Below are 72,089 nucleotides of genomic sequence, written 5' to 3' on the forward strand. Positions count from 1 at the left end.
CTCGGACGCAAGCCTTCAGTTTTCTCTCAAAATTCAAAATTCAAATTACTCTCTCCTCTAATCAAGTTCCAAGAAATTGATTCAATCGACACCATTACACTCATATTGCCCGTTATCTGGACATAATAACCTATTCCAACTTCCAACTGCCTCATAATTCCTAATTCGCATTTGAAGCCCTAAGCTCTCAAAACCTACTCCTTATGGTTGGTTCGTGCATCAACATTAGTTCATGTTGTATTTTTCATCTATCTCATACACTCTGCACCACTCCCTACATCAATATCCAACTACATTACATCATTGTTAGAATTAGAAATGGTTCTGCGGGGGTCGGACGCTCCTTTAGACTTAGGGATGAGGATATTGATATTGTGGAACCCTCCACCAAAACATCCAAAAAGAAAACTGCAAATCGAGGTGGAAAGGTGAAGCAAACTGCTCAAAGAAAGCAAGATGCTCCAACTGTTGAGCCATCTGATGAGTAGATGGAAGAGCATCACTCTGAAAAAAATTCAGTTAATAGGAATGTAGAAGAAATGGAAAAGTCCACCCATGCTGAAATAACTATTACAAAATCACCTGGGAGAAGAAAAAGATCTGTCCAAAAGAGAAGCACTGCTCAATCAAATACAGAGAAAAATGCTGAGGTTCAGCACACCCTCAGCCATCTACCAAAAAATCTCCACGGACAAGGCCTAAGGTTCAGAATACTAAGTCGTCTACCAAGCAAACTACAAAAAGGAAATGTTCTACAAAGGAACCAATGACTCAGCCTGCCAAGAAACCTTCTCCTCTGCCAAAATTCATTGATGATGAGGCCAGAGACAGATTTGAGTTGGTCTCACAAAAGGGATTCATCACTCAAAGGACCATGTCTCCTTTTGAATTTCGTAAGCTTGACCTCGAACCTATCATTAAACTTTTTGAGTTCCAAAAATGGGTTCATCTTCTGTCCATCCCCAATATTTTTTACCCTGATATGCTTTATCAGTTCTTTGCAAATCTCAGAAAGGGTAATTCACACACAAAATCCATCTCTAGAGTCAACTCTCTAGACATCACGTTAACTCCTGACATTGTGAATTATATTCTGAAAACAAGTATTGAAGCTGATTTTAAAGGAAAAGTTACAAATTTCTTTTCATATGAGGAATATCCTTCCGCTTATCATTATTTTCACATTGCTAAACTCATGACCTATTTTTGATCGCACTTCAACACTCCTGTTGAGGCAAGATTAGAAGATCTTAACCCTTAGAACTTGATCACTTTTACCATCATTTCAAATCTGTTGGTGCCCACTGATGGCCATAGAACTAATGCGAACAAAATGGAGCTTCATCTATTTTACTGTTTTGTTGAGAAAATCAGAATTGACTTTGAGTTTGTGACGTGTAAATTTCTGCTCAAGATTAGCACTGATAGTCGTAGGAAACTCTCTTATGAAAAATTTCTGACTCCTATCTTTACCCATTTTAAAATCCCTTATACTAAAAAATCACCCAAAGACAGTGCCTCAACAGTTTTCTCACAAGCATATTTTGAAAGAAAGAATCTAAAATTTTTTGAGGGCCATTGGTGTTATAAGGAGACGGTTGTAGAGACTAGGAGAAAGAATCTTCACAAAACCCCTATCTCTCCTAGGACTCCTCGTGATCAGTCCATGTATGTCTCTCTATTCACCATCCACCCTAGAAAATCAGCCAACAAGTCACTCTCTTCCAATTCTAAAGTCATTTCCTTACTTGAGGACCTCAAACAGCATGTTCTGCTCATTGAAGATGGTCTCATGATGACTATGTCCCCTACCCAGCAGTCTATTTTTATTGAAAAAATGAATCTCCTTGTGTCCCTAATCCCAGAATTCAATGAAAACGCTCATCAAAAAGAGCCAAGATCTCAGCCGATAGAGTATACTTCTGGTACTGAAGCCACTCCAGAGGCACATGCTTCCAGCTCTCAGCTCAAAGATAAATGCAAGACTCCTGTAACTGAGGAGGCAACTGGATGAAGAGACTGAGGAAGAAGACCTAGTAGATCCTGAGCAGTTTCGTCTAACTAGGAGAAGTCTGGATCATCTAAAATCACCATCTAGGCACTGCTAGGACACTGCACTTCATCATTAGGACAATAGTTCATCTTTTGCACTGAAAAACCTTTAGTAAACTATGTATTAAGGTCATATTCCTCTATTGGTCTGTAAAACTGGTGCTATTCTGTTAACTGATGTTTCTTTTATGATGTTTCTTCTATGAATGGATGTCTTTATCCTTTGCTGTGAATGATTCTGGTTATTTTTTGCTGATTACTACCTATTTGGATACTGTTGTTGATATTGCCGATTACTGCCTAATTCTGGATGGATGCTGATAATGTTGTTGATATTGTTGGACATATTTCGTCTGATTGATAATTCCTATTGAATGTTGACAAATCTGTTTGGTACAACTATTGATCGTATAGCTGTTTTATGATGATAAAAAGGGGAAGAAAATGGATATGAAACTTATAAGTGAGGGGGAGTTGCGAGTTGCGAATACTCTTGACATGGAATCTATAAGTAAGGGAGAGTCGGTTTGAGAGGGAGTTACGAATACTCCCGCATTATGCAAAGGGGAGCTGCAATCAAAATTCTAAATTTCTTTTTGCTCCATCCAATATTTTGTCATCATCAAAAAGGGGGAGATTGTATATCTCAGTCCACAACTTTTGATAATTACAAAACAATTGGATGTTACTAATATTCTTTGAAGAACTTGTTTCATGAATTGGAACAAAAACAAGGTCAAAGATTTGAAGTCAAAACAGGATCAAAGATTGACAAATTGCTGAAATAGCTGTCGGACGCACAAAAGGACCATATCGAACGGCCGACAAATATTGAGTAACTTCGGACGCATAAAGAACTCATACTCGGACGTCCGAAAATAATAAGCCAAGTCTTCTATGATCACTGACTTCGATCAGACACACAATACCTCAGTACCGGACGTCCGACAAATGTTGCGGTACTTCGGACGCAATACATTGAGAGCACCGGATGTCCGAAAGAAATGAAAAAGGATTTGCAAGTTTACATTCGGACATATATTGCGGAAGGACCGGACGTCCTAAGAATCTCAAGAAAATGTCTTGAATTCACTGTTTTCGTTCGGACGCAGAAAATCAGAGTATCGGACGTCCGACACCACCAACGGCTAATTGACTCTTCAACTGCCTTCTATCCATTGACAACATTAATTGAAGAATTTTTGGTCTCCTATAAATAGAGAATAGTCAACTACTTCAAAAACATCTTTACACATTAAACCTACATCAGATCTTGAGTGATTCAAGTGTAAGAATACTCCAAAAAGAAGATTTGTACTCTTAGTTGTGTAATCTTCATTTAGCTTTTCAAGTGTGATTCAATTTCTTCAATAGTGTAGATTTGTGAGGGTTATCCGAGTGATTGTAAAACTTTCTTGCTTGATCGAGTAAGACTTGTGGCAAGGAGGAAGTGATCCTTCCTTTGTACACAAGAGATTGGTTGTAAGTTGATCAACTTGAAAAATCTTGGTATATAAAGTGATATTCAAACTTAAGTCAAGTTTGAAACTTGGTTTGCCATTCTATCCCTTTACTTACTGTCTTGCAATATATATTGCTTATTTCTTCTACTCACAAATTACTTGTGCTAGTCCATTAATTGTTTCTTTGTGAGGTCCTTTAGAAAAAGAAAGCAAGTTCTAGAAAAAGTGACTCATATCTTGGCTACTTTTTATATAACCTAATTCACCTTCCCTCTTAGGTTGTTTTCGATCCTTACAAAATGCACAACCTTCGCTTGTTAATACCAAACAAAGATCACGTAAATAGAACTCATGACGCTTAGTAAACCATATGCAAGATATATGCATACCCTTTTTTTGAACGAAAACGATTAAAACTTGCAAGTTTAAAACTAGACATACCCAACTTGAAATCATGTTTAAAGTGACCATACATTTTAGCAAAATTTCAACTTATATATCACAACCAAGGTGGATTCAAACATCCATAAACAAACTAAGTCCAAACCGACCAAAATCACACCTTCACCCTCACTCTCGCTCACTTACACTATAAGAGAGAAAATCCAGCAACATCTCCCCTAATATCTTCAAGATTACCCTCCAATTTCAATCCTAGTTTCATAGTAAATTAATCCCAATCAATGCGACATGTTATAGAGGACAAATGGTTCACGTTCTAGGTCACCAAAGCTAACCAAATTTAACATACACATGGTGTATAATCAACTATAGAAAGGCTGAAAATTTTGAACCCTAAGCTGAAAATTGCAAAGTAAAACTGGAAAATTCTATATCAAAGCTAAAAGTTCATACTAAAGTTGAAAATTCCCATGTCAAGACTAAAAAGGGCATACAAAGCTGAAAATGGCATCCCAAGACTGAAAATTAACATAGCAAAGCTGGAAATTGACTACTAGAGCTAGAAAAATCGTATAACGAAACTAAAAGTGCATATCCAACTTGAAATCTTCATATCAAAACTTACAGGTCCATATCAAGGCTAGAAATTCTCATTTCAAGGCTGGAAAATTATAAATTGAAGCAGCAAATTCAATCAACTTCACAAAATCATGAAATCTTCCACAAAACTTCCATATTCAAGTCATATATCCATTAAAATGCAAAATAAGAGAGAAGAAAAGTTTCTTAACTTGATACCTTCAAACCCCAAGGAGAAAAAGCAAAACTAAAGCTTTCTTTCCCAAATCACTCTGCCACGAGCTTACTTGCTCCCTCGTTGCAACTTTCTTCGGATTAGATTTAGGCTTATTGTTGATTTTCTCACCAAATCAAGCAAAGATCAAGGTGAAAATTTGAAGTTTCTCCTCTCTTTTTTTCTCTCTAAAGCTCGGCCAAAAGGAAAGAAAAATGGAAGAGTTTTTGGTTGAATTTGTAAGATAACTACTATAAGAAAAGTCTTGGTCAAGAAGTCATCAATGACAAATGTCGCGATCAAGTTCAAATCTTGTCTCTTTGTCCCTCTTAGCCTCTAATTACTAATTTATATTCCTCTCATACACTCTTAACACTTTTAACCATATAATCCTTCTAACACTACACCCGTTTTTGTCCACCAAATTTATTATGCACTTTATCAATTAATCACACTACCACAATGCACTATAAAACTTAACATGCACCAAATTATATGAGAAAAGATAAAACTCTCGACTCAATCATTAAAGTATTTACAAAATTAAGGCAAATAAATTAGTCTAAAAGAAAATATAAATTAATTTTTAATTTAGTTTTTTTTAGGAAATAAGAAAAATTATAAGAAGAATATAAAATAATTTTCAAATCCTCACAACGTATATGTGCCATTTTCAAATTTGACAATCTGCACATTGCCACCTTTTCCATTAATCGCGTCAACCAATGGTAATGCAGTAATTTCGTCTCTATGATCATACACTTATACTAAATGCGTCCTTGTCTTTAACTCATTTTTCAAGAATTTCTTTCATATTTCTTTCGGGAAAGCATATGTTGTGTTAAAGGCCAATTTCCGCTTCAAAGTGAAAAGTTCAACTATTTGATTAAAAGTGAACTGTATGCATGCTGTTATTGGTAATGACCGAAAATTGCGCAATATGTTGTTAAAACACTCGGCTATGTTTGTGAGCGTGTGGTCCCATCGATATCCCCCATCCTTACATAACGCCCACTGCTCTGGCTTGATAGAGCCACCATTCAGCTATTTATACACCTCTTCATTTAACAGCCAAATTTGCTCCATAAATGTCTCGTACTTCTTGGCCTGATTTACTGCTCCGACAGCTCACGTAAGATCCTTCAATCTAGATAAAGATAAATGGACACCACTTAAACTCACATTTAGTGCAACTTTTAATGTATTAGTGTACATTCCAAAATATAAAATGTACATCTGACTCCGAAATTTTTGCGTGAAATTGTTCCACGCGTGTACTAAAGAATGTCAGTGCACAACCATCGGTTCCTTCCACTTAGGCGAAGTATTCAAAGCGTGTGTTATGCCCTTGTGCCTATCTAAAATAAAGCATATATTCTCCACCTCTCGACACATATGACGTCGCATTTATGACATGAACCATGTTCAACTCTGGTTTGTCTTCTCATCTACAAGTGCGAATGCAATCATTAACTGCCGATTTGAGGTATCAAAGCCAACAACAACTAATAATTTTGCTTTGTACATACCCTTCATAAATGTGCCATCAACATAAGTAACTGGTTTACAGTATCAAAATAACTCGATCACCGGACCAAATGCCTAAACACATAATGAAAGATTGTGCATCCAGCAGTACTGTGCAAATGGCGTTTCCACTCGACAACTGTTTTCAGATTGGCTTTCACTAACTCTTGTGAGGCGAATCAAGACATGCCATCACACAATATTCAAGTGCCAAGTTGTGTCATTTAATCAGTATTGATAGCAAGGCTATAAATGTCAATTTTCTCGCTATTTTAGGTCGTTTAAGTTAGCTAATAAATTCAGCGAGCTTAGCCTTTTAATTGAGCCGAATTCTAGTTGATTAATTTAGTTGTTTTAAGTTGTTTATTTAGTATTTTAGTTTCAGCCAGATTAAGTCCTTTTAATGAGCCAAATTATGGTTAATTTAATTAGAGTTTTAGTCATTTAAGTAAGTCCAAATCACATTAGGGTTTGAGTCATTGTAAGGCTATAAATAGCCTAACTTTTTCATCGTTATTATCAAGAATTTTCTAGAAAAATATTGTGTGTTTTATTACATTCTCTTGCTTAGAGAGCCTTTTTTGAATACTTGAGAGTTTCTTGAGAGTATTCATCGAACTTATCAATAAAGTACCCACCTTAGTTGTGGTGTTCTTCTACCAATACTTTTGGTTCGCTAAGTCGTTCGATTATGGGTTAAGATTCGATTCAAGGTTCATAATTTTAAGGGTTAGAAGGGTCAAGGGTTCTGCTTCAACTTGATTTCTTCATCTAGATCCAGGTTTTGGTGGGATACGAGTGCATACGTTCAGGCGGGTTCATATCATCCTACATGTACGTAGGCAGTACGGCTATAAAAGTTGGCCAATCACCATACACAGTATCAAGTGCACGTCACCTAACACACCATGCTTTTTTGTACGAAACATCCATATCAAAAGCACGCTTGATGGTCATCTGTATTTCTTTGATGGCATAAAGTGGGCCTTTGTCGATGTGGTATATTATGTGCTTCACTATGAGTTCCGAAATCAATAGCCGGTAGTCATTGATATTTGAAACTCGCACACATGTGTGCTCATTCGCAAATTTTACAATCTTCCAAATGTTATGTATACATCTCAAAGTGACTCTTAGTTGCCAATTACATGGTGGGGAAGCACTGTAGGACTTGCAGTGAACATACCAAGTAGTTAGCTTACTTTCTCGCACTTTGTACTCCCTGTTGTGTTTGATTGTCCAGAGTTTAACGGCTGATTGCACATCTTTCTTTGTGTCAAACACCATTCCCAATCTAGACTCCTTTAGCCGTTCACCCCACACATTATCTTTCTCTGCAGCTACTTTGTTAAAAGGGTCGAAATCCAGTAAAGCTTTGACTCCTTCAAGTTCGTGCAGATGGGATGATATATGACACGAGATCGACAGACCTGGACTTGATTGCACAAACAAATTGCAGGATTCTTCATCTGTCTGATCCTGCGCGTGACAACTATAGTCTGAATCATCACCGTCAAGTTCCAATTTCGTGTCTTGATCAACATCAATGCCTCATTTTTGGGTATGTTCGCTATGGAAGACGTCGAGAAAATTTCTATTTAAGGAAATTCATCAAGGAAACTATTATTACAAAACATGGATTTACTTCTACCATCCTTGAACCTTTGATTTATATGGCCTTCCCTTGGATTTAGTTGCATGTAGGTGTACGCTATATCCACCAATTCATCATAGCTTGTTCGATATTATGCGAATGATCCTCCTATCTCAACTATTTTGCTCCTCAATGAAATTGAATCACCAATGTGATGCCCATTGATATTTTTACCTAATCTTACGAATATTTTTATGTCAACTTATATTTTTCAACAATTTCTTGTAATTACTAATATTAATTCAACAAACGTCTTCATTAGTAATAACACCACTAATAAAACAATCACCAATTACAAATGAATAAGTAAAAATAAAATTATCAAACAAATAGTATTATTCAAACTATATGATTAATGGTTCTTCTTTAGTATTAATCAAATAATTATTACTATCTACTTTTAAATATTATTTACAATTAACTTGTAACCACCAACTCCTTCTTATAATTTACTATTATTTATTACTCACTAATCATAGTTACTATTAAAGTGTTGACCACTAATATAAATTAGTGCAACTTATTTCTTTTAAATATTAATATTATTTTCTATTTACTATTAATATTACTTACCAATTAATAGTACAAGTACTATCAATTACTAGTTACTATTTCAATTTACATTGTATTATTGCTATTTGCTATTTAATTTTAAACATTTATTTTTACTTTTATTATTTACTATTTACCATTTAATATATACTATTTACCTTTACTAATTACTATTTACTACTTACCATTCAATATTCATTACTAATTACTATTTTACCATTTACCATACATTTACTGTTTACCATTCGCCATTTATGATTTACTATTCACCATTTATGATTTATCATTTACCATTTACTATTTACTACTTATATTTTCTTATTCACTAGTTTTAAAAAATTAAACATCTACTAGCTACTGACTTAGGACGACGGCTATCAAATTGATCTCAAAATTACAATCTACAAAGGACCATTGATTATCAAGAAACAAACAATAATTAATTATCTAAAAGATAAATAGATTAAATAATCTTTCAAAATATAAATTTCACATTTAATCTAAAAACAAACAATAAATAATCATCTACTAAGGATTACTGACTATTAGATTGAATAAACAAATAGCAACATAATATGCATAGTTTAAAATAATTGCAAATGTTATAAGACAATTACTAATAAAACCTTTAAATAAACTAACCTTTATAATAATAGACAACACCATTTTGCACTTCTTAAAAAAAATTTTTTTTATTCACCACCTTTTTCGTCACTCGAACGACAATAACACTCAATTCACCACTTTTTCCAATCCAGGCTGTCACTAAAACGGCAATACCACCCGATCCACCACCTTTTCTGATCCAAAGGATAATGACAGGCAGTCTTCTTGAGGAAGAATGGTTACTTGGAAAAGATAAAGAAGAAGATGAGGGGGGATTTGGATTTGGGGTTGTGTGAGAAATAGAAATGGTAGTCTGAAGTTGGGGTTCTCACTTGAGTGAATTATAGAAAACTATCGGCTTGATACAATAATTATAGAAAGTTGTTTTTGATACAATAATTGTATTGAATCTGCAATGCTACTTTGACTAAAAAATTTTTTTTTTTATTGAAGCTGGCACCGTTGATCTCTTGTATCAATAGTCCAAAGCTACTGCATTAAAAAAAAAACTATTTTTCTATCAATTTGCAGTGAAATGAAAAAAACCTATGAACTACGACCTTGTATCGATTTGCGGCGAATGAAAAAACCTACAAACTATGACCATTGATCAACTGAAAACTAATGCAACAAATGATCTTTGTGGTTTAAAAAAAAAAATTCAGTTCTCCGCATATGTAATTTGCAGTTATTTTTGGACCATTGATCAAGTGGATCAACTATCCACAAATTTCGCATGTGTGGAATAAAAAAAAAAACCTTTTACAACGCCACAAATCAAGTTTGCGGCAATGTGTCAATTATCCACAAATTTCGCTTGTGCAGAATAAAAAAAATTTATTCATATCGCCACAAATTTAATTTGTGCCGATATGAGGGCTGCTGATCAAGTGGATCAACGGTCCACAAATTTCGCCATGTGCGGCATTAAAAAATTAAAAATTCCTTTGCCGTAAATTTTGTGTGCGGCAATAGGATTTAAAAATTTTTTTCCCTTCACCTTCAAATCACGACCGTTGACATATATTAATCAATGGTCTATCTATGCCTAAAATAAAAAATTCTATCGAAAATCTTAACTTAAAAAATTCTTAAGCAGTTGAAAATAAATGTAAAAATATGTCTGTTTTTTTTTTTTTGCGCCGATATTCCCACCTGCGGCAACCCTTATAATATCCACATATCTTAAACAACACTTCTATGATATTTTTTGATTTTAACATTATTCCGAGAAATTCACCCAAAGAATAAACAAGGCACTACTTTAACTACACAATGAGAAAGATCACAAGACCACTAAAAAGAATGGGCAATTCCCACATATTGAATTAATTAAGCACAACAAATGTGAAAGCATGCTGAAAGATGATCAAAATCATGAGTAAGGCTCCAATACAGGCATTTTGGTGCATCCAAGCTAAGCATACCAATGATAGAAATGAAAGTAGGAAAATATTAATTATTTTGTATTTATTTTTCACTTTTCTCACATTTAGATGTTTTTCATCATCCTCTTTCTTTCACATGTTATATTGTCATTTTCTATTAAAAAAGACGTTGAGATTGCCTTCTTTATTTACTATTTTATGCAAAGCAAAACCTTGTCAATTTTTTATGCATACTTTTCATATTTACTTTTATTTGCATTATTTATCTTCCATTACACAAGGAATTGATGAGTGGCAAAGGGAATTAGAGGACTAGCTGAGCCAGCAACCCCCGATAGGTTTTCAAAAATTTCTTTCAACCCTAGTATAATTTTGAAAATTTTCACTTATAATCGTTCCTAACTTAGTCTTCATTATTTATGAATTCTTTTCGCAAACTTGCTATGTAGCTAGTTGATTTACAACTTTTAGCTTTTTATTACATGCTTTAATCTTACATCTTGTGCTCTTAGAATATTATTTCTAGAGTGAAGCAAAATATCTAAATAACTAGAATGTGCACCCCTTAATTCGTTTCTCGCTTTCATTGTAAATCTATCAAAGTTTTTTAAGTACTTTTTGTTATATGTAACAGCCCCACCTTCCCCTAAGGCGAACCAAAGGGGTTAGCGGGCTGCCTGCCCAGCTCTCGCCAGGACTACAGATCAGTTGACGTCGATCTAATACGTTCCGGAACACACCAATGCGCGCAAACAAGTCAAAATCACAAAATAAAAAAACGAAAATCAAAGCCGATGATGAACAGTACCGGCCACGTCAGAATCCGGATACTAGGCCGAGAGTAGCCAAATTTTTCTTTTGCCGTTTGAAATACGAGTTAATCCGAAATCCAACCAAATGTCAACCAAACATATATACATTGAAATGTAACATTTACAAGCCAAAAGCCAAAGCGGTATATCAAAACGATTCATCATGGATATACATGTTCGGTTTGCCAATCAAAAGAAATTGAACCCAATACACATTAGGGTTTCATTCAAAGAGCTATTCAAAAGACATTTACATGAGCTCAACTTGACAACCAACTAACACAACCTTATCCAAAAGTGGTCATTTCCTGTAAGGAAAACAAATGGAACGGAATGAGCTTAAGCCGAGTGAGTTACTACCACATAAGCAACAAAGAGCATATAGCATAACCTTTCATTTCAAGTACACAATTAAGGAATAAAACAAATCAGTAAAAGGATACGGACGGCTCTCAAGAGCCCATTTCCATGCTTATTTTATTGATCCAATCTCATTGACTCTCCGTCAACGTTTATGAGTACCAACCGTAGAACCCACTTCACTCCCATCCCTTCCACCAAACATACCCCAACCGGGCCCGCACTCCAATCAATAGCTTTTGGTAATACTCGAGTTTACCGGAATCAAGAGTCTCATTACTACAAGATTCCCCTGTACAGTCCCCGTGGCATGTCAATTTTCACGACCAAGCCCTCGCTGGCTCGATTCGATTGACTACCAACGGGGTTGAGCTCAGTAGTACAGTAAGGCCGTTGGATACTCGTCCAAACGACACCAAATCAGTTTTTCATGAAGTGAATTCAATATCTCATATAGCAAGTGCAGTATATCAGTGAAGCGGTAAACAGTCATTAACGGTATTACAAGGGGTGAGGGCGGTCAAGTACACCCTCACCTCAATCAATTCCAATAGCCAAATAAGCCTTTAAGGCATCAAAATCACATATAGCAAAGCCACATTGTAACATTCAAGTGAGTAGTATACTCACTTATCAATTAAGTGTTGTTTCATGCACTTTCGTCAAGAGAATGTCGTGAACCACCGTCACGCCCTAGAACACGTAAACAAGTACAATGAGACTCGATAAAGAGTCATAAAACAATGCCAATCACAACCCCAATAGGGTTTCATATGCATATACAAGTATCATAAGTAACCAGAAAATCCGGAAATGCAATTAACTTTGGTCCTAAAAAAATACAGTATTTGTCCTCATTTTGCGGTAATGGTACCAATTTCACTACGATTATCGGATGAGGGTGCAAGACCCACCATCTCGAAGCTAAAAGACAGGGCTACAACATTACAGAAGGTCACTCAACCCAGTTTTGAGTGCAAACAGGTCAAAATGCAAGATATTATATCAAAAACGTAAAACAGATTCACCAAAACGCATTCTAGCGGAAACATCATAACTCAGGCTCTACAAGTCCAAATCCAGAAATTCCAAAGGCATATGGTAGCTAAGACATCAAGCTACATTTCATCAGAAGACCTCAAAGGCCAAACCGTGCATTTTCATGGTCAAAAATGGAAGACTACACGAAAACAGAAATTTGGGCGCGAAACAGGTTTCAAAAACAGTCAAGGGTATTTCGGTCATTTCACATGCTACAGTGGTCGGATCAAGCTGAAAATTTACAGGCAACTAGTTTATAGCCTTGGCTACAACTTTCATGTTTTGGCTAAAATCTAATTCGGTAAGGATCAGGGTGAAAAGTCACGGTCAAATTGAGTGAAAAGGCAACCCTGTTCGCAGCACCCCTTCCTAGACCAGTCTCGGTATTTCCGACTTTTCTCACTCTACACTACTCCAATTGACCTGAAATTTTACAGGCACCTTTAAAACATCAATACCTACAACTTTCATGTTTTAAGCCAAGGCCAATTCGACCTCTAACCATGAGATACAAAACCGGACAGAATTGGGGATATAAAACCCTAACTTTCTCACATTCCTTCCAAACCAGAAATTGGTTACAATTATCTATCATATACACCTACTAGAGTCATTAAACATCAATTCCCATCATCAAGGATAGCCACAACATTACATTCATATTAAACCAGAAAATTCATCAATAAATTAAAAACTTCACCAATTCATCTCAAACCAAGAAATAAACCACAAATTTCAGCACTTTAGCTACCACTAAGCACAACTTAAGCTTCATTAAGTGTAGGAGGAAGTTCAATAACCACTCACCTAGAAAACAAGAGAGGGAGAGTTGTAGGACACCTTAACTTCTCCAAACACTTCACCAAATCACTTACTAGCACCAACTAGAGAGATTTTATGGAGTAGAAACAAGATCAAGCAAGTGTTTTGGAGGATTTGAGCTAGATAGTTGCCAAACTTTGAAGAGTTCTTCTTCCTTCCTTGCTCAAGGTGGCCGGCCACTATAGAGGTAAGAAATGGTGATTTTTGTGGTAATTTTAAAATATTTAACCAATTGGTCAAAAGGTCAAAAAAATGAATAGTAAGTCATAAGTTACCACCAACCTCATAGTGACACATGTCACCTCTTTAAATGCAATCATATCCTTCTTTTTCCCTCTCACATCAATCACTTCACATCCTCTACTTATCTCTTAACACCCGATAAATTTCCACCAGTATCCGGAATTTACCATAATTGGCAGCATTTTTCCGAACTTTTCGCACTAGTGGGTCCCACGTCCATTATATATTCTTAATTTTTTAAAAACTATCCAATACTAGAAAAATCATCTAAAAACTATAATTACTCATAAAATTCACCAGGAAAATTTTCCTAAGCCAGAAAATGCAGAAAACATGTCTTTAAAGGGGAAAAACCCTAGAAAAATTATTAAGAGGAATTTACGGGTTCTCACATTATATATGTATCCTCTTTGGAAATTAAAAATTATAATGATTAAACAAATATATACCTAAACATTCTCTTCATAAACCTGTCGAATTGCTAGCCAGGTATGCTATTTGTGTACTTTTGGCTCAAAGCTTTTAGATATGATTATTGTCAAACTTTAAAACCAAATAGTCAACTTATATTTGTAACTGCCACGGACACTTTGATCTAGTAGTTAAAATATAACTGCAGAAGTTAGAGGTTCTAGGTCCTCCTTCCCTCGGGATGCATCTTGTGATCCATTGTCCCCCAACCAAAAAACTTGGCTCTGCCCCACAGTGATGAAACAAAATATGACCTTTCCCCGTTCACACACATGGTCTATTATTGGTAATAGCATACACAAATCTAAGCCATTGTGGAATTAAACTGCTCGCTATTATTTGCATAAAATTTCAATCATAGTATTCTTTACTTAAAATGCAGCCTAACTATAGAAATACCTAAAAGCTTTCCCTGCATCTGCCCTCAAATTTGCTTGTCGAGCCGTAAATATACAGCCACTCTATTACAAGCTACCAAAATGAACTTGGCCTATGTACAACAATGCCCCTCTCATGGATGCGGAACCATTTAATCACTATAGGACAGCAGAATTTTCCTACCTTGTACCTGTTGAAGCCATTATATTCACTATCCAATAGTATCCCAAGTACCAATGAATAGTGCAAGCAACATAAAGCGCTTCAATCAACCCTTCACTTGATAGCGCGGAAGCAGCAGCCAAAGGGATTTGAATGTTCATTCTTCCAATGGCCACTCGCACTTTTGACAAAATTTCAACAGGTTTTGTTGTGCTATCCTCAGCATGCTGAGGCTATGCAGTTATCACTCTACAGCAGCATAGCAGTTAAAAGACATCAAAACCACACCAAATTCAACGTCTTTTGGACCTCCTCCTTTTGCCAAGAAGTTTTAGCATGTTGTCAGTGACGTCAGGCTGAGACTTGTCATCTTCATCATGCTTTTTGTCGGTGTGTGTCAACCAAGCCAATGCCTCAACAGCGGCATCCCTCTCTGCAAGTGCTTTGCTTCTCTTTGGTTTACCCACAAACTGCATTCCCTTGAACTCTACCAATGCCCTAAATTCATTTGTCTTGAGGTGCTTGATTTTATATTTAGGAGGAGAGTGACCAGCCCTCATCAACAGAGTTTGTAGCAGGCTCTTGGGGTTCATCCCATCTCTTGTAAATCTGTCATTGTCAGTGGACTCTTTCACCCGCTTGCTTTCACGACCAAAAACAAATCTCCCCTCAGACTGATCTCCCGACACCAATTCTTGTACAGCAAGCATGAGGTATTTCCCCTCTTTATGGATATCAAGACTAGGATCTTGAAACTGCATTTGTAAACAGCAAAGCAGTCATTCCATTGGAAAGCTATCATAATACAAACTTAATGTACAGAAAGAACAGGAGTCAGAACAACCAGTGCTGATAAGTGATATCAGTGATCCCGTCAGTTAAACTGTCACGCGAGACAAATACAACTTTCAATGAAATGACATTTAATTCTGTACAGAGGGGTTGATCACAATTTGCTTAGCTCTTGAAACTGCAAGCACTTGCACTCTTCATGATTATGATATTTTAGACAACAAATGTGTTACACAAGGTTCTTGCTGCTAAAAGGTCAGGAAATGGTAAACGTTTTCGGCTAAAAGTTAATCTTGCTATTATAAATCCTGGCAAGAGCCATACTGTAGTATATCTATCTCTCCCACTAGAAAGTCAGTTTGCAGCAGCCAACCTCACCATTCAAGTACAGGTTTCATACTCAAGTAATGTTGAAGAAAGGGAAAATGTAAGGACTAATAAAAAGTTCACCTTCTTCCGCAGAAGGTTTTCCATCTCCTCCTTCAGCTTCAGGTAGCACTCAGCCAAGCTAGGATCCATAAAAAACTCAATATATCCTTCTAACATCTTCAATTGTCCAGCCTAAAACCGCAAGTACGAGAAAGATTACTAAAAATAGAAATCATTGGAATCCAAATATACCAAATCATCAGCTGAAGAAGAGAGCTACCAGAGTTCCACAGTTGAGGGCACCACCAAAAAGGATCAAGATTGAATCAGATACTCCAGTGGAATCACGTAAGAAAACAGTATTCACCTTCACTTTTTCACCAAAAACCAACCATGGATACGGTATTGTTTGATAGCGGGCATTCACAGAATTCTGCACAAAACCATAGATGTCACTAGCCAAAGGGAGAAGCTAGAAAGCAAGCAATACTCCATTGCAGGGCACAAACATGACTTGAATACTGAAATCAAATAATTAATTGTACCCATATATGACACTAACAAAAAACTATGGCCTGACACAGCTACAAACTGACACTAGCCGCACTATGCCCTTAATGTTGTGATAATCCAAGTATTAAACTAAGTCATATCAGCTTTCAAAGCGCAGACCAAGCTAAACTGCAGCATAAGGCAACCGCTCTCCCTTTATGTGTTGTCATAACAGACCTATGATCTGCAGCCAAGTCTATACTGCCAGACATTCTTCTTCACTTCATTTGAATCCAGCCTCCAAGTTCATGCAATTCTTTCATAAATATGTTAAAAACACAGAATCCTCTTATGTTAATAATGGATACTTTAGGACACTGCAAGTTGTATCACTGTAGATCAAATTCAGAGGAAAACATTTGATGAATACACTTGAGTCAAATGAAGAGGAAGTTGTTCCATCATATAATCTGATACCGTTTCAAATGATAAACTAGAGAACTGCACAAGTTAAAAGGCTAGTTGCAAATGGCAAATGGCTAGTTGCACTGGTACAGCAAAGTTTTACGTGTCCCTTCCATGAGTGTCAGAAAGGAAAATTGGAAGAAAGGTAGGTTCACATTGGAAGAGAGACATTCAGAGGTTTTTTTTTTTTCTTTTTTTTTTTGGCAAAGTTATATCAAATGACCACAATATACAAAAGAAAAGGAGACATGAAATATATTGTCCAGGATAGTAGTGCAGTACATGGGAGAAAAGCAAGTCAGCCACTTTAGGATTTAGTTTGTTTCTTGCTTTGAAATGCTGCAATCCAATATTTTGTTTCTTTCAATATCCTCTCCTCTTTTTTTTTCCTCTTCTTTTTGTTAATTCCATTTTCCATGGCCTTCTTATTTTTCCCTTATTTCTTGGCTCCATTATAATGTAATAACTTCATTTACCAAGCAACAAGACGAGAATCAGACAGGAAGACCTCAACTGGGTACATCAACTGATGTTTAAGAATCAGAAACCTGTAAGAATAATGGATGGCAAACTTGCTTTGCTGTTACTCTTACTAGTAGGCATTCTTCAAAACTCAAAACTCTTCAGGATTGAAGCAAACAGAGCACAATTTGATCAGTAATTGCACAAAAGAATTTCATGGACAGGCATGAATAGATGTTTTATAATCAAAGATGCTGCCTGGTAGAGTATTACTTGTTCATGCTAATTTTTCCCTTGGTTGTCAGCCAACTATCTTTTGGTATCATGAACAAGCTTGTCTAATTGGTAATTCAACAAAATTGCAGTACAGGAAGAAAAAGGGGGGGGGGGGGGGGGGAGGTAAAATTTATCTATGCTTGGGTAAATTATGCTAACACAATCATCTTCTGTGATAATTGGTGCACCCCAACACCAGCTATTAGCATTCAGTTAAACATTGAAAGTGTTGATCCAAACCTAGTAGAGAGTTAGTCTTCTCCTCACAGTAGCATACTGTCTCAGTTTGCCAGAATAAGAAGCACAATATGAGAATAGATATTTTCTGAGTTTCACCAACAGTTTTGTGCGATTTAGAATCATGCATGAACAATTCCTCCCAGACATTTAAGTACCAAAGAAATCATTACATGCATTCCCTAGATATCAGTTATGTGTGTGTCTTTAAAACATACCGCATATAGTAAGACCTGACCATCATCCATTGTCTTGAAAGACATTGACGTCTCCCTGTGCTGAAATGAAGAATAAGGAGCGAATGACTTAATCAATTGTATTTGTTAAAACATCAAATTAGCAAACAGAGTCACCTTACCACTACAGATGCAACTCCAGGAAACAAGCCAGAGCATATAACTGCCCGGACCAATGATTGATTATGACTTAATTTATTGTTTGTTGCTGCATCCGCATCCAACAATCCAGCGTCTTTCAAAATAAAGCTGAACTGCTTCCGAAGAGAATGGATGGCTTGAAGAGTCTGGACAGAGAGGAAGTTCCTCCAACAGTACTCATATGCAGATCCTTCTCTCTCCGCATCCTTCCATCCTTCATATGCACGGACAAGAGCCATATGGTCGCTATAGTCTTTAACGGAGAATCTTGACTTAGCTGTCCCTGCCAACTGCATTAGAAAGAGGAACATGTTTAGCCTACAAATATTCCTACCAAGTATGATTCAAGGCTCCATACAGTCAGACAAATTATAGAGAAACTATTAGAAATGTGGGTCTGCAAAATACCGAGCAGTTTTTTCAAGAAAATAGAGCAAGAATTAAATTGCTCAACCTAACAATGTATACCATTGGCAATCAGTACAACTCTACAAGGCATGCTTAACAGGATTCTTGGTATGATTCCACAAAACAACACAGCAACACGTGCAAAGAAATGCATTGTGACCCTCAAACTTTGAGGGCAACAGGATTCATTCTGTCAAAAAACCTAAGGGTTGAACTTGCACAACCATCAAAGCATTATCTAACTATACAAATCCCTTATACCAATAGTTTAGGTCAGGCACTTGATAGAATTTATGAATTCATCATGTTCAAAGCAAATACTTTTACCTACATGACAACTAGTGCTTTTGATTTTCTTATTCGAGTGACTTCAGGATTTTTAATTTCTCTAATCCTGTGAATAATAATCATAACTTCACATGTTTAACCTCTACTTTGTATGGTCTTGCTGAAAATTCACAAAGAATCTTAATTCATTCTCTCAAATAGTGCTCGATTTTTTAACCAATACTTACAAATCTCCACAAACATGTTTACATCCATTTATATAGGTTCAGAAGTAAAGGACATGACCATTAATGGCCAGTCAGGCTGAGCTTTGGTATTCCATATTCTTGACTGTTGGAGTCAGGAGAATAACATCATACAAAAGCTAGGATAAGCTGATCTTCGTAAAGATGAACTGCACAGGTTTTGATGCTTAATTGCCATTGTCAGGATGAATTTGCTAATTGAATGATGTGAAATTGCATTCGAAGTTCAAACAATCTACTAAAAGGCCTAACACGTTGAAGCAATTAGTGAAATGATAAATGTGGATAAAAAAGAGATGTTGCGAAAGTACAAGTGGTGGTTGAATAAATGCTACTTTACAAGCATATAATCCACATCAGGTGGTGAAAATGAGGGACCCAAACTTATGTAGTGAAAAGAAATGGCATCTAATATAGCTTTGATCCTCACTTTAGCAAATGCAATCAGCACAAGAAGAAATTCTAGGGATTCCAAATAAATCAACAAAGTTCCCATAACATCAGCTAAATACTCTCATATGTCCTTAAATAATTCCCATAACATCAGCTAAATACTCTCATGTGTCCTTAAATAAACTCATGATATTCGTATGCCATAAACAGGTGAAAAATAAAAGATTTTTTTTTTTTTTGAAGATGAAGATATTTAAGTTTCGAGGCATAATTTTAAGAAGTATCTTGAAAAGGGACCATATGGGTATGCCTTGCTAAGCAAACTTGACTTAAGATTTCCTGTGTACTTTGAAACATCTTATTCTTTTCTTTTGCACAAAGTCACTCATACAAGAAAACTGGCATCATATGTGCCACATATCCATTTCTGATTCCATTCTTTAATCCATTCTGATTCCCCTCTTATTCTTTTCTTTTGCACTAAGTCGCTCATACAAGAAAATGGCATCATATGTACCACATCTCCATTTCTACCAAAGCTAGTAGAAAATAAGAATATCAAAAAAGAAAGCAAAAGGCATTTTAAAGCATTGAATGAAACTATTTTCAGTCTTGTACCCACATCCTTTTTGTCTTGAGGCAAAAGGAAAGGATCCCTGACACTAAGGCCAGCCACAATTGTCAAAACTGGATCAAAACAACGAAAAACAGCACCCATAATCAGCATCTTCCCAAGCTTTGGATCCACAGGAAGCACCGATAAAAACTCCCCTGAATGAGCAAGGAATATGTAGTTTCATAAGAAGCCTGGTATGATACAAGAGGTTAGGCGTATTGAACATCAATTTAGTCAAAATACCATACCAAGATTTGTAAGATTTTCACTTTCATCTAATGCACCAATCATCTTTAAAAACCCAACAGCATTTTGCACCTGCAAGACATTGAGATGTGCATTTGATTAAAGAAACAACAACCTATTTGACCAGAACAAACTAAACGGTATTCATTGTACCTACAGATATGTAAAGTATGAACATATAAAACCATCAGCAGAACTCTCAGACACTTCTTTTAAGCCAGATAATCTGTAAGCCCTGATACTCATTTATCAAAATCATACAGGTTAACCTGAAGATACCATCAAATTAAATTCATCACTGAAACAGTGGCCAAGTGGAATTCATTACTCAGCTAACTCACAAACTTGAAACCTAAACTTATTCATTTCTTTAATTCCTCTGGACACTAAAAGAATTCTATCGCTGAAGAGATTCTGCTTCTACGAAATGCCCTACATTAAAGTGTCTATTCAAATTTTTGAGACATTTTTTTACATATATGTTTACAAGTATGTGTATCCTGTTTAGACTACATTGTTGATTCAATTCAGATGAGAAAAAGATAAAGTAGTGTGTTTGGATTGTAAGTTATTTGAGATATTTTTACTGTAGCACTTTTTGTGATGTGATGTATGTGAGATAAAAAGGTAATTGGGAAGATAAAAAGGTTTATTGGAAATTGTAATGGTCAAATAACTTACAATCCAAACATGAAAGAGTTTGAGTTTGAGTTTTTATCCAAACACACTCTAGGATTTGAAACTCAAACTTAACATGAAAGAGTCATTTTAATTGCTTAAATCTGGAAAAGATAGAAATGTATATCCACATAACATTGCTCAACCATCTTCGAAGCAGCTCGGAAGAAAGTGGGGAGCGAGGATGTGAACAAAATGGGAAAAGCTTACCGCCAAAGGTTTAGGAGGCTGAAGGGCAGATGAAAGAAATTCTCCTATACTTCGAACTTGCAAACTTTTGATTTGTAAGCAGAGAGAATTTAAAGGAGTTCTCAACAATTCAGGAAGTTGGTATTCAGCAAAAGCTTCAAAAACACACCGTGGGTACAGATGGTAGCACTCACCCGGCTGCACACGACCAGCTCTACCCCTTCTCTGCAACCAAGAAATAATAATGACCTCCTTTGTATAAGCAGATAAAACCAAAGATATTATTAAGTTTCACATGAAGCTTGCTTTTTGATTAAGTATAATCATCCAACTAAAGGAGATAAGCAAAAGGAAATCGAACAGAAGAGGAGATCTTCTTTAAGGACCAATTAGACTTCGGATTCCCTAGTCAGCATTTGATCATGGGGTAAAAAAAGTAAATAAATATATTAAATAGTTCATTCTACTGTTCAATGATAAACATTTAAAAAAATGAAAATACAAGAGCAAAAAACATGTTAACTAAATACATAAAACAGAGGAAAAAAAAAGGTTGTTCTTGATCCCAAGCATTGCTATTTTATGCTTTTATGAGAACAACCAAAAAACTTCTCTGAACGCCTGAGCACTTGCAAATAATATAGGCTTACAATGTTCTACAAGCAATCTTCACTTGGATTGCCAAAACAAAAACATAAGAAACAATATAGACACTCCCCAATATATCAAAATCAACAAAAACATAAATACTGATCCTGATACAAAAGATACAAAGGAATGAGAACTTTATAGCATCAGCAAAAATAGGAATATTCGAGGAATGGTAACTAGATTTGGAGTGAAGCAAAAAATTGGAGTAATGAACTCACTTGCCGAGCAGAAGCCTGGGATATCCACGAAGGCAGTAAACAAGGAGTGTTATTCAGTGCGTCATAGGTAGTCTCCTTTGCTTTTCCGCAATCAACCACAAAAACTATGTCATTGATTGTAATACTAGCCTCAGCCATATTAGTAGCAAGTACAATTTTACGAACATTTGGAGGTGGCTTCTCAAATATGAGTTTCTGTAGATAAATATCACCTTGTCAACAAAATGATAATGGACTATAAAAATACAGAGTAAAAGCAAACAAAACTAAAAAATATAAAATAGGAAAAACTCAGAAGACAGTGTCATTTCCAAAAGTGAATGTATGGCATTACACATTAGCTGAACAGGGTGTTACACTTGAATTAAACAGATCCATCCAACAACTTGAGAATAACCATCAACAATGATAGAAAAGTCTTCTAAAAGCCAAGAAATAGAAGAGTCCAAGAAAATGGAAGGAAAAAAAAGAGTACAGTGTATGACGAACAACACACTGCAAGGAGATCAAACTCCATATGAAAAGCTCACGCTTTCTGTCAAGTGGTGGTGGTGGACCATGTGCAGTTAAGTTTTCAGTCATAAGAAGGACAGAAAGAAGAAAAAGAATCAAAGATTAAGAAATTGAGGTGGCACATTATAACTGATAAGAGGATGAGAGAATGGATCATGGTTTAATCGTTATAAAATTGGGCCCAATCCAATGACATCCGTTTGTATAGTGGATGTAACTGGATTCAGTTAATTCAATCCAGTATCCAATTATATTAAGCCATTTGTATCCTACATTCATTAGGACCACTCTAGCTAATGGGCAACACCTGTGGCAGCCAACTGGCTAAGGCTGGCTAGAACTGCCAAGAGGACCAGTAAAAAACAAGACAGGAAGAATTTTGCTGTCTGCAGCTTGTGAAGTCAAAATTCAATTTTGATGTGATATTTGAGAGATACGACCCTTGGTGTCTAGATAAGGCGCCTCATCAAGTTAAAAAATGATAATTGAGTGACAACAAGACGAAAGATGCTGGGACATGCCATATACTTGTCTACTTTAGTGTGCCCTTGAGCTTACAAGTCAGTCTAGGAGAATCATATGAACATAAGATTTGGTGGATTCAGAAAGGAGATAGAGAAGTCTGAAGGTAACTTATTTGCAGGATTCACAAATTACCGCCTACTGATTGGACTTGGGATACTTCTTAATAAGACAGAAATTGGGGAGGCACTCTTGGTATATGGGCCATCAGCTTCCCTCTTGCTTATTGGTCAATTGTCAGCAACATATTGCTGTAAATCCAAAGGTCAGCTTAGGCTACGAGAGGAGTACCATTATTCTCCATGTTCGTTGATGAACCAGAATAAACAGCACTACACAAGACTGCTCTGGGCAATCTCCAAGAACTGTAGTTTAAGGCACGGAAACCAGTAGCCTAACCATCTAGCAATCAACAACCTTATATCACTAATGTTTTGAGCAATAAAGGCACACCAGGTGGTGTATCCTAACTCATTGCAGAAGAATTGAGATCTAGCCTTGCCATGGAGCTTGCACTGCTATAAAGGGTGCATGGTATTTGAGATGTTAAGCTTTGGACATTGGTAGTTGGGAGCTTTAGCAATGTTGACCATATCATGCAGAAGGTACAAATGAACCATGGAAAGAATGCTTCCCTTCTAAGGCTGCTTCACTTCTAAGGCAAGGCAAATGCAACTGATGCCTAGGTAGGACAGGCACCATCGCAAGTTTCAAGCAAAAGAATTGTTCCTCAACCGTTCAAGCAGGCCTCAGTGCTCGAAGCAAGCAAGCATTCTGGCCTTCCTAGAGGGGCACAGAGAACCAGTGTGAAGAACAGTACATACAGAATATTGGAGACAAAGGCCTGGCGTTCTGATGATGCTTGTGAGAGTTCAAGTATGTTCCCTAACACTAGGTTCATCATCTTGAGGCAAAACTTCCAGATGGTGGTCTTAGGCACAAGGGTGACTGAAAATTACATGAAATGTCGAGTATAGCGCTATCAATTTTCACAAGACGTGAAACAGTTGGGTGAATCTCGACCTATAGCTAGTTGAATTGAGCAGTGCCACATGAAGTAGATGCTAGCATAGGGAAATTATTGCTTCCACAAAAGGGTCATGATCATACTTGAATGCACAAATCCTATGCAGTTGAGTGAGACTCAAAATGTTCTCACTCACTTAAATGGAAAAGAGGTCCAAAAATGGAATCTTAAGAAAGCAGGTGTATGTAGAAGGATTTGGATACCACCAGAAGCTGGCAAAAAATTGCTGATTATATCATATCACTGTATGTGCAAGCTAGCCTTAGCACAAATCATGCTACATGACAAAAGAGTATTAGAGCTCTATGATATTATTCCTGAAACAAGAATACCAATAGACTGCTGATGCATATGAACCACTGGAAGTCTAAGCAAAAGTCAACCTTAATCTACATTTTCGGAGCAAGTAAAGCAAGAAGAAAACTGAAGTGAAGACAACATAGACTAATCCTAAATCTACTAAAGGGGGAAAAAACTATTCTGAATCTATCCAAAAGCAAATACTGGATTGGACACAAATGATGAAGTAGGTGCTGAAGTGAACTTCTCTTTTTCTTTCCACCTGTATCTAAGAAAAGGAATACGAAGCTTGCAAAAGAAAATTGATGGGATACGTAAGAAACTTGGAAGAGCAAATTAGTCTTCGATAGTACCAAAAATGAATGTTTGAGATAAACTTATTAATCCATTGATATCCAAATGGAGCATATTCATATCAACATAAGTCAACCATACCACTTTGGCATGCAAAAGAAAAAGGCAGCAAGGAAAAGCAATATCTTAGAAAAGAATATGAGATTCAACAACTTCAATACGTTGGGAAATTAAAGCCCTCTTCCAGCACATTGAGGCAGGTAAAACAAAGAACTATCTATATAACACATTGATATTAAAGCTAGTGAGTAGTGACAACAGCAAATAAATGATAACAAGAATAAAATACTTTAGGAAAACAAAATATCTATGGTAACAATGATCATCAGCATGGTAAGATCAGTACAAGAAAAAGGAACTCAAAGAAAATGCAGCACCTGTTCAGCGGTTGCCATTGAACCATGACATGTAAGTAGAAGCACCCTGTTAGGGTCACCTAACAGTGGATGAGCTTTAATTTGATCCCTCAAGCAACTAATATCCTCCCAACCAGTCATAAATACCAGCACAGCACCAGGTCGTTCCTTCCGACATATATGGCATAAAACAGCCTCTATAAGATTGAACCCAGTACAATCAGGTGTCCAACATGAGAGTGAATCACGTGCTCTGGCACTATAATTCTCAAAGTTTGAGTTATTCAGAGCATCCTGTGAAAAGATTCAAAAGCTCACATATGAACATTACTCTTTGTAGGTCCAATGCATGTGACCTGCACTCTTTGAATAGTTGTTGTCTACCAGTGAAGATTAAAGAAAGTTACATTTAAGCAGGATTGAAAGAGGTAGTTCTTATAACAAGATAATAACATACAGCAAATATGGTGGTCCCAGAAAAGATTTGGTCCACCAATTTTGTCCAGTTACTACCTTAGATGAGGTATGCACTTCAAGAAAGACAAATTTCTTCGCTCAAACCAGTAGTAGCATTTATAATTATTGGAATAGTTACCCTATTAGGGAAATGGCCTTCAATTAAGATATGAGCTTTAACTTTCCACCGCCTCCCCCTTGCTACAGGAAGTATGCCAACATACACGTGATATGAGCAACAAAAGAATACCAGCCCAATGCAGAAGAAACAATTGGTAAAATGAACTAATCAGATTCACAATCTTTTGTATTCCTTGCAACAATTTCAAATTTTTCCAAAAGAGAAAAGTTCGTCAAATGGTCTCTGTGTAACTACAATCTCCCAGGATCAAGAACTAAGTTGTTCTAATGCACATCTTATCGTATGGCTCAGCAACACTATTCACAGAAATTATTTTTGACTTGTAAAGTTATAACATTCCTTCTCATTCATCTGATAAAAAATTTAAGCTTGTATTAAATCAGATGGGGTTACAAGAAAAAGAATCCAACTATTACTATGGAAAAAGTTGTGAGAGTGCAAAAGCCTTCCAAATCATCATAAAAGGCTAACATTTTCAGCCCAAAAAAAAAGGAAAAATGACCTGGGTGTATAATACAGAGATTGAAAAATTTTACCAACATGTGAAGATCTGTTAACTCAAGTTTCTGTGTAACTTAGCCTTATTAAAGAAGAATGTGCCAGCCAAAAAAAAACCCTTAAAAACTTCAACATTCAAATTTATACAAACAATACTTGTACAAAACAAGAAAATACAATGACCAAAGGGAAACAAATACTCAACCAAAAATCAAATATGTGTGGAAGCAAAAGCAGCAAAGATTTTCTATAGAGTATATCTCGAGCAGAGTTTGTTACCTCAACAAGAGATGTTATCTGATTCTTCTTCTTTCGTGGAGCTAGCTGCTTTTGTGTTTTCCATACCTTCTCTTGGCCATAATCATCAATTTGGTTGAATGAAGTCAGCTTATATCCAGTCATTTCCAGTACATCTTCCAGAAAGTGAGTTCTCACGGGATACGTGAATCCCTACACTCATTTTCAACAAAGGTGTTTAGGGGACGGGGGTGATAGGGTTGGAGGAGTGCTTACACTCTTCCAAATTGAAACACACAGTGTAGACAACATTAACTAAATTTCGCAGGAGATATAAAGATTGAAAGGGGATAATTTCAAGGTCTAAATTGTGCTCCAGCTCAGACAAATTTTTTTCCTTAACTACAATACCAAGTTATCAAATTTATTCAAAGGATGTGAGAAGAAAGCAAAAAAGAAATTATTTGGTTGATAAGGTCAACTTTGCAAAGAATTTCACAACAGCCCCAAATAAAACCAAGCATAAGTAAACTCTGTTGGCCACACCATAAGTCAGATTAGTGGTTTAGAGAAGGAAATCTAAAGCATACTCGATACTTATTCCAAGATTAAGAAACCTACAAACTGTATCCTGCAAGATACAACAGGAACTTCTGATACCATATGGAAACCCCAATAAGGATATACCACTTAGCTTGACAATTTACCGGAATGTGAATTATAGGTGCTCCTCCAAAATAACTGGAGAACAGATCAGCATTTAGAGTAGCACTCATCAAAATCAACCTTAAATCTCGACGTTGCACAAGAAGATCCTTCAATACAATCAACAGGAAGTCTGATAACAAAATAGCAGAAAAGACTATGACAATCAGCATATGATGCTTTGCTGAAAAAACTCGAGAAGATAGGGAAAAACTTTAAAAAACTATACTAACCTTCATTCATGCCACGCTCATGAATTTCATCCACGAAGACATGAGTAATACCATTCAGGTTGTGGTCACTCAATAGCCGACGGAGTAAAATGCCACTTGTGCAAAAGAGAAGTTGTGTGTTTTTTCCCTTCATTCCCTCTAGCCTCACTTTAAAACCAACCTACCAAAAAATTTCTGTGAAGGACAGTAGCTCAAATAAAGAAGTTTCCAAGTTGAACTATCTATCTAGTGAATGGACACTTCAAATCCCAGTCAATCATAAGAAAAGTTAAAGCAAAAGAGCAATAGAAGGCCTACTGATTCACCAAGAGGCTCTCCTCTTTCTGTAGATACTCTTTCTGCAACAGCCATAGCAGATATTCTACGTGGCTGTGTGCAAATTATGCTACAAAATGCTCCACGACCAGATTCTATTTCTGACTCTAATATGTACTGAGGAAGTTGGGTGGTCTTACCACACCCAGTCTCCCCAGATATCACAACCACCTGTAGAGCAGAAAGGAAGCGGATCAACTTCCATATAGAACTCATAATTGTGATGATTCATCCAAGGAAGAAACCATCCTCTTTACAAACGACCAAACAGCCGCACACAAAAATCTTTTGAAACTTTAAGTACTGTTTAGGCATTAGATACAGAAGGTTGAAAAGCATAGATGAAAACAAGATACATCATATTTCATCTGTAGACAGCACATAAGTTCTTTTAAATATTACAACATATCAGGCAATACATCAAAGTTACAGAACTTATTAAAACACTAGAAGTTTCACATATGCTAAACTAGATGAGGTACATTGTTGAAGCCTATCTTTTGTGCAAGCTTGTTTTTTTAAACATTCAAAGTGAAATACACAGACTCTGTAGTGTAAGTAACAAATTAAAAAGTACGAGTTCTGCTGGTGAACCTGATTATTTGCAATAGATTGAAGCAGCCTTTCCTTCTCCCTGAATGCAGGGAGAGATTTCCGAAAATCCAGCATCTTTCTTCCTTCATGTGATTCCTACATCAAAAGAAAAAATTACTTCAGTGCACAATCCAGTAAAAAAAAATCAAGAAGTAAAATCTCAAGTATTGATATACATTGAAAGTATCTGCAATCACTTTCAGAACTTTTTGCATCCAGTACAATAGAACAAAACGCTTCCACAAAAAAAATTACATTTAGCAAAACAAAGATACTCTGTCCATAATGCAGCGAACTGTAGCATGATTAAGTCTCCAGTAGCTTTTAATCAGACAGAAGTCAAAACTAAACCAGGAATAAGGAGTTTTGGATTAGAAAAACAATCAGAAAATGTGACTATATTCTCAATAATGATGTCCAAGTGTCAATGAAAAGCAATATGCTAAGATAGTATACATGCATATGCACTTGAAAGGTATATATGTATGCATGCACATGCATTCTTCTATACATCACCATATGTATGCATGCGCACATTATAAGAGGTTAAAACATATATGAATCAATACAAAGAATATCTGGCAGTGAACAAGGAAAAAGCTGAATGCTTCAAATAGTCATTCAAGACATGGGTGGATAGTTTACATGGATGAGAACAAAACAGACATCTACATATTTAGTAATAACAACCTAAGTAAACAATAAATGCAATACTAGTTTTTATCAAGTACTTAATTAATGGAACGTCACTCAGGAGCTGGTGCAAATTGCTTGCATGCAATTCTGAGAATCATGCCTAATGCCATCCAAAGAGGTAAGAGAAACATAGAAAGTAACCACCAAATACCTGCCAAGCCCTCTGCATGTTACGCATCCGCAAGCTCCGTCTCTGGAGAACCTTCTCCATGACAGATCCATCAAGGAGGGAGTCAGGATTTTCTTCATTATTCACATCTTCAACCTGATCCATGGATTTGCTTTCGCCTGAAGCTTCATCGCTTTTAACACAACTTAGCTGCAATCGGTCCAAATGTTCCTGAAGCAGACCCTCAACTCTCCTCTGTAAACTCAATGGGATAACGACCTGCAAGTCTTGAATAAATTAAGAATAATCAACTGCTTATAAATGCAAATCCTAAAAAAAATCAACAAGTAATTACATACCTCCCTCTGAGGTCGCTTATCATCAAGATCTGGCCTGTAGTTAGGGAGAGGCACCTTGCTTGCAACTACAACTTTGCCATATATTTCGCTGAACATGGTTGTCAACATTGCACCAGACAAAATAAAAAAAAATCTCAAACAAAATCAGGAAAAAATAAAGCCAAACAGAATAAAAGCACGATAATGCAAAAAGTTCTCTACCAGTAAAGTCCCATGCGTTTAGCCAAATTCGATATTTGCTCAAAGTCTCTCCTGTCCCTTTTATCTCTGGACACAATTTCTTGATCCTTTTCATTCCTCAACAGCATACTAAGTTTCCACTTCCATTCATCAATGTTGGCCACTGACGAAGATGCCTACAATAACAATAGCCCTAAAACTAATTATTCTCCAGCTCAATTTTCAATCATACAGATAGCAAAAAGAACATTCACACATAACCATCACAAGCCATTTAACCTTTCCAAGCAGTAACTAATAGCACCACTAAAAATTCAACTAGTAAAATTCAAACTTCTCCTCCATTTCTACTACAAGTTCGATGAATGAAAACGAAAAACATCATTTATTACGAAACCATTCAAACGAAACTAAAGTAGAAAAAAATGACAAAACAGCACGCACAAATTAATGCAAACAAAATTAAACCAAAGGGAAATAAAAAAAACTTTTCCATTCGATTATCGAGAAGTATAGATTACCGGCTGGTTGTCGTAATCGCATTCGTACTCGTCATCAGAGAACTGTTCAACGGCGTAACTAGAATAGCTCCGGCCTAGGGACCCACTGGCAAGAGTGGCCGAATTGCACAATAAATTGGACAGAGAAATACTTAAAACTCTTCTAATTAACCGCTCCCCAGCAGCCGCCGGCGGTAATACTAACGGCAAGGATAATGAGAGAGTAGAGAAGAGTGGAAATGATGGTGTTGATGAAGAAGTATTAAGCCTAATTCTTCTTTTGGAGCATGATGCTAAGATAAACCCAAGCCTTGAATGCATTATAATTTGGAGGGAGAAAAATGAAAATCTTCTTGTTTTAAATGGGATTCAAGTTCTCGGTGCCATGGCGGTTTTTATTTTATTTTATTTTGTTCCCTCCGTTTTAGAGCGGACAAGTGAGGATTCCGGAGTCTGCTAATCTAAATGGAGGACGGGAAGTATCTAGGGCTGTCAACGGGCCGAATTACTATGCCGGATCCGGATCCGACCCGTTTATCCGACGGGTCTTTTATTCTATGTTCCGGATCCGAATCCGGCGGGTCTCGGATCCGGATCCGGGTCTACCCGAACAAATTTACCAAATTTTATAATTTCTAATAAAAATGAGAAAAAAATATATTTGTAAACTAATTTCTAACTAATGCAAAGAAAAAACCAAATAAGAAAAGAAATCAAATTAATTTTATTAAAATACATCACCCTAATCAAATTATATTGATAAATATATATTTTTTAAATTATTAATTCATTTATATCCGGATCCGGGTCTAATACGGGTCGGAATACTATATTCCGTATCCGACCCGTTTTTTTGTGTTGACAAAACGGATCCGGATCCGGAAAACGGAATTAAATCCCTACCCATACCCGCAATAATTTCACGGATCCGGTCCGGATCCGGGTCTAGACCCGACCCGTTGACAGGCCTAGAAGTACTGGATGCCTCGCAGCGGCCAAGGGGAGCGTAAATTGATTAAACCGGACCCCAAAACTGGATCGTCTCGGTTCCCTTCAAATTTGGAGATTTGAATGGGGATTATTTGACATCGAAATTGACTTTAGGTGAAAGGAATCGATAATTTAATAATTTTGTGTAGTTTTTTGGAATTCAATTTTAATCAAAAACCAACTTCGTTTTATTTTCTCTTTTAATCTTTTACCTTGTCTTATTTCTACATTTTTATGTGCACATGTTATTCCTTAAGTTCTTAGTTAATTCTCAGAAAAAAAATTTTCAATTAGTTTCAAACTATTAGTCAATTGAACTTTTGACCCAAACAATTAAAAGTGAACTTTTGACTCCCAATTCATCCAAAGTGCAAAATGTTGAGCCTTCTATCAAATTTAACAGTTAATATCAACAGAAACCACGACCATGTGAGACACAGTTCGAAATACTAAGGGCATTTTTGTCCGCGATGAGCTATGTTCCACTCAATAAAATAGAGTAAAAATGATTTTGACCTAATTGTTTACTTTTACTTTTACCACTATCTCTCCCTCTCTCTACCATTATTTTGAGACCAAGAAATTCATTCACCCTTTTAGCAATATGTTGTTTCACAAAGCTCACATTTCTCTTTCTTCCAACATAGAACTCAAACTCTTTCCCACATGCAGTTCTAATAGTAATCGCCTGGAGATCTAATAGCCTAAATGTGAGGTTTCGAAATTTTTCTTGTCTTTATAACTCTTATTCGAACTTACTTGCTTTAAATTCTTGGTTGATTTAATGGTTGAATCATGATTTTCTTCCTATTGTATTATTTACCTTGGTGCATGTTTAATTTGATGCATGTTAAGTTTCATAGTACAATATCCTAATGACCAACTAGTAAGTTGTGTGCAATAAATTTGGAGGATTAGAATAAGTTTTGTGTAAAAAGAACTATGTGACATGAGGTGTTAAGAGTTAATTGGAAAAACCTTAGATATCTTGGTGAGTTAAAGACGAATAGAGAGACAAAAAGATAAACATCTCTTTTTTTTCTTGACATTTGTCAAGTAGCCAACCAAAGTTAACCAAAACCTTGACCAAAATAAGCTTTTCTTTCTTCTTTCTTCCCTTTTTTTTCTTCACTATTTCTTTCTTCTTTATCTTGTCTTGGCCAAAATTCTTGAGGGGAAAACAAGGGAAAACCAACTCCAAGTTCAAGCCTTGATTTCTTGCTTGATTAGTGAGGGAAAATAAGAGAAAACCCTAGTCTACTCCGACAAATCTTGAATCAAGTTTGGAGGGAATTTATTGGAGAAGTTTTGGAGGAAGAAACCCTTGAGTACTTCTTGCTTGGCTGTCCATATAAGGTTTTGGAGGTAAAGAGGTAAACTTTACTAGAAATCTTCCCTTATCTTTGAGTTTATTTGATATATGATGTTACAGAAGTTAAAGGAAGGACTTGTATGGTGAATTTCACGATTTTTAGGTTATGTTGTGAATTTTCAACTTTGTTTTGTGGGATTTAAGAGGTAAACTTGATAGTAACCTTATTTTTCTTCAATTGTCTTTGCATCTACTTAATGGATAATATTCTATAAGGTAAAAGTCATGACTTTTATGGAAGATTTTATGGTTTGTCAAGATTATGTTGTAATTTCCACTTTTGGTGCATAATCTAGTTAGTTTAGTTTAGAGTTTTGAATATGTGAAATTTTGATGGGTTTATTTGCTAAGAAAATGGTCATATATGTCATGACATGATATCTTGATTGATAGTAGTTTTGCCAAGAAAATAAGATTGAAAGTTGGAAGTTTTGTTGAAAATTTTGGGGAAAACTTGCTATAATTTCTATTAGAGTTGGCCGGCTAAAAAACAGCCATTTTCCAGCTTTGATTTCCAGAAATTTGTGGTGATTTTGGCAAGGTTTTGCTCAAGATACTTTATTAAACCTAAATCTTCGCTTGCATGTTGGAGTTGAGTCAAAACAAAAAGGGCAAGAAAAGGAAAATGAGTTTTCTCCAACGTGTTTTTCTTGCTCGAAATTTCCAGTTTTGTGCATCGAAAATTTTGTCCTGCTGTCTTCAAAATTCTTGGCTATAACCGACATATTCTTGCTCCATATTATACTTGAAACATGGACCTATCATACATGTGGTTTTTGTGAGGACCCGTACATTTTCTTTATTTCATAATAATTATTTTATTTTCTCGCATGCATTTTCTTCATTATACTCTATTATATTGATTTTTTCGGAGATTTTTATAAGTGAGTAGAGTTTTTAAATCATTTTCCTAGTATAAGTTAGTTTATGAGATATTAGAAATACATATCGGACGTGAGACCCGCTAGGGCAATAAGATGAATAAATTCGGCCAATTAGATTAAGTTTTGTATACAGGGATTTAATTACTAGGTGTGAAGAGATAATTAGAGGTTACTTAGATGGTTTAATCTTGGAGTGGCAAAAGGATAAGTTTAAACTTAAAATGTGCCATGTGTCACTTTCTTATTCGAGTTTGGACTTTGACTACTATTTTTTAACTTTACTAAAACCTCAATTTGACCCAAAAATCATCTTCATTTCACCTCTCTTGGCCGAACTCCTTAGGGAGAGAAAAGAAAGAAACCTTCAGCTTTTATTCTTCATTTCTTGCTTAGATCTTGCAAACCAACCGATTAAATCTTGAATTTGTCCACAAAAGTGACTTGCTAAGGGAGTTTGAAGGTCTTGGTGGAGTTGTTTTGGAAAAAAAAACCCATAAGCTACTATCTTTCTTGAGGAGTTAAGGTATTTTGCTTGGAACTCACTCTTTGTTCCTAATAATGGTCAATTGGTGACTTATGGTAGCTAACTAGGTGATTTTATGGAAGATTTCATGGATTAAAGTGAAGTTAGCTAAATTTCTGATTTTTTTGGGATTTTTTTATTTTTCATATGATGATTATGGTTGGCCTTGGATTGATGGCTCTAAATTGTGTTAAATGGATCCCTTGTACGTTAATTGCGGTTATTTACGGAAAATTTCAGCTTGTGCGAAAAATTTCAGGATTAGGGTTCCAATCTGCCCTGTTCTGACCAGCTTTATTAGTGCATGTTAGAGGCCGAATCAGGCTTAGGTCAAAACATGAAAGTTGTAGAAAATGGTGTTAATAGCTGCCTGCAAAATTTCAGCTCAATCGGAGCACTGTAGCATGTGAAATGACCGAAACACCCTTGACTGCCCATGAACCCTGTTTCGCGGACAGATTTCTATTTTCGTGGAGTTTTCCATTTTTTACCATGAAAATGCATGATTTGGCTTTGGAGGTCTTCATAAGAAATGTAGGTATATGTTTTAGTTTCGAAACGCCATAATATTCGTTTCAATCCGATAAGTGTAGCTTCAGTTGTGCTTATTGTGCCGAAAGGTGTGTTTTATAATCTAGGATTTGTATGTGGTTGATTTGAGATGAATTGGTGTTGATTGTAGGACGGAAAAGTAAGGAAATGTAAGGGACATGCCGTCCAAATTTGCTCTCTGTATCTGTTATCTGTATCTGTTCTCTGTATAAGTCTGCGATCTCTGAACTCAAAACCTGTGGCTAGTTACTCGAGTCAAGCCGGCAAAGGCCTGGTCGATTAAATAACAAACCATGATAGTCTGTTTCTGAGAATCTTTGGGTATTGAGACTCTTGATTCCGGTATACTCGAGTATTACCATTTCTGTTTCTGTTGAGGTGTTCGGGCCCGGTAGGGGGTATGTTTGGTGGACGGAATCTGGTGTAAAGTGGGGTCTACGGACATGTTGGTTCTATATACGTTGACGGAAAGTCAACGGGTTGGGATCAAGTGCTGCAACGGAAATCTGGCTCTTGAGAGCCACCTGTATCCTTTCTATTTGAATCATGGTGTCTAACTGCTTTAATTTATATCTGGCATGTATACCTGATTGGTTAAACGTGAAATGTCCTGATTTGCCTGCTATTATTTTGGTACCTCATTGAGCGTAAACTCACCCCTTCCCGTTATCTTTGTTTTCCTTACAGGGGACAAACTTTGAAACCACGGTTTTGGAAGAAAGGGGTCGAGCTAATGTATATGTTATTTTGTTAAATTCCTTTGTAACCGAAACCCTAACTGTAATTTGACTAGTATGAATACTTTGGCTTATATTTTAGTTTAGTTAATTTGCCAAAGACTCCAATGCAAATATATGTATAAGTATTGAATCCTGTCTATTAAGTGTATTCCGTGAGATGTTATGCTTCTATGGCTTTGGTGAGTGTTTAATCGATGTCCTGTTTCACCACTTGATTTGGTAAGTGATATTGAAGTTTGGTGGTTTTATTTGTTCAGTTTCTTAGGGTCCTATCGCACGTACTATACGGTTTGTGAAATTCGACTCTGTACTTTTGGCGAGAGTTGGGCAGGCGGTCCACCGACCCCTTTGGTTCACCTTAGGGTGAGGTGGGGCTGTCACAGTTTTCCCTTGATTTGAACAAGAAGTCGTGGCCTTTTCGAAAGCTATATTAGGATTAAACCTGCAATTTTCTCTATTTGTTAAGTGAAGTTTCGAACTCATATTTTTTTTCTTTTATCTTAGTTTTAAATGGATAGACTCCTGATAGTTTATATGATCACAGGACTTTAGAAGATAAATTAAGGTTTGAAGTGGAAACATTGAGGTCAAGTGGTGAGTGTTCCTTGTGTTTGTGAATTGAATGCCTTGATTGTGTGATTATTGTTTGACTGTTAAAAGTATTTCAAAGGTCACTTTACTATTAATAGGCGAGTGTGTACTTTACCACACTCGATCTAAGTGAATATATATTTTCAACGATTGAAAATTTCTTGTGCATGAATGTAAGTCATTGGCTGAATTGGGCCCTTGTCCTTCATCGCTAGCCTATTCGAGTCAGAAGCGGATTTAGTCAAGTAGGTTGGTAACCTTGGGCCACTATTTTGGTATACTAGTGTACGACCATGAAGTCAGGTAGAGTACTGGTCAGTGAATGAAATGTAATGAATAAATGACTGAATGAAATGATCAATGTCAGGGTTTTTGTTTTCAAATGTATTTTCAAATATCTGAAGTTATAAGAAAGAAATGGACGGAGACTGAATGACTGAATGAATGAATGGTTCCAAGTGAGCTCGTATCCTTTCAATGATTGAATAATTACGTTTTAAATGTCTTGAGATGTTTACTACTATGCAAAATGTGTGAATTTGTTAAATGCAATATTTTTGTGTTTTGACTGGTATTTTGCTTGGACGTTTGTTTGGGAAACCTCACTGGGTAATAATTCAACCTCTCTCCTCCCCTTAGATTTGTTTTTCCTTGCAGGAGTGGAGGTTCGGAGCGGATAAGTTTGAACTAGTGTGTAATGATCCTCTTGCACATGTACTTTTAGTTTGTAATTAAGTTTGGATTTTGATTGAACTGTAGAATTCAGATGTTAATTTGGAGGCTTGACCGGTTATTTTGAGAATTTATTGGAGTGAATGTAGTGAGTTCTGACGTGAGTTAGGCAGGCAATCTACCAAATCCTTGGGTACGCCTTAGGGAGAGGTGGAGTCGTCACACTAAGGACCAAATGCAGCACATTCCTATCAGTGACCCCATAATCCTGAACACTAGACTTATTTTGCGCTAATTCTTTTCCATCAAAAACAAGTTTTTTATTCTTCACAAAAAATTCCTTGCAGTTCTGTATCTTAAGCTTTACAGAAGCAATAGAATCAGACCCATTACCTGCATAGGAACTGTATCTTAAGCTTTACAGAAGCTACTTGCATAGGAATCACAGAACCTCCACTTGCAAGAAAAATTATGATGGAATCATTTCAAAACGCCCCATTTCTACCCAAGACATGACCAAGGAAGTTCCAATAATCTTCATAAACAAGAGTAAGAGCCATGCTAGCAATTGACATTGCGGCTCCAATAGATAATCCTCCCCTGTATATCAAGCGGTAAAGTTCTCAATTTTTTAAGAGCCCACCACAATAGTCATGAAGTTTGGTTCTTCAATAGCCTAATTAGTCAACCACTTGACAAAACCATAGATCCACTGCCAGCCTGCGAGATACACCATTCTCAACACCATCCACTTGGACCCACCATCCCCGCACATTCTCAACACCATAGATCCACTTGACAACACATTCTCAACATGCGAGATACAACATCTCCTCATCACATCTTCTCATTGATCCACTGTCAAAATTTGCAGCTACCATCCGCGCACACCGCAAATCTATGCCTAGAATTTCTCGAGGTCCATGAAGCTATGACCCTCGTCACTTTCTCACACCTACACAAGGGGAAAGGGGGATTGTTGGTTCCTAGCATTTTTTTGTTCAGCAAGCTCTTTGGCTGCAGTAGAGTTTTCTTCATACACTTCTTTGCTCGGGAAGAACTCCCATTTTATCCAGTGGAACATAGCTTGTCACGGACAAAAATGCCCTTCGTATTTTGGCGTGCGTCTCATGTGGTCGTGGTTTTTGTCGGTATTAACTGCTGAACTTGATAGAAGGCCCAACATTTTACACTTTCGATAGATCGGGGGCCAAAAGTTCATTTTTATTATTAAGGGGCCAAAAGTTCACCTGACTAATAGTTTAAGGGTCATTAGGACTTTTTTTTCCTTAATTCTTTAACTTTTGGATATGAAGTCCTTCATAATCAATTGATCCCTCAATCAAGTCCTAAGTAAAAATATCTTAAAAGAAGGCAAGAAATTAGTTGGACTCTAGACCAACCCCTCTCCGCCATTGTAGACACCAAATTTTAGCTCAATTTCATTTTGCTATTTATTTTTTAGTTTTATTATTTGTCATGTTCGTCTTATTCACTTTTAGTTTTTAGTTTTTTAGTTTTTCATGTTTTTACTTTATTTTTAAGTTTTAACATAGAATTTCTTGAAAAAAAAGGAAAAAGAAAAAGGAAAAAGCATTCAAAAATATGATTTAGTTGTTTGCAATTTAAATTCAATGATTTCTTGAAAGTGAAAAAAAAAAGAAAAGAAAAAGTGAGAAATGATGAAAAATGAAAAATGAAAGAAAAAGATTGAAAATGGCAATTTTGTTGTTTTAGTTTGTTTATTTTGATGTAAAATTGTTTTTTTATTACTTAGTTTTTATTATCATTAATTTAAAAAAAAAAAAAAAAAAAGAGAAACTCGGCATGCAAGCTGCGTTTTGCCGCAGCTTGCAAACACAGGCTTGGGCAGCTCCTTAGCTGCAAATAAAGCTGGATTGGCTGAGGGTTTAGAGGTTGGGGGGCTCCCATATAAATAGAAAAAGAAAGGAGAGCCGCAAGAGAGGATCGGAGAGGGAGAAAAACATCAAAGGGTAAGAAAGAGAGGGAGCGAGAGAAAAACTTCAGGAGGAGGAGAAGAAGACTATCGGGCAAAAGAAAAACAGGGGGGAGAGGTAGCTAGAAAGGAAGCGAGGGAGAGCGAAGGGAGGGACGGCAGAAAAATCTGGAGAGGCTAGCGACAGCTGGGAAGGGTTTCGGAAAAAAAAAAAAGAAAAGGACCGAGCGTAAGGAGAAGGAGTGAACCAAGAAGGGGAAGAGAGCTGCGATGACTAAAAGGGGAGAGCTTTGAGAGAGAATCCAAGTTGACGGCCGCGAGAAAAGAGAGAGAGAGAGGTTACGGGGGGAGCGGCTAAAGAAAGCTAAAAAACAGAGAAGGGATGGGCGGCTACATCAGAAAGGAGGAAGGAGGGAGCAGACGGCTAAGAAAAAGAAAACAAGGTTGAGATAGAAAATCAAAAGAGGGATAGAGAGCTGGGGGGTGTGACAAAAAGAAAAAATCGAAAAGAACCGAGAGGGAACCAAGCAAGGGGCAAAAGGATAACAGCGAAAAGAGGAGAAGCAAGATAATCAGGTACCGGCGCTGGTTCAGCTTCGGCCGTTGCTGCTGTCTCTGCCGCTGAGAAGAGTAGAGGAGTCAGAAAAAAGTGAACTTGGACGGTGGGCTGAACAAAGACTTCATCTTCCGAACATATCAAGCTACGACCTGCTTTGCTCCAAAGGCTAGAGGTAATATTTCATTTGTTTTTCTGTCCATAGATCATTAAAATCATGTTAGAAAGTTGAGACTTTGCTGCGATGCTTGTTTCTGTTTGCCCTCTACCGTGGATGTTTTGCTTGTAAATCTGTCGGTGGGGGAAAGAAACTAAAACTATGGGTTTTATATTGTGAATTTTCCAAGTAAAAATCTGCAAGTGGGTTTAATCTGAGGTTGTTTTCAATCATGCGAATGTTCTATTCATTTTTCATGGCGCGAGTTCGGCATCAGGAAAATTGCAGGTTTTTTATTCCAATATCTTTGTATGCTTGGATGTTTGATTTTGCTCTGTTTGGGTCACTTGAAATGAAGTTGACGTTTGGAGTAAGCAGGAGGAAGTATCTAATTTTTTTCTTGTTTGCAAACTTGGAGTTAAAATTTTTGCTGCAGTTTCTCTCTTTTCTTTTGTTACTGATCAAAAACAGATTTGCTGTCTTAATCTTGCAAACAAGTTTCATGTTTTGATTTGGGTCAATAATTTATGGGTTGATGATCTTGTTTGTTTGATGAAATGGAGGTAGTTGCACCTGGAAATTGCTGAAGTTTTTGAAAACAAAAGGGCCGCAAGCTTCATTCTCTATGTTTAGTTGCTGAAGTTCTCAAACTTTGGCTGGCTGCTGAAAATCTGTTTTGAAGCTATGCGCAAAGATTGTGTGGTTGTTTGCTTGGATCTAATGTTATTTGAAAGCTGATTTTGGTGAAGTGAGGATTGCAGAAGCTTTGTCTAAATGAAGTTGCAGAAACTTAATTCTTTTTTCTCGTGTGCATGCATGGAGAGTCAACAGAAATATTTGCATTCCAACCCCTCAAGTCCCCTTTGACTCACTATGGCCCAAATAGTTGGAATATCAATCAATTTGGTCCCTATAATTTTGCAGCAATGTTACCAAGATCCGCTTGCTTTTCAATTTTTTGCATTTAAGCTCTAAAGTGTTTTGCAATCTGAATTATTACTTGCCTTTTTCTTGATTTTGGGACCTTCTAAGTTCTTGAAAGTTTCGATTGAATTCGAATGGTTGATCAATTTCGACATTTGGGTCCTTGGTTTGCGATCGGATCCTAAGTTGGGTGCAAGTCGAATCACTATTTGGCATTCTATCGTTTTGGAATCTTTGAGGCTCTTGAATGTTTCATTTGGACTTGAATGACTTTAATGTTTGCAATTTGGTCCTAGAAGTAGTTGCATTTTAACCTTTACTTGACCTTTTCTTTGCTCTTGGGCCCTGGAAGTTCCTAAAATGTTTAATTAGGCTTGAGTGCTTGGTTAATGTTCACAATTGAGTTCATGGTAGCCTCAATTTTTTTCAACTCGATTGCTTGTTTGCTTTCATTAATAACCATGTTTTGTTAAGGTGATGCTTAATTGCATGAATTTGTGAACTGTGTGTCTAAATGAGCTTGTGTTTGCCTATTCCCTTTAATTTTCCCCAAATAAATTGGTACCTTGACCATTTCTTTTATTTTGGAGGATAAATAAGCCATTTAAGTCTTGTCCACCCTATTAACACCACAAAAGGAGGCGGTATAATTTCTTTTATCTTTTTTGTCACTTCTATGTGAACCAACGTGCAACGTGCGAAATACATGTCTACTTTGCTTTCCTAGCCTTTCTTTAATTTCTTTTATTTATGTCATTTACTTTTGCTTTTTATTTAAGTTATTCTTTATGGGGTATGTGTACACCTCTTGGCTTGTAATAGTTAGGGATTCAATTATTTTATTTCTTTTCCCCCTTTTAGATTGTAGTAGGGTCTCCCTAATGTAATAGATAGGGCTTGGAGGAGCATTCAATGAAGACCTATCGAAGTCATGTGCCTAGCTAAGAAATGTAATAGTTAGGGCTTTAATTGTCTTATGTGTCTTGCATGCTTAGTTGCTACGTGTTAATTTGCTTTGTTAGGGCCTTGCATCTAGTCGAGCATGCTAAATGTTATGTGCTATGTGTTTATGAGTGTTTGGCATGTCTACTCGCTTTCCATAGCCATGAATGAATGTGATGGATGAATGTACGTTTCCGCTAGTCCAACGCTAGTCGGAATTCATAGAATGGGCTAGTCCAACGCTAGACCCTTAGGGATTTCCCCTCGTTAGTACATATTTGCATGTTCATTACATGTCATGCATTCTTTTTAGTTTTATCATTTTGCATGCCCCTCGAACCCCTTTTCCCTCCATTTTAGGATTTTTGCATTTCATGCTAGTTATAGGGTTCATTTGCTTGAGAGTCCCCTTAAATATAGGATATAGACAAGTGTGGCTTTTTCTAAGCCTTAGCACGCTTGTATTCCCTCTATAAAAGGGCAAATTGAGTCACGATTTAGGTCTCCTCGTACCCAATATGCATGAATTCCCTAGACTCATGCATTTTTAAATCCACTCTACCATTTTATACCCTCATCACACTTTCATCTTTCCTCCTCATTTTGCACACGTGCACCTTTATGTTCCTTCACTTGCACACAAACACTTTTATCATCACTTGCACACATGTATTTCATATTATCATTTCACATACCGCATCTTGCCCACTCACGTGCACATTTTCATTTACATATTTATTGCCTTTTATTACTTTTTCAAACTCATGTCCTCACATTGCATACATGCATTCCATTCATTTGCATCCCACTCGCATTATTCGTGACTTCTCCAAAGGATCGTTATTGGGCTTCACAATTAATGTGATTGGCACCACTCAACATTTGAAGAGAAATTTCCCCCAATACCCCTAGGTCTAGGGTTTGCATTCATGTAGTGCATCCAAATGTAATAAATTCTTTGGTTAAAACAAGAAAATCTTTGATTAAATCATGCAACTAGCCCTGGCTAGGTCAAATGGGTGCCTTGGATTTTATCCTTGCCTTCCCATTTGTTAAATGTGACTCCCGAACCTTTTTCTTTGGTTTACGTGGAGTAGGAGTCGTTTAAAAGGGGTTTCTTACTACTTTTTCCTATTTTTTCTTTAAAAATTCATTTTTTAGGTGACTTGGTACACCTTAACTCATTACCAAGTGGCGACTCCGATTTTTTTTTATTTCAAAACCCTTTTTAAACTATAATTTTGGGTCAAATCGTCGTATTTTCAACCCCCCATTTAGACCCATTTTTTCTTTTAAATCACAATTCATTTTCCAAACACAAAAAAATACATTTTCTTAAACCATTTATTTATTTTATCAAAAAATGGGGCGCGACAGTTGGCGACTCCACTGGGGACATTCGAGAGTCCGAGCAAATTTGATTTAATCAACCTATTTTTTCTTTTAACCTTTTCATATATCACATTTGGGTGTTTTAGGGTTGCATTTTTCCTTTTTTAGGATTTTTTGCATTTCACACGTATCCAATTACTCCCTCGTTCGTGAATGTATGGTTGGTTGATTGGATGTATGTTTACTTATCTCGCGCTTGCATTGCATTTGGGTGGGGGACATCACCTTAGAGCCTCGCGTTGGTTCTCGATCCCTCCACTCCAAACGAGCACTAGCATACGTGCATTCGCTTTATTATTTATCCCTTTTATTTTTTCTTTTAGTGGCTTGTCACGCCACTCCACCCTACTAGAATTAGGCGACCCACTTGGACATGTGATCACGACACGATGTGTGTGTAGCATGATCCAATGGGTCACTCAATCTTCCGCTTTAAGCTATGGGTTGATAGCCTTTAGCTTTTAGTCGAAGGTTGAGGATTTTGATAGATTCACTCAAACACGTAGCCGCGACACGATGTGTGCGTAGCGGTGTTTGGGGAATCGCTCGAGCCACCGACAAAGAACCTTGGGATTGATGACCCTTGGTTTATAAGTCTGAAGGATCGGGGACCTGAGCTTATCGAGTCTAGATGCATTAGCGAACCCCAGCCTCATGCATCCATATTAAAATTGCCTAGGGTAGAGTCGGCCTTATCCTGAGCTAGGGACACTGTTCACGAGGGGAGGGGTCCAACCCCTTTCTCCCATTTATTGTTTTATTTCTTTGTATTGATTTCGTTGCTACAATGTGTTATGTGTATTTATTCGGCTGAACTAACTTTTTCTTGGTTTTGTGTCCCCATTGCATTCACAAACCCTAGCAAATAAGAGGTCTGGCATGACCTTCTTTTAGAACCTACCCTTGTAGATAGGCTATTGCACGTTTAAGAAATTTTGGTATATTTTGTTCATGAATTAATAATGTCATGTCATTTTAGGCTTACCCTGACAAATAAAGGGATCCTTAGGTCACGTTTCATTTCGAATTGCATATTTACATCGCTTTAATAACTGGCATCATGCATTAAACCCTAGAAAGGGAATGCCATTTAGGGGATCCCGCGTTAGGAATAAGCCACCTTGTGTCTCGGATACTTAATCCAGTGAGACTTGCACGTTTACATTTTGTACCATCCAAAGGGGTAGTGCACAAGATAAGATAGGATCCGATCATTTTCATAGAGTAATCTTTGGAATATGAGCATCTAATAATCACTTTTTGGCCATTTTTATCAAAAATTGGTAAAAATCCCTTGCGTGAAGGACATTAATTTGAAGAAATTCACAAATGATTCCTCCTATTGAGACGATAAATAAATTGATGCCAAAATTTGATTTTTAGAAGGTCATAGACTAATGCACTTCAATAATTTTGAAATAACCAATGACCGGACAATTCAACCAATCCATTTTGCCGATTCATTCAATAAATCGTCAATTCATTTGACCAATTTACCCTTTTTAGGGTTACCTGGTCGATTTTGATTAAATCGTCAATTCATTTGATCAATTTACCCTTTTTAGGGTCATCCGGTCGATTTTGAATAAATCGTCAATTCATTTGACCAATTTACCCTTTTTAGGGTCGTTCGGCCGATTTTTGAATAAATCACTAATTCAATTTCATTCATTTGGCCAATTTACCCATTTTTAGAGCAACCGAGCCGATTTTGAATAAATCAAGTTTCGTTCAATCTATTTGATCAATTTACCCTTTTTAGGGTGATCTGATTAATTTTGGATAAATTAAATTTCATTCAATTCATTTGACCTGTTTCCCTTTTTAGGGTAATCCGGTCGATTTTTAATAAACTGTCAATTTCATTTGACCAATTAGGATTTCAATGTCGAATTTCAAAATGGAAAACCTAGTCGATTTCGAGAAAAACATCCATTGCATCCAGCCATTTGATCAGTTGGAGTTTTGACCCGTGCTTCACTGAGAAAAGTTGTCAAAACGAATTCCAATCTCTTCGATAGGAAGTTCGTCAAGGTCAAACCCGTACGTTTTTTGCAAATTCATGTATCGATCAAAAGTGATCAATCCCTTCGGACGAGGTCCTCATTTTGACCAACGTCTCTTCTCATTCCAATGGGCCAAATTTTTCAAATTATTTTTCACTCCATGAGTTGATCGGATCCATCAGGTATTGTATAGTGCCTATTCTGGCGGATTGCATTTTCATGCTAGGCCTACCCTTGGCACAAAAAAGGTTCCCCCATAGGACATGCATACCAATTTTATATTCTTTCTTACTAACTCAGGGTATTTTTTCTTTTGTTTCCCCCCTCCCTTGCATTCATAAAAATGTTTCAATAAGGCGAAAATATTCTTCTATATCTGATAATTTTGATCCAATAAAGTTTGAAGATTACAAGTATTACTTGATTCTTGGGCAGACATTGCCACGAAAACATAAATGATCTATCTGGAAGTTTTATGCTAAAGCCTCTGAGAGATTTTGTAATTATTTTTCAAAGGGAAATTCTGTTTATTTGATTTGTTAGTACATTTTGTTCCAAAGGAAAGAGAGATAAAAGTGTATATGTTGAGATCTTTACAAGTTTTCCATTCTCATTTGTATCATAATTGAACGAGAAATTGTGTTTCAAACTTTTTCAGCAATAAAATTTTTGGACAATTATTGTTTTGTGTATATTTATGTACATTTCATTCTTTATTCTTACTTATCGGAGATTTCATGGTGAATTTTGAGAAATAAGACCCAATTTGAGATTTTTCAACCTCCAGCCTGAAAATTCACAAGTGTAAGCTTTTTAAAATCCTCATGTACACTAGGTTGGTGATCCGAGCTATACAATAAGAGTGCTCAGAAAAAGGTGAATGGTCACTCCAAAGGCCTCATGAGATACATTTTCTCCTTCACTGTACAATTCACTGTACAATTCATATTTTTTGCCCACTTCTATTAGCTCAGAATAAAATCAGTCACATTGATTGATGAATTGCAAGTTGGGGCAATCTTTGCTTGAGAAATGTCCACTGTGTCTAATTATATTCAAATCACATCTAAGTGAAAGCAAAAATGTGTATTATTCTTGTTTGTTTTGAAAATTTGGAATGATACTTTGAGCATTCGTTTCTCTACCTATACACATTTTATCATTTGCTTTCCCATTTGAGTCTTTGAAAGAATAATTTCGTTTCAAATAAGAGCCCTAATGATCACTACCATTCATTGGAAAATTTTCAAATATCAAAAGAAGAATGGATTTTCAATGACCATTTCGTTACTTCGGTTGTCATGAGGTATAAGAATAATACTTTGACTGTCATTTCTACAATCTAAACACTGATCATCCCTTGCATCCTCATTTGAGCTAAAAAAATTGGTGGTTCTTTTCGAGTGCACATATGATCGCACCCCACATTGGGGAAGGAGATTGGGGAATTTTGAAAAAGAAAAAGAGAAAAGCAAAAATGCTAGAATAAGGAGGGAACCGCAAATTGGGGATATTTGATTCCACTTGGGGTCCAATTTTGAAAAAAAAAAAAGAAGAAGAAAGAAAATGAAGAGTTTTGTCCGCACGGACCGCCTATGTTTCACAAAATATGGATGAACAAGGGTCTTCCTCAGTCAGTTAATTCAGATACATGCCAGAAATTTCCCATTAATGAAAGTTTCCTTTCAGAGTTATTGTAAGGAACGGAATAAAAAGTCAGACCATCTTCTTTTCCAATCGGACATTCTATCCCTAGTCATCCCTTTTGAGCCTTCAGAATAAAATATTTCGTTTGGCAACCCCTGAGAATCGCAAACCCCACACTGGGGCAAGTTTGAGTTGAAAAAGAAAAAGTTTCAAGAAGTGAAAAGCCACAAAATCATAAGACAAAAGAAGAAATGAGAACCTCAGTTCACAAATAAACTTGGGCAAATTTTGAAAATTTCAAAGAATGGCAGAAGGCCGAAAAATCAAAAGAAAAAAGAAAATGAAAAGAAAAAGCCTCAATTGAGCATAAACTGGGGCAAATTCTGATTTAACCCTAAAATAGGGTTGACACAACAATGCGATCTCAGATTTTTCAAACCGCTTTTGAAATCCGCTTTCAAGCCTTAATTTTTATAAGCACCCCACCTGACCCCATTACAAAAGCCGAAAGTCCTGACTTCTGTTCTTTGCAATGGCCCTGTCAAGAAAATTTCTGATGCCGGAAAATTTTAGCTGTATTTCTGAATTGCTTGAGTATGAGGTTGACGCTACTCACCATGTGAAAATCCATCAGCTCGAGGGAAAGGAAAAAGAGGCAAAAAGCAAAGCAAGAAAAGTAAATGCAAGAAAATGCAGAAAATTCGACGCTGAAGTCTCTGGTGAGTGATGAGAAAAATGCAAACAAAGTCTGAGATCTTTTGATTTCAAAATAGGGGCAATTTTGAAAAAATGCGATTTTCGGTGCAATGTCCTTGAAAGTTTTATTCTTTAGCTATCGTTTTCAAGCTACATTACAAACTAATAAAGTCCATCGTTGACTTGTTCCTTCATGACAATCCAAAGTGAGGATTATGCTCATAAGAAATCCATCAATCATTTGTGATCATAAGGGTATCACCAGTTTTCGCATGTTTAGCTATCGTTCTTACCCATTTGTTGCAAACTTAAAGCTTATATGTTGACTCAATTTTCTTAAAAAATGAGGGTGACAAACTATTTGCTTTCACTAAGATGTGACATTGAATGGATTACATACAACTGGGGCACAAAAATGAGACAAATTCTGACCTCCCATGTCCTTACCCATTTCAAAAATAAAGTCACTTGACTGATCCTGAAAGATGAGCCAACAAGGAATGGTGACCCATTACCCAAAGCATTGATGCTAAAGTGGGGAAGAGATCTTTGGTAATTTGGCGTTATTTTGAGAAATTCATCATGAAATGTGCTATATGAGTTTAAACAAGACATTCAATTTTCTTCACATGATAAGTTAGGAAAAGCAATTGCTTACTTTGTTCAAATAAATGGAGGGTCATTCAAACAAATTTTTTGCAATTAAATAGGCCCATACTGGGGCAAATTTTCATGTGAGAGATTTTGCAAAATAGCCCACACTGGGGCAAAAATTTTGTAATATATTTGAGGATGTCAAACCAATCACGTTGCTCTTTTCAAATAAGAAATTTGAATGCATGTCATACTTTGATGAACCCCTTGTACAGGTATTCATGGTTCAAAATAACGAAAAAACATCTGATGATGTGGGAGGCCGATGCCGAAGAAAGAGAAGAAAGAAGGGAATAGGGCCCTACACTTGGGGCAAATTATTTTTGAAAAAAAAATTCTTTCAAAAAAAAAAAACAAAAACAAAAACAAAAACAAAAAAAAATTCAAAAGTCAAAAATCAAGTTCAAATTTTTGTTTCTTGGAAAATCAAATTTAATTGTTTGTTTCTTGGCAAATCAAATTCAATTTCTTGACCAATTGAATGGCAGGATTGGGTTTTATCCCACTGAACATTCCAAAAATCAAGTTGGGACCGGGTTTCATCCCGCCAACCTCGGCAGGACCGGGTTTTATCCCGCTGACCGTTCATATTTCGTTGGGACCGGGTTTCATCCCGACAGGACCGGGTTTTATCCCGCTGACCGCTTATTTCGTTGGGACCGGGTTTCATCCCGCCAACCTCGGCAGGACCGGGTTTTATCCCGCTGACCGTTCATATTTCATTGGGACCGGGTTTCATCCCGCCAACCTCGGCAGGACCGGGTTTTATCCCGCTGACCGTTCATATTTCGTTGGGCCGGGTTTCATCCCGCCAACCTCGGCAGGACCGGGTTTTATCCCGCTGACCGCTTACTTCGTTGGGACAGGGTTTCATCCCGCCAACCTCGGCAGGACCGGGTTTTATCCCGCTGACCGCTCTTATATCACATTGGGACCGGGTTTTATCCCGCCAATATCGGCAGGACCGGGTTTTATCCCGCTGACCGCTCTTACATCACGTTTGGACCGGGTTTTATCCCGCCAACCTCGGCAGGACCGGGTTCTATCCCGCTGACCGTCCACACTCCGTCAGGCTCAGATGTTATCCCACTGACCAATTCTTCATACTGGGGCAAATTATTTTGAAAAAAAAAATCATCAAATCAATCAAAAAAAATTAAAAAGTCAAAAATCAAATCAAGTTCATCACGGCAGGCTCGGGTTTGATCCCACTGTCCGATTGTCAAGACATTTCATTTTCACAGCCACTGGAGCGTGAGGTTAGTCCCGCCAGTGTGCCTTTCATTTTCATCGCCACCAGTCGTTGGGTTTGTCCCACTAGTGTGCTTTTCATTTTCATTGCTACTGGAGTTGGGTTTGTCCCGCCAGTAAGCATTTTATTTTCACAGCCACTGGAGCGTGAGGTTAGTCCCGCCAGTGAGCATTTCATTTTCACTGCCACTAGCCGTGGGTCAGTCCCACTAGTGAGCATTTCATTTGCATCACAAATAAACATGGGTCAATCCCACCAACACTCCATCTCACTTCAATTCATCTGATTTTAAATTCTGTTCGGGTCAGTCCCGTTTAAATTCTGTTCGGGTCAGTCCCGTTTTAAATTTCTGTTCGGGTCAGTCCCAGAATTTTATGTTTATTCGGGTCAGTCCCAGGATTTTATGTTTATTCGGGTCAGTCCCATGATTTCATGTTTGTTCGGGTCAGTCCCGTTTTAAATTCCTGTTTCGGGTCAGACCCGTTTTAAATTTTCTGTTCGGGTCAGTCCCGTGTTAATTTCATGTTTGGGTCAGTCCTATTTTAGAATTCCAGTTCGTTGAAATCATTTTGCAGCCGAATAACACAGGTAAGTATTTGGTGTCTACTTATTTGTCTCAAGTTTTTTCAAAACTCGGACAAAGAGGGGCAAACTGTAGACACCAAATTTTAGCTCAATTTCATTTTGCTATTTATTTTTTAGTTTTATTATTTGCCATGTTCGTCTTATTCACTTTTAGTTTTTAGTTTTTTAGTTTTTCATGTTTTTACTTTATTTTTAAGTTTTAACATAGAATTTCTTGAAAAAAAAAAAGGAAAAAGAAAAAGGAAAAAGCATTCAAAAATATGATTTAGTTGTTTGCAATTTAAATTCAATGATTTCTTGAAAGTGAAAAAAAAAGAAAAGAAAAAGTGAGAAATGATGAAAAATGAAAAATGAAAGAAAAAGATTGAAAATGGCAATTTTGTTGTTTTAGTTTGTATATTTTGATGTAAAATTGTTTTTTTATTACTTAGTTTTTATTATCATTAATTTTAAAAAAAAAAAAAAGAGAAACTCGGCATGCAAGCTGCGTTTTGCCGCAGCTTGCAAACACAGGCTTGGGCAGCTCCTTAGCTGCAAATAAAGCTGGATTGGCTGAGGGTTTAGAGGTTGGGGGGGCTCCCATATAAATAGAAAAAGAAAGGAGAGCCGCAAGAGAGGATCGGAGAGGGAGAAAAACATCAAAGGGTAAGAAAGAGAGGGAGCGAGAGAAAAACTTCAGGAGGAGGAGAAGAAGACTATCGGGCAAAAGAAAAACAGGGGGGAGAGGCAGCTAGAAAGGAAGCGAGGGAGAGCGAAGGGAGGGACGGCAGAAAAATCTGGAGAGGCTAGCGACAGCTGGGAAGGGTTTCGGAAAAAAAAAAAAAGAAAAGGACCGAGCGTAAGGAGAAGGAGTGAACCAAGAAGGGGAAGAGAGCTGCGATGACTAAAAGGGGAGAGCTTTGAGAGAGAATCCAAGTTGACGGCCGCGAGAAAAGAGAGAGAGAGAGGTTACGGGGGGAGCGGCTAAAGAAAGCTAAAAAACAGAGAAGGGATGGGCGGCTACATCAGAAAGGAGGAAGGAGGGAGCAGACGGCTAAGAAAAAGAAAACAAGGCTGAGATAGAAAATCAAAAGAGGGATAGAGAGCTGGGGGGTGTGACAAAAAGAAAAAACCGAAAAGAACCGAGAGGGAACCAAGCAAGGGGCAAAAGGATAACAGCGAAAAGAGGAGAAGCAAGATAATCAGGTACCGGCGCTGGTTCAGCTTCGGCCGTTGCTGCTGTCTCTGCCGCTGAGAAGAGTAGAGGAGTCAGAAAAAAGTGAACTTGGACGGTGGGCTGAACAAAGACTTCATCTTCCGAACATATCAAGCTACGACCTGCTTTGCTCCAAAGGCTAGAGGTAATATTTCATTTGTTTTTCTGTCCATAGATCATTAAAATCATGTTAGAAAGTTGAGACTTTGCTGCGATGCTTGTTTCTGTTTGCCCTCTACCGTGGATGTTTTGCTTGTAAATCTGTCGGTGGGGGAAAGAAACTAAAACTATGGGTTTTATATTGTGAATTTTCCAAGTAAAAATCTGCAAGTGGGTTTAATCTGAGGTTGTTTTCAATCATGCGAATGTTCTATTCATTTTTCATGGCGCGAGTTCGGCATCAGGAAAATTGCAGGTTTTTTATTCCAATATCTTTGTATGCTTGGATGTTTGATTTTGCTCTGTTTGGGTCACTTGAAATGAAGTTGACGTTTGGAGTAAGCAGGAGGAAGTATCTGATTTTTTTCTTGTTTGCAAACTTGGAGTTAAAATTTTTGCTGCAGTTTCTCTCTTTTCTTTTGTTACTGATCAAAAACAGATTTGCTGTCTTAATCTTGCAAACAAGTTTCATGTTTTGATTTGGGTCAATAATTTATGGGTTGATGATCTTGTTTGTTTGATGAAATGGAGGTAGTTGCACCTGGAAATTGCTGAAGTTTTTGAAAACAAAAGGGCCGCAAGCTTCATTCTCTATGTTTAGTTGCTGAAGTTCTCAAACTTTGGCTGGCTGCTGAAAATCTGTTTTGAAGCTATGCGCAAAGATTGTGTGGTTGTTTGCTTGGATCTAATGTTATTTGAAAGCTGATTTTGGTGAAGTGAGGATTGCAGAAGCTTTGTCTAAATGAAGTTGCAGAAACTTAATTCTTTTTTCTCGTGTGCATGCATGGAGAGTCAATAGAAATATTTGCATTCCAACCCCTCAAGTCCCCTTTGACTCACTATGGCCCAAATAGTTGGAATATCAATCAATTTGGTCCCTATAATTTTGCAGCAATGTTACCAAGATCCGCTTGCTTTTCAATTTTTTGCATTTAAGCTCTAAAGTGTTTTGCAATCTGAATTATTACTTGCCTTTTTCTTGATTTTGGGACCTTCTAAGTTCTTGAAAGTTTCGATTGAATTCGAATGGTTAATCAATTTCGACATTTGGGTCCTTGGTTTGCGATCGGATCCTAAGTTGGGTGCAAGTCGAATCACTATTTGGCATTCTATCGTTTTGGAATCTTTGAGGCTCTTGAATGTTTCATTTGGACTTGAATGACTTTAATGTTTGCAATTTGGTCCTAGAAGTAGTTGCATTTTAACCTTTACTTGACCTTTTCTTTGCTCTTGGGCCCTGGAAGTTCCTAAAATGTTTAATTAGGCTTGAGTGCTTGGTTAATGTTCACAATTGAGTTCATGGTAGCCTCAATTTTTTTCAACTCGATTGCTTGTTTGCTTTCATTAATAACCATGTTTTGTTAAGGTGATGCTTAATTGCATGAATTTGTGAACTGTGTGTCTAAATGAGCTTGTGTTTGCCTATTCCCTTTAATTTTCCCCAAATAAATTGGTACCTTGACCATTTCTTTTATTTTGGAGGATAAATAAGCCATTTAAGTCTTGTCCACCCTATTAACACCACAAAAGGAGGCGGTATAATTTCTTTTATCTTTTTTGTCACTTCTATGTGAACCAACGTGCTACGTGCGAAATACATGTCTACTTTACTTTCCTAGCCTTTCTTTAATTTCTTTTATTTATGTCATTTACTTTTGCTTTTTATTTAAGTTATTCTTTATGGGGTATGTGTACACCTCTTGGCTTGTAATAGTTAGGGATTCAATTATTTTATTTCTTTTCCCCCTTTTAGATTGTAGTAGGGTCTCCCTAATGTAATAGATAGGGCTTGGAGGAGCATTCAATGAAGACCTATCGAAGTCATGTGCCTAGCTAGGAAATGTAATAGTTAGGGCTTTAATTGTCTTATGTGTCTTGCATGCTTAGTTGCTACGTGTTAATTTGCTTTGTTAGGGCCTTGCATCTAGTCGAGCATGCTAAATGTTATGTGCTATGTGTTTATGAGTGTTTGGCATGTCTACTCGCTTTCCATAGCCATGAATGAATGTGATGGATGAATGTACGTTTCCGCTAGTCCAACGCTAGTCGGAATTCATAGAATGGGCTAGTCCAACGCTAGACCCTTAGGGATTTCCCCTCGTTAGTACATATTTGCATGTTCATTACATGTCATGCATTCTTTTTAGTTTTATCATTTTGCATGCCCCTCGAACCCCTTTTCCCTCCATTTTAGGATTTTTGCATTTCATGCTAGTTATAGGGTTCATTTGCTTGAGAGTCCCCTTAAATATGGGATATAGACGAGTGTGGCTTTTTCTAAGCCTTAGCACGCTTGTATTCCCTCTATAAAAGGGCAAATTGAGTCACGATTTAGGTCTCCCCGTACCCAATATGCATGAATTCCCTAGACTCATGCATTTTTAAATCCACTCTACCATTTTATACCCTCATCACACTTTCATCTTTCCTCCTCATTTTGCACACGTGCACCTTTATGTTGCTTCACTTGCACACGAACACTTGTATCATCACTTGCACACATGTACTTCATATTATCATTTCACATACCGCATCTTGCCCACTCACGTGCACATTTTCATTTACATATTTATTGCCTTTTATTACTTTTTCAAACTCATGTCCTCACATTGCATACATGCATTCCATTCATTTGCATCCCACTCGCATTATTCGTGACTTCTCCAAAGGATCGTTATTGGGCTTCACAATTAATGTGATTGGCACCACTCAACCTTTGAAGAGAAATTTCCCCCAACACACCTAGGTCTAGGGTTTGCATTCATGTAGTGCATCCAAATGTAATAAATTCTTTGGTTAAAACAAGAAAATCTTTGATTAAATCATGTAACTAGCCCTGGCTAGGTCAAAGGGGTGCCTTGGATTTTATCCTTGCCTTCCCCTTTGTCAAATGTGACTCCCGAACCTTTTTCTTTGGTTTACGTGGACTAGGAGTCGTTTAAAAGGGGTTTCTTACTACTTTTTCCTATTTTTTCTTTAAAAATTCCTTTTTTAGGTGACTTGGTACACCTTAACTCATTACCAAGTGGCGACTCCGATTTTTTTTTATTTCAAAACCCTTTTTAAACTATAATTTTGGGTCAAATCGTCGCATTTTCAACCCCCCATTTAGACCCATTTTTTCTTTTAAATCACAATTCATTTTTCAAACACAAAAAAATACATTTTCTTAAACCATTTATTTATTTTATCAAAAAATGGGGCGCGACAGCCATTACGGAGTTCTTATAATCTAATCCCTGCAATTGATGGTCAATTGACTGAGCTAAGGAGTTAGTATTAATTCATGCAAAGATGCGCCTCTAAAGTTAGGGTAAAGAATTATCTATCTCACTTCGTCACGAAGAGCAATAATTCTATTATTTTTCATGTCTATAGAGAGACAACAAAATTAGCGATGCTTAATCGAAAAAAAAGCAATCAACTATATACTTAACTCATGCCCCAAGATTCGCTCAGCACATGGGGTACACCTATTATTTTGAAAGTTGAAGTGATCTAATTGTATATGAGAAAGTAAACAAAAATAGGTAAAGGAACATTTTGGTTAAGTTTAGTCTAATGACAAAAAGAGTCGCACATGTCCAAGTTTTTGCCCAAAAATATAGACCATTCAAACCACCCAAAACATGTCCTAGTTCTGAGTCAAATCAACAGGTGCTTGCATTTACTAAGGTGTTCCTTGGATTAGGAACCAGGTCTAGCGTACTGTCAGGCTCCTGGGTTTGAGCTTCGTGAGATACAGAGGAGGAAGGTGACTACGAAAGAGGATTTGGGGAAAAGATTGGGAAAGGAATGAGAAATGAGGGGAAGAGAGAATTAGACCAACAAGAGAGAGAAAGTAATAAAAGTCATATTAAGTCTCATGGCCCCTTTCTGTTACACCTTCTATTTATAATAGCAGCTAATCAGTAGGAAACTAATCACTCGTGAACTTAACAGAATAACTAATCCTAACCAACTACCAAAATTATTCCAACGGCATTGTTTCAGGTTGTAAATCCTATTTTGCTCTATTACTGAAACGCACATGCTAATGCATAAAACGACAACTTCTATCTTAAGTTCCTGACAATCCCCTCCTCATAAAGAAAGCTTGTCCTCAAGCTTTAAAGTCTGGAAACATTTTGTCAATGAAACTTTTATCCTCCCAGGAAGCCTCAGAGTCTGGCAACTGGTTCCACTTGACCAGATATTGTATAACAGGTTGAGAATTCCTCGTGGTAACCTTGCGTCTAAGCACTTGCTCCGGTTGCAGCAAGCACTGGTCAGAGGAGTCCAACTCAGGCAAGACTGCTTCAATGGACTGACCGTCACCAATCTTCTTTTTAAGAAGTGAAACGTGAAACACTGGATGAACTCTAGCTCTCGGCGGCAACCGTAACTTATAGGCTACAGCCCCCACCTTCTCAATAATTTGAAAAGGCCCATAATACTTGGCCGACAGCTTTAGACTCCTCCTGATAGCTATAGTTTGCTGCCTATAAGGCTGCAACTTAAGGTAAACCCATTCCCCTACCTGCAAAGTTCGCTTTGTCCTGTGTTGAACAGCGTAGTGCTTCATTCGATTCTGAGCCTTAGCTAAGTTTTCTTTGATTTGGGACATGATCTGTAGCCTTTCCTGTACCATAACAGCTGCAGCTGGTATTATAGTGTCATGAAATGGTCCCAAGGGAATAGGGGTCGGCTTGTACCCGTATAATGCCTCAAAGGAGGATAGTTGTAAGCTGGTATGGAAGTTGGTGTTGTACCAGTGCTCCGCCGTAGATAACCACACACTCCACTGTGTTGGGTGCTCACTACACATGCATCTTAGGTACGTTTCCAGGCATTGGTTAACTCTCTCGCTTTGTCCGTCGGACTGTGGGTGATAGGAAGAGCTGTAATGGAGTTTAGTACCCAACATCTTAAACATTTCCTACTAGAACCTACTGAGAAACATCCTGTCTCTATCCGAAATTATCACCTCAGGTAGACCATGGAGTTTATACACATTGTCAAAGAAAGCCATAGCTACCTGCTGAGCTGAGTAGGGGTGTGAGAGTCGCATAAAATGGCTGAACTTAGTAAAGCGATCTACTACCACGAAGATAGTATCAAACCCGTGAGATAAAGGCAATTGCTCGATGAAGTCCATGGTTATTTGGGACCATGCCTGCTGAGGAACTGGAAGTGGCTGTAATAGCCCGGGGTAAGGAACATTTTCGTGCTTACTCCGTTGACACATGTCACAAGATCTCACAAACTGTATGACCTCTTTTTTGATCCCGGGCCAGTGAAACAGTGCTTGCACCCTTTGTAGACACCCTCTTTGACCGGAATGGCCCCCAACTGCAGAGGCATGCAATGCTTTGATAATGTTGCCTCTGATCCCCTTAGAAGTCCCCACATATAATTTGCCTTTGAACTTCAGCAACCCATTGTCCAATTGATAATCGGAGTTGGAAGTAGGATCCAGCAGTAGCTGGGGAATAAGTTCCTGTGCCGTAACATCACCCCAGTAACTATCTATTAGTTCTTGCATCCAAGCTGGTTGCACTGACGAGATGGCAGTCAGGGTACCCAACTTGGTCGGACATCCCTCACTGTGCTCGGCTATCCGTCGTCTAGACAATGCGTCCGCCACTCCATTGTCAATGCCTTTCTTGTATTGGATCTCGTAGTCCAAACCTAACAACTTGGTCAGCCATTTGTGCTGTAAAGGATGTGTGAGCCGCTGTTCAAGTAGGTATTTGAGGGCCTGGTGATCGGTCTGGACGACGAAGTGATGGCCTACCAGGTAATATTTCCATTTAGTGACTGCCATCACCAACGCGAACAGCTCCTTTTCATACACCGATAGTCCCAAATTCTGGTTTGCTAGAGCCTTGCTAAGGAAGGCTATGGGATGTCCTTGTTGCATCAAAACGGCACCAATACCCACGCCACATGCATCCGTCTCGATGACGAATAGGATGTCAAAGTTAGGCATGCTCAATATGGGGGCAGTCGTCATGGCCCTCTTTAAGTCTTCAAAAGCTAACTGAGCTTCAGAACTCCATACGAACCCGTCCTTCTTTAAAAGTTGTGTCAACGGTTTACTGATTACCCCATACCCCTTAATGAACCGTCTATAATACCCTGTTAAACCCAGAAATCCCCTTAGTTCTTTCACTGTTCGGGGTACAGGCCAAGAAAGTATGCAGTTGACCTTAGACTTGTCCATGCTCACGCCTCTTTCCGATATCACATGCCCCAAATACTCCACCGAAGTTTGGGCAAATGAGCATTTAGATCTTTTGCAGAATAGTTGGTTGTTTGCCAAGACCCCCAGGACGATTTGGAGATGTAGCATATGCGACTCAAGGGTAGGGCTATAGACCAGGATATCGTCAAAAAATACTAACACAAATTTCCTCATATATGGCTGAAAAATTCGATTCATCAAAGCCTGGAAGGTAGCCGGAGCATTCGTCAACCCAAACGGCATAACCAAGAACTCGAAGTGACCATGATGCGTCTGAAAGGCAATTTTGTGTGTATCCATTGCCTTAACTCTTAGTTGGTGGTAACCAGCTTGAAAATCCAACTTAGACATGTACTTTGTCCCATGCAACTCGTTCAAAAGTTCATCTATGTTTGGTATGGGAAATCTGTCTTTAACAGTCAGTTCGTTTAGCTTCCGATAATCCACACATAGCCTCCAGGAGTTATCCTTCTTTTTGACCAGCAAAATAGGTGATGCGAAGGGACTGCTACTGTGAGTAACAATACCACTAGAGAGCATCTCAGCCACTTGCCTCTCGATTTCGGTTTTGTGTGTGTGAGGGTACCTGTAAGGCTTAAGTTTGAAGGGTTCTGCTCCAGGTTTGAGAGTGATTTGGTGATCCAACTCTCTTCGTGGGGTTAGACCCCGCGGAGCAGTAAATACTTGCAAATACTGTTGTAATATCCTTTCTACTTGTTTCGGAATATCCTCTGGCTGGAAATCCTGTGACTCGGCCTGTAGGGAAGCACAATTCCATTGCTTCTCTTGTATGAAGGATTTGAGGTCCTTTCCACGTACAAGTTCCATCACAGGTTGGTTGATAACTCCTTGTAGATATAGCAAACTTCCACTACTACTGAGCGCAATGCTGAGACTATGGAAATCAAAGTAATGGGACTAAATTGGTACATCCAATCCACCCCTAGTATAATATCCCAATTCCCCAAATCCATTACCTTCAGGTCAAACTGAAACTGATAGTCTTGTATTAGCCAACTTACCCTCGGGCAAATTGTACCACTAGTAATATCCGTACCATCAGCTAAGGTTACTGTAAAAGAGGTAACCTCTTGGTGTGGTAAGTATAAGGATTTAACCAGCCCAAAGTGAATGAAACTGTTTGAAGCTCCAGTATCTACCAATATCTTTATAGGTAGTTCCCCCATATTACCTAACAGAATAATAGATTTCCTACTCATGGCTCCATTTAAGGCATTCAGTGAAACTTCGGCCAGCTCCCCTACTCGACCAGTACTTTCATCTTGTTCCCCTTCAACATCCTCAAAATCCGTGTCATTTCCTTCATCCAGATCAATGCAGTTCAAGTTCCCCAGCTTACAACGATGACCTGCCCCAAACTTGTCACCACACCTATAGCACAGGCCATGTTTGCGTCTATATTGTATTTCTTCTGCAGAAATTTTATTAAACTCCCTAGCCACATTCTCCTGCCTATTGGAGTTTGGAGTAATGGAAGGAATGCGGTAGGAGTTGGTTGGCTTCTGACTGTTCGGTTGGGTCTTAAACATTCCAAATCTGGACTCCAATGCAGTTTTATTAGTGTTTCGTGGTTGTCTTGATTGCAACTCTAAGGAATATTCTTGTAGTTCAGCTACCTTGAAAGCCTTTGATAGGTTTTTTGGCTTGAACATCTTCACCATTGGCTTGATTTCCTCCTTCAAGCCACTGATGAAACTGGAAACAAAGTAAGGCTCATCCAGCCTAGGATTTCTAAGTAACATAAGAGTTTTTAGCTCCTCAAATTTTTCTTCATATTCCTCTACTGTACCCGTTTGTTGTAGCTTATTAAATTCCTCCACCACATCTCGTGAGGTCTTACAAGCAAATCTCTCACTAAGAAGATCACTAAATTCTGACCAGGAAAGGTTAGGCCGCTCGAGTTTCACCCCTGGAAACTAGTTGTCGGCTTTCCCCTCCAAAAACATCTCTACCATTTCCACCTTCTAACTATCAGGAATCTGGTAGTTTAAGAAATATTTCTGGCATTTCCTAAGCCACTCCCTAGGGTTACCCGCAGCAAACATAGGCAATTCCAATTTTGGCAAGACAGGGTTGAATTTCTTACTTTTGAGCTCCGCATGTCCGAGCTTCATATGCGCAGGTGGAGTCAGCAGCAGCGGCTCTGAAGGTCGCGATTCCAGCTCGGAGCAGCATTTTTCCCTCAGCATCACATTCAGCAAGTTGTTAAACTTTTGTTCAATCAAGCTAAACTTCTGATCTAAGTTTTCTACTAGCGCTTCCAATCGTGAGCTTTTCTGCTCCAGTTCCTCCTGAAACCTCTGTTGACAAGAGGCTTGCACAGTAGCCATCGATTCCACCAACTCCTGCAAACGGCTATCTTGCTTCTTGATCTGATCTTCCAGGGTGCGGTAGCGAGTATTCTCCGCCATTTTCATATCAAATGCAGCCAAGGATTGGCTGCTCTCATACCAGATGTCAGGTTCCTGGGTTTGAGCTTCGTGTGATACAAAAGAGGAAGGTGACTACGAAAGAGGATTTGGGGAAAAGATTGGGAAAGAAATGAGAAATGAGAGGAAGAGAGAATTAGACCAACAAGAGAGAGAAAGTAATAAAAGTCATATTAAGTCTCATGGCCCCTTTCTGTTACACCTTCTATTTATAATAGCAGCTAATCAGTAGGAAACTGATCACTCGTGAACTTAACAGAATAACTAATTCTAACCAACTACCAGAATTATTCCAACGGCATCGTTTCAGGTCGTAGCTCCTATTTTGCTCTATTACTGAAACGCACATGCTAATGCATAAAACGACAACTTCTATCTTAAGTTCCTGACACGTACTTGCCGCCTTTATTGGGTTGAGTTGTTCAACCAACAGGTTGAGCCAATTTAATTGGCATGTGCCTATGAAACCTAACCACATTACCAATATTGCCTTGCAATCCTTCAAGCATCTCAAAGTAAATTGGGGAAGAAATACAATTTTGTTCCCAAAAACCTTTGTTTGGTTTGTGTGCCAAATTGTTCTCCAATGTTTTGATTAAAATAAATATTGTTCCATAAATTTTTATTTTAGATAAACTAAGACAGCTAATGAATATCAATCATGACTAACAATGAAAATCAAATTGATAACAATTTTTTACAGGAATAATATCAGAAACCCCTCTTGAGATTTCTCCTAATATCACTTGGCATTTTGAAAATTTAAAAATATCACTTACCTCTCCTAGTAATTGTAAAAAGAGTATATTAACCTTCACTTGACACATAATGCATCTATCAAATAAATGTAGCTTAAAAATTAAAAAAAGAAGAACGAAAGTCACTTTCTTTTCTGTCCCTTTTCTCCAACATTCTTTCTTAATAATTTTTTTGGATGACTATGCAATATTTCATTTATAAATTATAATAAATTGAATTTTGTTTATCTTTATTTTTTGTGATTGTGATACAATGAAGTGTGATTTATTTGCTTATTTTGAGTTGATTTTTATAATGATAAGTACAATTTAAAAGTTTGGCTACATGTTGAGAAGCAGTTAGAAAAAAAAAAAGTTCATAAGAAATCGATTTTGAGTATATAGAGTTAAATTGGTACAAGTGTATTTCTATGCAAATATCTATTTTATTTTTCAAATTTATATTTTTATAGAATGTAATATTATGATGTGGTAGCACTACTCGATATTGTCTTTTAGGTGATGATTTTCCTGAAGTAAATAAAGTGTTTTAGGAATATTTTTATTTAGCAAGTAAATACGGTTTTTAAAAATTTTGTTATACAAATAATAAAAGTAAGGGAAGTATGTAATATTTTTAAAACGTTAAGGGTGCCAGGTGATATGAAGAGAAACTTCAGGGAAGGTTTCTTAAATTATCTCTTTTTTATACTGATAAAGTACTTATGGTATAAGTGATTCTAGAAAAAAGAAAACCTTCAAAACTCCCTACAAAAATCCCTAAGTGTACTTGATATTTATCTAACAGTTATCAATTTCCTTTAGCTTAAAAAACATCTTCTTAATAAATTACTTTCAATTGAATAACAATACACAGACAATAATAGAAAAAAAGTAATTGGAGAGCAAAGAATTCTAATTTGAATATGACTGTATAATAATTAGTACTATCCAAATTCTTGCATGACTTGTATACATATGTTTCCAATAATTATAGTCATGGATCGTGAATGCAATAACCAGCCAAGGTAAGTGCCTCACATTGCTAATGGGTATTTTTTGAACAAATTTTCTTTTCTTTCCTCTAATTAAAATTTAACATTCTTGTAATAAAGTTTTGGGTCAATTATAATAAATCCACTTAACGTATGAACTCATTCTCACCTTGCCCCTAATCTTCTTTTTTTTTTTCCCATTTCACTACCCATTAGACCAAACTAGCACTCTGTTGTCCTACTCTCTTATATTTTCTTTTTACTTCCCTTTTCACATTGCCATTTTCTTATTTCTTTACCCACTCTTTAATTCATTCTTTCATCCTTATTCCTATCAAATATTTTTCACTTGCTCTTGGCTAGCATTATTAAAAAAAAAAAGAAAAAAAGCTTGATATAATGGATTGTCCCTGCCATCACCCTCATTTACTGTTTGTTGTTGCCATCCATCAATGGCATTTGTTCCACCTCCACCCTCGTTATATTATGCCACCCATGATTGAGTTTTCTTTAATTAATTTTGTCATCTACCTGATCCAAAGAATTTTAAATATAATGTGCAGTATGATTGATGAATTTCAACTTTCAAATCATAGCTTGAAGAATTGAGGGCTAAAAGTGGGGCAAGCATTTGAGTTCCTTTTTAATCTCTCTCTCTGCAGGCTTTATGTCCATATCCCAGAAAAGGGATAATTCCTTTCCTTTTGCATCTATCCAAATGGTACCTCTTAACCGCTAAAATTGGCCCAATGATCAGGGAAGGACTCGATTGGGGGTGGAAAAGGAGTAGTGAGGAATGGGAGGGTTAAAATAAAAAATTAGTACCTCTTGCTATTTCTTTTTTTTTTTTGTTTTTCTTTTAATTTTTTTTATTCATTGCCTATCTAAAGAATTTAGGGGCTCTGGAGTGAAGAGACGATATGAGAAGGACTAGAAAAAGACAGGAGAAAGTGAAAGAAGAAAAGAGAGAAGACAAGGAAAAAAAATCAAATCCAAGATAATCGAAGGGCGATTTTCTCTCACAGGGAGAAAAGTGACACAATTTAAAAGTTGGGAGTAAAATAAGAATCAGGCTATATCTTTAGGTGAATTTATTGTAAGTAACCCTAAAGTTTTAAGCCTTTCTTTTGATGTCAAGCTACATTAATAATTTTATTAAAGAACTCACATAATTCTTTTTAAAAATATTATTTGATTTGAAAGTATTTAATAACATACTTAGGGGGTGCTTGGTTCATGCTCCAAAATTGGAATTGGATACGGAATGAATTATAAAAAATAGTATCGGAATAAGCTCCTAGTATCATTGAAATCACTACTGCTTGGTACAATTTTTAGTGGAATGGGTATCAAAATTATTATTGTAATTTTGCCCTATCTTTTGTTGGGTTCATTCACATGGGCCTTTAGCAGCAACCGCCAATCATCGGCAGCCTTGCTTTCAGCCTATCTGCAGCTATTCAGAAGCCAACCCATCCTCCCACTGGACCTCTCCTTCAACTTCTAGCAACCGAAGATGTGTCCCACAAGACCTTCATGATAAAGAAGAAGCTGGGAAGAAGCAGATACAGAACAGGCCCATCCCTTATTGGATCTGCATGCGCACTGACAACACCATCCGCTACAATGCCAAGCGCCGCCACTGGCGCCGCACCAAGCTCGGCTTCTAAATCTTCTGCGTCCGCCGTCACCATCATGTTACTTGTATTTGTCTCGAGCTTTTTTACTTCTGCCGCCACTTTTTTGTTGTAGGTCTCGATCGAATTTCATTTGATTCGAAGTCACAAAATTGAAACTTTAATTTGATTGAAGAAAAAACAAGAGGGCGAGGAAGGAGTGATACTAGTGAGAGGGAAGGTGAAAGTTTTTGAGATGTTAAGTGATGGCAACAAGAAAAATTTTTAGATGCCGTGGAGGAGGAGACAAGTGGTGGGAGGTGATGGGGAAGACAAGAGGGAGGATGACGGGATGAGGGTGAAGGGGTGAGTGCATAAAAAAAATGTTTTATAAAATTATCTTGGAATCAAATATAGGAATTAACAAAACCCACCAAATTACTCAGGAATGGAGAGTTGCCAACTTTTAGAATTCATTCCAAAATCTTCAATCCCATACCTATTATCCAAACACTTAAAATGGACATCATTCCAAATCTTGAATTCCATACCCTCAAACCAAGCACCCCCTTACACCTTAATTACCTATAGTATGTATTGCTTGTATTTTTATGGATATTTTTACTTGAGTGATTAGTAATTAGTGTAGGTCAAAAATGGATTATCATTTAGTCATTCATAGTGCAGTTGTACCAATTTTGAGACAATGAGATTAAGCATATAAAAGAATCGATTCCAATGTGCAAAAGAGAAGAAACAAATGAGAAGGTATTAGAATAAATAAATGAAATCAAACAATAAAAAATAAAAAAGAAAGTTTAATCAGCTTTTCCATGTTTCTATGTTTTATAATTCTAATACATAATTAACATATATTTGATTTAAATTTATATCTTACTTCACTATAAAATCTTCATGATTATCACTATTTGACATTTAAGGAACCACAATGATCCTAACACCAAATATTAGGGGTCCAAAACTAAAAGTTTCATAATGAAAATTTTTGTATTGTCGAATTTCTATTTATTTTCCTACTTTGCCTAAGGAAAAAAAAAAGGGATAATTTCAGAAACCTCCCTTGAGGTTTCTAAAAATTTCACTAGCCTTCCCTAAAATTTGTAAAATTACATAAAGCTCCCCTAAAGTTAAGGTTTTGATAACAAAGTTAGTCCAATTAGAAAAATAACATTAAAAAAGTACTTTAAAGAGAAAGATGAAACTTTTATTCCATAAATACTCCTTATGCTTGTATATAAGTCATATTAGTAAAAGAATAAAAATATTTAAAAGTTAGAAACAATTAATACATACATTTAACCACTCAAAAAGTTCACATTTAATAAATTAGATGATACAAATAAGTAACAAAACTACACTAATGATTACAAGATTTAGCAAAATAAAATAGTCATCTCTTTTAACATGATTTTGCTATGATTCTCATGATTTTGAACAGAAAAATTTTCAAAATTTGTCTTTCTTTTGCTTCCTTTTAATTTTCTTTGAAACTTTTAAAACTGTGATAATTGTAAAGTTATTTCATGGAAATAAAGGAGACAATTGTAAAGTAATTTCATGGAAATACGGGAGAAAGGAGGGAAAAGAAAGGCAAATTTTGAAAATTTTTCTATTTAAAATCACAAGAATTGTAGTAAATATCATGTTAAAAGAGATAACTAGTCTGTTTTAAATCAGAACAATTGTAGTATATATTATGTTAAAAGAGATAACTAGTCTGTTTTGCTGAATCTTGTAATCATTAGTGTAGTTTTGTTGCTTATTTATGTTGTCTAATTTATTAAATATGAACTTTTTGATTGGTTAAGTGTGTTCATTAATTGTTTCTAACTTTTAATTATTTTTATTCTTTTACTAATACTACTTATATACATGCATAAGGGGTATTTATAGAGTAAAAATTTTATCTCTCTCTTTAAAGTACTTTTTAATGTTTTTTTTCTAATTGGACTAGCTTTGTTATCAAAACCTTAACCTCAAGGAAGGTTTGTGTAATTTTACAAATTTTAGGGGAGGTGCGTGAAATTGTCAGAAACCTCAGGGGAGGTTTCTAAAATTATCCCCAAAAAAACTATAGACTGGATACGTTTTGCTTGAAGTATTGGCAACTAATCGTATGCACGGACTAAACATGAGAGACTAAAACTACAATTCTGAGAATTATTAGCTAGGAAGGTTTTTGTCCTTGAATCAAACAAGCTTGCATGGCTGTGATGTTTCAATTGCAGCCCCTCTATTAGCTGGAAAATGTACAAAGCAAGCAAAGAATCTTGGAAGCATTATCTTCAGAAAAAGAGAGAACTTCTTATCACACATTCATCCCTCCTTGCCTAAGCAAACAGGCCAATTAAGACACAAACTTGCACAATCTGGAGGCAACAAAATTGGAATAGTTTCTACCATAGGCAACCTGGACAACAAACTTCCAACATCAAACGTAAAAACCCAAATAAAATATCAAATGACACTCATATATATAACGTAGAAATTGTTGGTATTTCATCAACAAGAGAATTACAGATTTCTATACATCTGATACAATTGAAAGCTAAAGCACAAAAGATATAGTTTTTTTTTTGTTGTTGTAGATATGGCGATGAGACCTGCAAGAGGTGGGGTGGGACCTTCTATTCGTCCTCGTCTGGGGCCCGTTGTCCAAAATTTTTACGAAGATTTTAAACCCATGTCGGAATGGCGGCAAGATGAAGAGTCAGATATTTTGTCGCTTTTTCTTCCAGGTATGTCATCTACAATTGGACAAGGTCTCCATTGTGGTCAGCTTCATAAATTTGTTCTCTCTTTTAGTTTTTTGGTAAATTATTTATGCATTCATAGTACTAGCGGATTTAGATGCATATCATATATATATACATAATTTGATAATTAAATTTAAAGTGAAATAATGTAACATGCATTTAGATCCGTTAGTACATACATAAACAGTGTAATAAATATTAATTCTTAATTTTTAGTTTTTTTATAGATATAAGTTTTATTTAATGCTAGCATCTTCTTTCCAAGAATGAATCTTGTACATGACCTTTCCTTTTCCAGATTAACTTTACTTCTTTTTATTTATTTATTTTTTTGTATTGCTTGTTTTGCTTCTTAGAGCTTTTGATAAAAGCAGAACCACGTGATAATGCAAAACTTTTATACACATACTCTGAAAACTTTAAAATTTCGAATAAAAGCACATAAATTTTGGTTTGCATATCCCCTTTATTGAATGCCCTATTTGACTTCTTTGTTGTGAAGCGTTCTTCACTTTTTCCTTCCTTTATTCGTTTGCAGCTTTTAAAAGGATGCAACATAGGCTAGGAAGCTTTTTATGATATATTAGTATATGAAACTTAAGCTGATTAAAGAAATAGAGTAAAAGTCCACAAAATTTTTCTTTAGAAAATCAATACTTTGATACATGAAATGCCAATGAACACAGTGAAAGTCTTATTAAATATATTGAACATTTTGAATGTAATGAAATGCATCCATTAACTAGCGATTGAAGTTTGTTTTGCAACTCAACCTGTAAATATTTTGGTTGCAATGTTCTAGATTCATAAGTAACATTGGGATTTATTTGCTTTTAAATTGCCTATTTCTTAGTACAGCGCAAATAAAAGATTAAATTACATCAGATTGGGATACCAAAATATTATTTGAGTTCAATCATGGGATAGCAGAGATTAGTTAATTGCTAATATACATGTATTATTCCCATTATACATACCACCGCAATCTTTAACCCATAATCTCTTGTTTTCTTTCCATATTTTTTTTTGAAAACTTGTATTTCTTTGTATTAGTTAACAAAAATCAAGAATGAAGTAGTCCATCTTCTTGCAAAAAGAATTAGAGAACAATGAAACAATAATGAAAAGAATTAGAGAATAAAAGCAGAAAAGAACCAGAAAAAGAAAGAAGAAGATAGAGCTACCCTTCACTATGAAAGCCTTTTTTTCCAGGTTTTATGAATCAGCACCTTAAGGTTTCAACTGAAGGCAGAAATATTGTCAGAGTCCGTGGGGAACGATTAGTTGCTGGGAACAAATGGAGCCGATTCCAAGAAGATTATCAAGTTCCAGATCGTTGTAATATCAGGGCTATTCGTGCAAAGTTTGAAGGAGGAATTTTAACAATCACAATGCCCTGGAGGAAAGACGCAGCAGCCAAAGCAACTCCTCCAAAAGCTACATCTGGCCTGGACAGCACTACTGATCAAATGCAACAGATCAGTCCTCCAAAAGCACCAATCGAGCCAAGGTCAAAAAAAAGTGCTGATGAAATCCCTCCAAAAGTAATCGATCCACCACCCAGGCCTCAGAAGGCTGCAGCTGAAATTCATCCAAAAGTAGTCGATCCACCATCCAGGCCTCAGACGGCTGCTGCTGAAATTCGTCCAAAAGGACTCGATCAACCATCCAAGCCTCAGAAGGCTGCTGCTGAAATTCATCCAAAAGGACTCGATTCACCATCCAGGCCTCAGAAGGCTATTGATGAAATTCAACCAAAAGTACTCGCTCCACCATCAGTTACAGCTGACAAAGGAAGCAAAGATATTGATGAGAAACTGTTGAGCCAACCACAAACTCAAAAGGGTCGTCAAGATGAACAAGCTAGAAGCCCAGGGGCAATAAAACCCGTGACAACACCAATAACAATTTCCAGTGATGATGATGAAAAGAAGGAGACGATCACCCCTAAAACCAACGCCAAGCCAATGAAACCTGAATATATTGAGAATTTGAAAGAAGTGAGTGATGGTAAAAGAAGTACTGAGAAGAGTAAGGAACCTTTACATACACTAGCCGGAAATCTCACAAGGAAAATTATTGAGGAGAAAGAGAAGCAAAGCCAGACTGCAGTTGCTTCGAGCAGCAAGGATTATGGACTGGGAAATTTCAAGAAAGCAGTTACAAGCCTTGCTGAGCCAAACGAGGAGAGACAATTGTTGGTAAACATTGTTGTTGCAGTGCTGGTTATAGTGGCAGTAGGGGCACACATTGCCTCTAGAATTGGATCAGAAGAAGCTTAACAGTTTCCAGGTGTCTTAAGTTTGTCTTCAGTGTATATGAAATAGTACAATGTACAGAACTGCAAATATAATTGGACAGATGGTCCAAGTGGCAAATTTACGTAATCAATTGGTTGTGTTTTCTATAGTAAAGCTGTTTCTGTGAAGTTTCTATTTTTTTTTCTTTCATTCCTTGTTTCTTCTATAAATAAGTTCCCATGTGTTTTTGCAACCTCTAGTTAAGTAGTTATGAACTTATGATGACCTTATGCATATGCAAGATATGCATATTGGTATATAAATATATACCAAAAAAAAAGGCCCTATTTAGCGCTTTAGATTTCCAGTAAAATTTCCATAGTTATTCCATGTGAAATACCAACATAAAATTTCTCTCTCTCTCAAAAAAAACGTAAATGAATGAATAAAAGGTGAAATCTCTCTCAAGAGAATTTCCTGCTTTTTAAGGTTTAAAAAATGTATTCTAGCTTACCCTTCTATTTTTGGAATTATATTAGGTTTTTTCTTTTCCCTTTTGGACGTAAACTATATAGTTGTCCATCTCTTTATATGTATATAGCTTGCCAGTACAATTTGTAAACGAAATTGTTACGGATTCAAGGGCCAAATTTATACCCAATGACTTTGTTTAATTCTTTTTTCTCAACCGCTGAGCTAATTGTTCTCAAACTTCGAAGAGTCCGTAGTGAACTTATAATCATATTTTCTAAGTAATTTTTAGCTTAGATATAGTTATCCGTATCATTCGGAATGTGATCATCCAGTACAATTTCGAAGTAGTGGGAAAGGAACAGTATACATGTCTGCCAATTAAAAGAAAAGATTGACAGGAAAAGGTTGGAGTTTTTAACTTATATATATATTTTTTGGTGAAATGGCACTTGTTTACCCTACATTTACTTCAACTCATATTCTAACCTATTCTAAGGAAGAGGGTCCAACTAAGCCTACTAAAAAACCAATAGAGATTGAATCAATATCGGATCACTTGAACCCATTTAAAGTGGCAAGCCACATATAATGCCAATTGGTAGGAGGCAGGGTCTGAACCCTTGAGCTCCCATCCCACCAAGTCTTAAAGGCTATGGTGGTGGCCAGCAGCCATCTGAGTTTCTAACTTTCTTTTGGGTGTTATTATTTCATGTTTTAACGAGGGCAAAATTGAGAATCTAAAAAAATTATATATAGTTAACACCAAAACCCCTCACTCCAACATTTTACATAACATAGATATAAATATGTAATTTGTATCAAACATCAAATGACATATGTTCTTGGCGAGCAAATAAGAAGGTAAGCAAGAAACACCACTTTTACAGAAAAACATCTTCTATATCAGGAGACTTCTAGCCCTCTTCTATGAAGTTTCAGCTTGTAATTTTTCCTAAACGATGAACAAGTTTTTTAAACAATTTCAAAATTTTCATAAATAATTTGTATAATCTCATAAAAGCGATGTTAAAACTCAGTATTGTTCATTTGCAACATTACATATCAACTGTGTTAGAGTTACATGGTAGTATTTGAATTGTTTATTTTGAATTTTTCTTTGATTGGCCAAATTTTGGCCTTTAAAAGCTAGATTCTAGCAATCATCCCTGCCCATGAATGATGAATCCATGATTAGGGATGCGCTTGGAAGCTAGAGAAGTTCCAAGCGCTTGGACCGTGACTTTCAATGGTATTCAAACATTATCCATTTATAACACTAATGGCGGCCAATGATGGCATCTGCCCACCCATTGCCTCCGCCACTCTTTCACACCCTTCAAACAGCCTTTTCCCCAAATTCAGCAACAAAGGCGTGAATATCTTACACTTAAATGACTCCCCATCTCCTAGCGTCGTCAACCACGCCTTTATCCTTCTCCCTCCCATCTTTTCCCTCACAACGCACGCACTACATTCCCTCTCATGTATACAAACACCCCACTGCAATCCTTCTCGAGCTCTGCACTTCCATGAAAGAGCTCCAACAATTCCTCCCACTGATCATAAAAAACGGCCTCTACAAGGAGCATCTTTTCCAGACTAAGCTCATTAGTTTGTTCTGTAAATTCGGTAGCCTAACCGATGCTGTGAAAGTGTTTGAACTGGTAGAAGATAAAGTTGATCCTATGTATCATACCATGCTTAAAGGGCATGTTCATCATTCGTCCTTGGCTTCGGCTTTGTGGTTTTATAGTGGGATGATAAGTGATGGGGTTTTGCCGGTTGTTTATAATTTTAGTTACTTGCTTAAGTCTTGTGCTGATAATTTTAATGTTAAGGCAGGGAAAATGATTCACGGGCAGCTGATTGTTAATGGGTTTTCGAGAAATGTGTTTGCGATGACGAGTGTTGTTCATATGTATGCGAAATGTGGGGTCATTGAAGATGCTTATAAGATGTTTGAGAGAATGCCTGAAAGGGACTTGGTTTGCTGGAACACTGTTATGGCTGGGTATGCGCAGAATGGGATGTTGAAGAGGGGTATGGAATTATTTTTGCAGATGCAAGAGGTGGAGGGACATAGGCCTGATGAGGTTACTGTTGTCTCTATCCTGCCTGCTTGTGCTAATTTTGGGTCTTTGAAGATGGGGATGTCGATTCATGGGTATGTGACAAAGAGTGGACTTGAGTCGTTTGTGAATGTTGAGACTGCTTTGGTTGATATGTATGCAAAATGTGGCCAAGTAGGGACTGCACGTTTGGTTTTTGATAGGATGACTTACAAGACTGTTGTCTCGTGGAACACAATGATCGATGGATATGCGCAGAGTGGAAACTCTGAAGAGGCCTTGAAACTTTTTGATGGAATGTTGGATGAAAAGTTGAGACCGAGTAATGTTACTGTTATGGCTGCTTTAACTGCATGTGCTGATTTGGGTGACCTTCATCGTGGACAGGAAATTCATGCGTTGATTAACCAACTGGAACTTGGTTCTGCAGTTTCAGTAATTAACTCTTTGATTTCCATGTACTGCAAATGCAAACAAATTGATATTGCTACTGAATTATTTGAAAAGTTACAAGGAAAAACTATTGTTTCATGGAATGCTATTATTTTAGGTTACGCACAAAATGGGCATGTGATCAAAGCTTTGAGTCTCTTCTCTGACATGCAAATGCAGAATGTAAAAGCTGATTCATTTACAATGGTGAGTGTAATTACTGCTCTTGCTGAGCTATCAGTATTACGCCAAGCAAAGTGGATTCATGGACTTGCTATAAGAAACTATTCAGACAGGAACATTTTTGTTATGACTGCTCTTGTGGACATGTATGCAAAATGTGGAGCTGTTCACACAGCAAGGAAGCTATTTGATATGACGGATGATAAGCATGTAACTACATGGAATGCTATGATAGATGGGTATGGGACCCATGGGTTTGGAAAGGAAGCTGTAGAATTGTTTGATGAAATGCAAAAAGGACATACAAAACCAAACCAGGTGACATTTTTATCTATTATATCAGCTTGCAGCCACTCAGGCTTTATAGAGAAGGGGCGGCAATATTTTACCATCATGACAGAGGAATATGGCTTAGAGCCCTCCATGGATCATTATGGGGCCATGGTTGACCTGCTTGGTCGAGCTGGGATGCTTGATGAGGCTTGGGGCTTCATTCAAAGCATGCCAGTTAAGCCAGAAATCAATGTCTATGGAGCCATGTTGGGGGCTTGCAAGATTCATAGAAATGTAGATTTCGGTGAGATGGCAGCAGAGAAACTCTTTGAGTTAGGCCCGGATGATGGAGGATACCATGTATTACTGGCTAATGTATATGCTACAGCTTCAATGTGGGACAAAGTGGCCAAGGTGAGAAGTTTGATGGAGAAGACGGGGATTCAGAAAACCCCCGGGTGCACTTTGGTGGATCTGAAGAATGAGGTTCATAGTTTCTACTCTGGGAGCATTAATCATCCACAATCCAAAAGAATCTACTCATACCTTGAAAAATTGATGGATAAGATTAAAGCAGCTGGCTATGTTCCTGATACTAATTCTATTCATGATGTGGAGGATGACGTCCAGGAGCAGTTGCTCAATAGCCACAGTGAGAAGCTTGCTATTGCTTTTGCACTCCTAAATACAAGTCCTGGTACACCAATCCATATCAGAAAGAATCTTCGAGTATGTGGTGACTGTCACAGTGCAACGAAATACATCTCTCTTGTAACCAAAAGGGCAATTATTGTACGTGATATGCGTAGGTTCCACCATTTCAAGGATGGAACCTGTTCTTGTGGTGATTATTGGTGATCTGCCCTAACAGTTAGAGCTCAAATCCTGTTAATATGGGGACCTTCATGGTCAAGACGAGAGATTTATGAGGAGACATTTTTACCATT

At 37.0% G+C, this 72,089-nt stretch overlaps 3 protein-coding genes and 1 pseudogene across 4 annotated transcripts in view; 3 read left to right on the forward strand and 1 right to left on the reverse strand.

The window, feature by feature from the left end:
• Positions 1–14,498: 14,498 nt before the first annotated feature.
• On the reverse strand, positions 14,499–30,686 carry LOC113727401 (DExH-box ATP-dependent RNA helicase DExH3). Of its 2 annotated transcripts, XM_027251548.2 has the most exons (19): positions 30,246–30,686; positions 29,746–29,900; positions 29,545–29,632; positions 29,228–29,464; positions 28,381–28,476; positions 27,769–27,957; positions 27,472–27,631; positions 27,241–27,371; positions 26,576–26,746; positions 25,222–25,494; positions 22,129–22,323; positions 21,281–21,484; positions 20,395–20,464; positions 20,153–20,301; positions 18,178–18,486; positions 18,038–18,097; positions 16,168–16,320; positions 15,969–16,079; positions 14,499–15,481 (listed from the first exon to the last, which is right to left on the reverse strand). In XM_027251548.2, the coding sequence occupies exons 1-19, from the start codon at positions 30,543–30,545 to the stop codon at positions 15,020–15,022; spliced, it is 3,513 nt and encodes a 1,170-aa protein (XP_027107349.2). In that variant the 5' UTR covers positions 30,546–30,686; the 3' UTR covers positions 14,499–15,019. The 2 variants fall into 2 exon arrangements, with proteins under 2 accessions (XP_027107349.2, XP_027107350.2); XM_027251549.2 differs by lacking the exon at positions 30,246–30,686 and having other exon boundaries at positions 29,228–29,472; positions 29,746–29,769.
• A 28,653-nt stretch (positions 30,687–59,339) lies between these two features.
• Positions 59,340–62,881, forward strand: LOC113724461 (uncharacterized; annotated as a pseudogene).
• Positions 62,882–65,208: 2,327 nt separating this feature from the next.
• LOC113727402 (uncharacterized) lies at positions 65,209–67,885 on the forward strand. The gene is made up of 2 exons (XM_027251550.2): positions 65,209–65,453; positions 66,684–67,885. Exons 1-2 carry the CDS (start codon positions 65,306–65,308, stop codon positions 67,751–67,753), a joined length of 1,218 nt encoding a protein of 405 aa, XP_027107351.1. The 5' UTR covers positions 65,209–65,305; the 3' UTR covers positions 67,754–67,885.
• A 1,422-nt stretch (positions 67,886–69,307) lies between these two features.
• The window catches only part of LOC113727403 (pentatricopeptide repeat-containing protein At1g11290, chloroplastic-like), a 3,263-nt gene continuing 481 nt past the window's right edge, over positions 69,308–72,089 (forward strand). Inside the window, exon 1 of the mRNA XM_027251551.2 lies at positions 69,308–72,089. This exon is cut by the window's right edge and continues 481 nt beyond it. Coding sequence (XP_027107352.1) covers positions 69,577–72,000 — 2,424 coding nt within the window. The 5' untranslated portion in view covers positions 69,308–69,576 and the 3' untranslated portion in view covers positions 72,001–72,089.

This window comes from Coffea arabica, chromosome 2c (assembly GCF_036785885.1).
Source record: "Coffea arabica cultivar ET-39 chromosome 2c, Coffea Arabica ET-39 HiFi, whole genome shotgun sequence".
NCBI classification, from domain to species: Eukaryota; Viridiplantae; Streptophyta; class Magnoliopsida; order Gentianales; family Rubiaceae; genus Coffea; species Coffea arabica.

Bases quoted from the DNA above. Each gene is read 5' to 3' on its own strand.
- LOC113727402 (XM_027251550.2), top strand. From the start codon at position 65,306: ATGGCGATGAGACCTGCAAGAGGTGGGGTGGGACCTTCTATTCGTCCT. The intron at 65,454-66,683 runs GTATGTCATCTA...CTTTTTTTCCAG, and splicing joins TTTGTCGCTTTTTCTTCCAG to GTTTTATGAATCAGCACCTT.
- LOC113727401 (XM_027251548.2), bottom strand. From the start codon at position 30,545: ATGCATTCAAGGCTTGGGTTTATCTTAGCATCATGCTCCAAAAGAAGA. The intron at 27,632-27,768 runs GTAGGCCTTCTA...ATTTTTTGGTAG, and splicing joins GAGAGCCTCTTGGTGAATCA to GTTGGTTTTAAAGTGAGGCT. The intron at 20,302-20,394 runs GTATGGTATTTT...TTGCTCATTCAG, and splicing joins TGAAAATCTTACAAATCTTG to GGGAGTTTTTATCGGTGCTT.